The sequence below is a fragment of the Azolla caroliniana genome, unplaced genomic scaffold, assembly GCF_043228905.1.
Source record: "Azolla caroliniana isolate FFs.n. ecotype wild unplaced genomic scaffold, voAzoCaro1.0.p SCAF_11, whole genome shotgun sequence".
In the NCBI taxonomy this organism is placed as follows: domain Eukaryota; kingdom Viridiplantae; phylum Streptophyta; class Polypodiopsida; order Salviniales; family Salviniaceae; genus Azolla; species Azolla caroliniana.
In genome coordinates this window covers 2,139,747-2,211,835 of record NW_028230446.1, presented here as the reverse complement: position 1 = coordinate 2,211,835, position 72,089 = coordinate 2,139,747, and the positions used below count along the sequence as shown (strand labels likewise).

Sequence of the window (72,089 nt, the reverse complement as noted above, 5' to 3'; positions counted from 1 at the left end):
CTAATGGGTTGTCTCAATCCCGAGGATTAAAAGTAATCCTCCCCTTCTTTACACTCTCGTTTAACCCTCACACTTATCCACGTGTATAGAATTGTTGAGATATCAAGCTCAACTAGTTTAATCTAGTTAGTCAACACATGTAACTTAGTAGTTACCTAGATCGAATCTAGTTAATGTGTTGACCTTAAGCCTTTAAATAGGACCTTGTACTTAAGTGGGATATTCTAGATCCTCCACTCCTTAGTACATTTAATGTAGGACTTACACATAAGTACCTATGTTCTACCCACACATGTGCACCTTTGCACATGGGTTGTATATATACCTCATTGTGGGTATTTTCGAATGTTGATGACACTTTTCAATATAGTCAATCATCCCTCATTTATGTTTGTGTTCAAGTGTAACTTCCTCTCTCTCTAACTTCCTCTCACACACTCTCACGCGCATATCATACTAATCTTCCACTGCTTAACGTAACCATATAATTAGTCTCTAATTAACCCTAGTTAATTACCTAATTACTTAACATGGTATCAAAGCGCGTGGTTTAGGAAATCCACTAAGCCCACCGCTTATTCGTGATTGTGTGTTCAAGACGCCGACGACAAATCCCGGCTATTCGCTATCCGCTACCGTAGTGCCGCTACAAAGGACGTGTACGCGACCAAGAGAAGAAAAACAAAACGGAAGACACAACAATCAACATGAACAAACAAATGGGAAGCTCACTCCCTAGCGAAAAGCTAGACCGAAGCAACTATTCATCTTGGGAGTACAAGATGAATCAATACCTTATCGGCCAAGGGTATGGGAGCTACATTAACGGCGCACAAGAAAACAAACCCGAAATCACACACGCCAACTACCCAACGTGGGAGCAAGGCGCGAGTCGGGTAATGTATTGCTTGGCAACATGTGTAAACGACCACATGCTAAGCCACATTCGTGACGCCAAGATGCCCAAGAGGCGTGGGAAAATCTCAAGAAGATTTTCGCCGCGGACACATCCGCGCGCAAGCTTCAACTCTGGCAAGAGTTGAACAACATACAACAAAAAGAAATGTCCGTGACGGACTACACCGCCAAGATCAAGAGCATTTGCGACTCGCTTGGTTCCATCAACTTCAACATCGACGAGGACGAGATGGTGCAAGTATGCTTGGGCGGCCTCGCACAACGATTCAACCCGTTGAGAATGGAAATATTGGCAAGAGATACCCCTCCCTCGTTCTTCAACCTCCAATCAATGCTATTGGTCGAAGAAAACCACGTTCACCCAAAGACCAACACATCGGAAGGACAAATGCTCTTCTCCGATACAGATGGTGCCCAAAGACGAGGTCGAACTGGAAGAGGTCAATTCGACCTATCCCACGAAGGGAATTCACAATTTCGGTAAGGAAACGGAAGCCATCGAGGAACCTTCACAAGAAGGGGGAGCTTCCATGTCGAACAAGGTCGGCGAACGACGCCATCTACGTGCAACTATTGTGGCAAAATCGGCCATCGCGGAGAGGAGTGCCGAAAAAGACGAAGTGAGTCGGCCTCAACAAGCCGGCAACTCACAAATTACGCCGCGAATGCGGAATACGCAGACTACGACGGACTCTTCGTGATGAGGCATAGAGCGAACTCTATGATGGCCTCCGATCCCGCAAACTCTGCAAGCACGTCCAACTCTGAACACGCGTGGTTCGTAGACTCCGGCGCCTCGCACCACATGACGTCGCACCAAGAGTGGTTTCGCGACTTGCGAACGCCGGATCAACCCGGCTACATAGAGACCGGAGATGACACTCCGCATCCCATTCGGCACATCGGCGATGTCCCATTCGGGAAAGAAGGTGAGCAAACTTGCATCAAGAATGTCTTGCACGTGCCCACAATAACAAAGAATTTGGTCTCGGTCGGCCAAATCGTGGAGCAAGGCATGCAAGTTCGCTTCAACAATAAAGGTTGCTTCATTGAGAAAGACGACCGACTCATAGCCAAGGGACGGAGAGACGGTCGCTTGTTCATCCTCGACTCGAACGAGGTAAAATCGGCCATGTACGCCAAAGGTCTCAAGACCGAGACAAACATCGAGTTGTGGCACAAGCAAATCGGCCACGTAAACCTCCAACGGCTTCGCGGAATGCAAGCAAAGGGAGTCGTAATCGGACTTCCGGCCTTTGAATCAAAACAAGTCGACCGAGTGTGCGAAGCATGCCAACTCGGCAAACAACATCGACTCCCATTCCCGAAGGAGAGCTCCGCAAGCAAAGTCCTCCTTGACATAATCCACTCGGACGTATGGGGACCGGCTCAAACGCCGACGCTCGGCGGATGCCGCTACTACGTCACCTTCATCGACGATCACTCGCGCTACACGTGGATATACCCGATGAAGAAGAAGAGCGAAGTGCTCTCCCACTTTCAAAGGCTCAAAAGCCAAGTGGAGAAAGAAACCGGTCGGCACATTCGATGCCTACGATCGGACGGAGGAAGGGAGTACTTCTCCGATGAGGTCACCTCCTACCTCCAAGGTGAAGTCATTCGTAGAGAATTCTCATGCCGACACACTCCCCAACAAAACAGAGTAGCCGAGAGAAAGAATTGGCAAATACTCGAGGTAGCACGCGCCATTATGCGTGAGAAGCACATGCCGAACTTCTATTGGGTGGAAGCAGCATCCACGGCCGTCTATCTCATGAATCGATGCTCCACAAATAGCGTGCACGAGCTTACTCCATACGAGATCTTCATCGGAAGGAAGCCCATCCTCTCGCACCTCAAGGTGTTCGGAAGCATTGCGAATATACGCATCCCGAATGAAAGTCGAGAGAAGCCCGACGCGAAGTCGGAAGAATGTATCCTCATAGGATACTTGTCCGCGAAAAAGGCGTACAAGTGCTTCAACCCTTCGACCCGAGCAGTGCGGATAAGTCCCGACGTCGTTTTCGAGGAATCAGCATCTTGGTATAAGCCCGATGTGACTCCATCCGACCCGATCGAGGAAGAGTTGAACGCCAACTCAGATGACGAAACTCGGCCAAGTCCGATATCCGACAAAAGCAAAGGTAAGATGCCCGAATACGAAGTTGAGGTCCACCCCGACGACCAGGATTCGGATGATTCGGCTCGCTCACTAGACAGTGAGTTCGGTGTACCCATCATGAGGACACCCCGAGTAAAGAAGGCGCTCAAATCGACAAACGAGAAACTCCGCCGCTCATCATGAGAGAAGACCCAAGTCACTCGTTACGCCTACAACGAGTATATGGCCCATCACTATGCCCTCACGATGAAGGTAATGGCTAAACAAGAGCCCGAGGATCCAAGCCTTCGTCACAGGCTTGAGGGGGAGAATAAGCCGCGAAGACGCGAAGAAAGCCGTGCAACACCGCTCAAAAAGCCGCGGAGAACCGCGCAACGAAGCCGCGAAGACGCGAAGAAAGCCGCGCAACGCCGCACAACAAAGTCGCGGAGAGCCGCACAACGAAGCCGCGAAGACGTGAAGAAAGCCGCGCAACGCCGCGAAGAAAGCCGCAAGCCCACCGATGCTGACGAAGCCGAAGGAAGCTAAACCGGGCGTTGGATGCCTCTCACACTTGAGCGTGTTGAGATATCAAGCTCAACTAGTTTAATCTAGTTAGTCAACACATGTAACTTAGTAGTTACCTAGATCGAATCTAGTTAATGTGTTGACCTTAAGCCTTTAAATAGGACCTTGTACTTAAGTGGGATATTCTAGATCCTCCACTCCTTAGTACATTTAATGTAGGACTTACACATAAGTACCTATGTTCTACCCACACATGTGCACCTTTGCACATGGGTTGTATATATACCTCATTGTGGGTATTTTCGAATGTTGATGACACTTTTCAATATAGTCAATCATCCCCCATTTATCTTTGTGTTCAAGTGTAACTTCCTCTCTCTCTAACTTCCTCTCACACGCATATCATACTAATCTTCCACTGCTTAACGTAACCATATAATTAGTCTCTAATTAACCCTAGTTAATTACCTAATTACTTAACAAGAATACTACAATAAATTCCCACCACAAGATATTATATGGTCATGCCTGTAACATACTCCCCTTCTTTAAAACATTGCACGGTCTCTTGCAATGGGAAGTTAGTTCTAAGAGTATTTTCGTGTTCCCATGTGGCATCTTTGATAGATTTATCCACCCATTTAATTTTATATTCTCGTATTATTTTAGTACGCAGATTTTTTGTTTTAACATCGAGAATTCTTTCTGGTACATGTGCTTTAGAAGATAATTCTTCAGAACTAACCAGAGTTTCAGTTGTAATTATATTGTCGCCAGAACCTAGAAGTTCTTTTAGACGAATTACATGAAAAACTAGATGAATTTCAACGCCATCGGGAAGAGCGAGACGATAGGCTGATGAACCAATGCGTTTGAGGACTTGAAAAGGTCCACAAAATCGTGGGGCTAACTTAGCGCACTTACCCATAGACAATGTCTTAGAATTGTGAGGTACACGTAAAAATATCTTCTGTCCAGGGTTGAATACACGAGGTTGTCTATTATGATCGGCGTAAAAACGCACTCTATCTTGAGATGTTTTTATATTATCTCGTGCAATATGCAATATATCTTGCATATCCCAAAGAAATTTTTGCGTATTTCGCAACGTATCATGATGTATTATTGAGAATCAAGCTCACCTTGGTCTAGTGTGTGAACTCACCTTCAGAGTGAATAGACACTCCAACGGTCAAGAGCCACCATTATGTCTCCTCTTTGTATTCTAGCATTTAGTATGAGTCATAGGATCATATTCTTTGACACATAACTTATGAGCTTTCACATTCCCCATGCTCCATGAGTCTTGTAGTTAATGAAGAGAGAGGGTGACTATATAAAGCACCCTCCTCCCACCTTGTATTGAGTTGAGTCTTTCTCCTTTGTTAATACAATCTACCTTGCGTATTCTCTGTGTTATTCCTTGTCTCTCACTCTCTCTCTCTCTCTCTCTCACTCACTCTCTCTCTCTCTCACTCTCTCTCTCTCTCTCATACACACACATAACTCACATCTCTTCCGCTTCACAAGAATCATATCCGATTCTTTACATGTATATTAACATCAATCGGGGCTCGTGGCTGAAAACCATAGATCAACATAAAAGGACTATATCCCGTCGACGTATGCTTGGAGTTGTTATAAGCACACTCCAAAATTGGGAGATAACGTTCCCATTTTGTTGTTTTTGCACCAACGTATGGTCAAAGCATGTCCTCAATAATTTGATTTACTCATTCTGTTTGTCCATCGGATTGAGGATGATCCGTGGAGCTCATGCTCAACGTAGTTTCTAACTTCTTAAATACTTGCGTCCAGAAGTTACTAGTAAACTTTGGATCTCGATGACTCACGATATCCATCGGTAACCCATAAAAACAAAATAACTCGTCAATGAATTGGTAAGCCAATTCAGGAGTTGTTACCGTGGTTTTAGTAGCAATAAATATGACCATTTTAGTTAGTCTATCAACCACAACCCAAATGACATCATGACCTTTTTGGGTGCGAGGAAGGCTAAAAATAAAATCCATGGATATACTTTCCCACTTATTATTAGGAATGTCCAAGGGATGTAAAAGTCATGCGGCTTAAATCACTCAGCTTTGTTAACGTAACATTGGTGAGATTTAGTCACATAACTATGTATGTCAAGACGCATTTTAGGCCAATAGAATTGACTAGAGATGAGAACGAGTGTACGATGTATTCTAGGGTGCCTTGTTGAGGGTGCATCATGGCATTAAAAAAGAACTCTCTTTTTTACCTCAGGCAAATCTGGAACACAAACCTTCCCATTATGGTAGAGCAGACCGTTAGCAATGTGGAAGGATTCCTTCGAGGATGTGGTGGTGTCTGTTCCAGACTAAACTCTTGCCCAGTATTTCGCAAAATAATTATCATCAAGATACTTTCCTCGAAGGTGATAATAATGATCTGATGTTATTTCAGTGAAGTTAAGCATGTTAACTTCACAGATGTGATTTCGTGAATCAACGACAATGTTCATGGAACCTTTACGATATCGTATGGAAAAATCAAAGTCCTGGATGAGATCAGCCTATCGTGCCTTACGACCTTTCAGGTCTTGTTGGTCACAAAAATATTTCAAGGACTCGTGGTCCGTAGTTACCACAAAACGATTTCCATAAAGATAATGGCACTATGTTTTGAGAGCATGTATAATTGCAAATAATTCCTTTTCTTCAACCGTATACCGAGATTGAGTAGAATCAAGTTTCTTACTCTCGAATGTTATTGGTTTACCATCTTGATATAAGACAACACCTATAGCATAATCATTTGCATCGATTTAAACTTCGAAACATTTTGAAGGATCGGGTAAAAGAAGCAAAGGAACCTTGCACACCAGGTCCTTGAGTTCCTTAAAGGCAAGGTCTAGTGTAGCATTCCACACAATAGGTTTTGTAGACTTACGCGTTTGACCTTTTAGAAGATCAGTAAACGGCATTGTCAATTGGGAGTAATTACGAAGGGATTTTCGCAAAAACCCGACAAAACCAAGGAATGATCGAACTTCTAGAATATTCCGAAGAGTGGGCCAAAGTTTGATTTTCTCGATGCGAGAAGGATCAATTTCAACTCCTTGTTCGGTTATGAGATGTCCAAGATAAGTAATTGATTTCTTGAAGAACTTGCATTTTGAGATCTTCGCATAGAATTGCTTGTCGCGCAATGTTTGTAAAACAAAGCGGACATGTTTAGCATGTTCTTCTAATGTACAACTATAAACTAAAATATCATCCAAGTAAATAACAACAAATTTTCAAGTTGTTGTCGGAAAATGTCATTCATTTCTTGTTGAAATGTGGCCGGAGCATTGATCAAACCAAAAGGCATAACCAAAAACTCATAATGGCCATAGCGTGTATGAAATGCCATTTTAGGAACATCGTCCTCACTAATACGAATTTGATGGTAACCCGTACGTAGATCAAGTTTTGTAAAATACCGAGCTCCCTGGAGACGGTCAATTAGATCGTTAGCCCGGGGCAATGGATATGAATTATTGATCGTCACTTTATTCAAGCGTTGGTAATTAATACACATACGGCATGTGCCCTCTTTCTTTTTTACTAAGAGAACAGGTGCACCCCATGGAGATTTACTATAATGTATATAACCCATTCATAAATAGTCCTTGAGTTGCTTAGATACCTCATCCTCTTCGGATTGACTTAAGCAATACGGAGGTATACCTATTGGTGCAACGCCAGGTACAATATCTATACGATGGTCTATATTACGTTTAGGAGGTAACCCATGTGGTAGTTCACTCGGAAAAACATCACGAAAATCATTTAAGATTTCATCGAGTTGTTGTTCAAAATATGATAATTGAATCGAGACATTATCGATATTGTAAACGTGAATGTTCGGATCAAGTACACAATAAAATGAAGTAGAACAAGATAACTCGAATATTGATGGAGAGGAAACAATCTAAAGAGATTGTTTTTTAACACATTGAATAAAATGAGTACAATCGTTCAGTACAAAAGTAATTGAATCTTGAACCCAATAAATAGATAAAGAAGAGTTTTTATTAAAAAACCAGGGATAACCTAGTATTACATCTGTGGTACAAAGATTCATTACATGGAAGTCTACTTTCTCTATATAATTATCAATAGAAATTCCTAATGAATGAATCGCCCCGTTGATGTATTGTACTCTTCCATCAGCCAAGTGCAGCCTATAGGTGTGATCACTTACGATAGGTTGGATTCCCCATATTTGAACCAAATGATCATTCACAAAATTGTGTGAGCTTCCTGAATCAAATAAAAATTGTACGAGAGATCCATTGATATATCTGTTTGAATGTAGTAAAACATTGGGTCCCAATACATAGTGAGGGAAAGAACATAGAAAATTACTTAAATGATGTATATAGACCTCAAGGACATTAGAAATCTGACCTTTATGGTTTGCAATTTTTTCTTTTTTGTCGTGCTCTTTTCATTGGAGCTTTCGACATTGTTCTTTTGTATGACCCTTCTTTTTGTAGAATACGCAAAAAGGATGTTGACGCTTACAATTACGATCCATGAATTCGTTGGGTGTCTTGCGTTTCCCAACGAATTGCGACTGCTTAGTCCCAGGCACTTCGCATGGTTTGTTATGGTCATTCTTCGAAGTAAGTTGATAGTGAAGAACTATTTCAACGGCCTCTTCAAAGGATTTTGGATCCTTATCATGCACTATCCAATGATAGTCCGAATTGGGGATGCCATTGACAAAACAAGTTATTAACCAGGTGTCCCCTTCTAGACCCAATTTTTGGATTTGGGTTCTAGCATGGTGGACATAGTTTTCTAGGAAGGAAAACTTCCTGCTAGAGAGGTTCATTAAAGCTTGTGTTGCCTCGGTTCGAGAGGGAGGTTGCAGAAATTGGCCCTTAAAAATTGTGACAAAATCTGTCAAGATATCGGGCAATTTCCCCAAAGTACAGAGCCCACGCCACCAGGCAGCGACCTTACCCCCTAGTTCTCGGCCGACATATGCAATCTTCTTACTATCTAGCATCGGATAGAGCTCAAAATGAGACTCCCATCGGCCCAACCACGTGCAGATTGCTTCTTCGGTTCTTTCCTTTTCTTTCTCCCATAAATGGCTTTACGACAAATGATGGTTCACCCTGACGCTCATCGAGAGTACTTTAAGATTGTCGAAGTTCGAACATCTGATGAGCGGTTGAACTAAGGAAATGTTGTATTTGTAAAAAATATGACTCACTGGACATTGGTCCAAGAGGATTTCCTCGAGTTCCTTCCGCTTGAGCAGATGACATCGGGTTATTATTCTGAGCCATTGAATGATTATTTCTGGCAAAGAAATAGGATAAGGTTAGAAAAATAGTCATAACATTATGTCGTGATGTAAACATATCATGGGCCAACATTAATCGATATCATGATCTCAAGTCAACACCCCTCTAGATGTATGAGATGAAGTTCAAGATCAGGTTACTATGGTAACACAAAGTTGTTTTAAAAACCATGGGGGTGACAAATGAATGTCTTTCCCTTATCTCTATATCGATTTTATCATGGCGGCTCCCTGAGGCTCAACCATGTATGTTCGCGTCATGAATAGTTTATACACGAAAAAAATGTTCACAATAAACTATGTTTTTGTGCCCACATATGTCACGGTTTCGGCTCTTTAAATCTTATTACGAGGACCCCGAAGTACACTTAGACCTAAAGTCTAAATATGTATTATAGTCATATGTATCAACAATGTTGTATGGTCTTGGACACTGTTATGGTCTTGGTCATATTTGAACTCGACACCTCGAGAACAAATGCATTAAACACTTGAGCTAACCAAATAGATTGCTCGTGTTGAATGTATAATATTTTACACGTATAAGATATATGCGAGGCATTTGCCCATATATGTTTTTTTAAAAGAAACATATATGTCAAGAGTCCTTATTTCCCTCTCGTTTACCACAAACTATGTTGGTACATTACCTAACCTCAAGTCTCATAATTACGATGGCATACGCCAAAGTGCAACCTAATGGTCAAGCCAAATGAGCCCTCTTTTCGTAGTAGGGCCACGTGGCCCTTTACATGGTTACGTCATTACGAATGCCTTTCGTAAGAATGATGTCATAGTATCCATGTAATGAGGGAGGGATGCTGGATATGTGTGTCATAGGAGCGACCTCACATGAAGTGGGGCAAGCCCTACGTTCTCAACATCATGGTGGCTATAAGCATTTTGTTACATAACGAAATCGAAGTGACGAACGGGGATGTCAACGAAAATAATATTGTTGAAAAAAAGATGGTGACTATGCCATTCTCACAAAAATGTGAGGACGTCCACCAAGATCCTTTCCCTAAAAAGGAAACATTCGATATAGAAATCATGTAATAACTAATATACTCATATGTATATTTATCACATATATACGATCAAATCCGTATACACTTGACCACATATGCATAGATTTAAAAAATCGTAATATCAAATAGCCAACAATGATGTAATCGAGAAACGTAATCGAGGTGTATAGCCTCTACGCACACAAAACATCCAAGAATAAGGGTTAATCGTAATACGCAATTGAGGTATTGACCTCTTACGCATACGACACCAATCGCATATCGTTTACATAGAAATCGAGGTATTTACCGCATACGTATACATAACATATATATGTGAACGTAATACACAATTGAGGTATTAACCTCGTACACGTACGACACGAATCACATATCAAATATATGTCAAATGACACATACACATATACAACCAATTAATTACCACTACAACATCATTGAATCAATAAAGAAAAAAACATATTGACTGTACATGAATAGATTGGGAGAAGAATGAATAGAAAAAAAACAAGAACGAGTTACCAAAGTTCCTTTGTTGATCGCTATCTGGATCAAGGTCAACCGCACGCCGATCGATCACCATCCATCAAGAAGACAACAAAAACCAACAAAAGAAACATAAGCTCTGATACCAACTATTAGAGTTATGATCTAACGTAAGCATATGATAAGGATAAAACATATATGAAATAAGAAAGGAGAGAGAGAAACAAGGGTGTCGATCCACCCGACCACCCCCAAGCGAAGGGATCGAGACGGACTCGAGGCTCAATCGGCGTCCCATATCACCGACGTGGCATCCAGTCGTACCTAGTGTTGGCTCGCTTGCTACAAGAGTTGACCCACCACAACGTCAGAGTCTCGACGTAGTCAAAAGATCTTGAAATGAGGGTAGCTAGGCCTCATATTTATAGTGAGACCCAAGGCCCCCATGCAAGTTCACACTTGGCCTAATGGGTTGTCTCAATCCCGAGGATTATAAGTAATCCTCCCCTTCTTTACACTCTCGTTTAACCCTCACACTTATTCACATGTATAGAATACTACGGTAAATTCTCACCACAGGATATTATATGGTCATACCCGTAACAAGGTACCTCTCAAGTATTTGAGCATCCACTTCCCTACATCCCAAATGTTCCTTTCCGGGATTGCTAATGTATCGGTTGATAGTTTCGACAACATATGCAATGTCCGGCAGTACACACCATAACATACATCAGGCTTCCAACAACTCAGGCATATAGAATCTTCCTCAACTAAGTTTTATCCTTTTCTGTCTTTGGACATTGATTGGCATTCAGTTTGCTATTTGTCGGCAATGTTGAGCCGACCATGTTGGCATTCCCCATGTTGAATATCTAGAGTACCTTTGTCACGTTTTCACGAAAATTTTTGGCAGCGGCGAGAAAATCACATGGAACGGACGAATCAGGATTGTGCAAAGTTTGCACATGCACATCGGGAAAATATAAATAGAAATAAAAAGAATAAAGTAAGAGAAATATAAAATGTAAGGTGCTAAAGTGCACTGAAAGGGTTTGTGGATTGTAAATGTGATATGCACTTAGGTGCACATGCACACGTTGTTGCGGAAATCTGCGTGTACGTGTCGGCTTGGGCGGGACTATGGGGGTCTCGGACTAGGGAGTAAAAGGGGGCGAAGGTCTCGTGCTATACAGGCTTTGGTCCGTCGACTTCCGGTTGCATTGATTCTCGACCGGATTGGTTACGACTGGATTGGTTTTCGGTCGGACCCAATCGACGAAGATTCCGGTTCAACAAGACGATTAGCTGTGATTAAGGACTCAACTCAAATAGGTTAAAATAGAAGAGAAATATACACGTATATATATTACAAATACTTTTACAACAAATTGGCTTACATGCCACGAATCCGGTGGCTATTACAAAACAATCGACTAAGTACAACAAGTTAAGAAATAGGAACTGACGAAGGTGAGTCAAGTAGACCACCAGGAGCGTGACGTCCAACATTGGTCACGCCCCGAAGATGGTGGAGTGTTCCCGTGCCACTTTGCCCTCCCTTCTTGAACCGGCTGCCCCACGAAACACTCACCATCGAGGACAGGAAGTCGAACCACCAAGTGCCGCCACCGGAATGCCGAAGAGCTGCCATTGTAGAAACCCCAAACCAAACCAAACTCTCACACGAAGAAGAAGAAGAAGAGAGTAACCAAAAACCCTAGCATGACCCTAACTCGCATGAAAACGAAGAAACTCACAAACCGTAACTCACAAAGTGAAGAATCCAAAAACGAACAAGAATAAACCCTACTTCTTCCCACCAAGACAACAAGGTAGAAGAAACCCGAAAACCTAAATAGGGAGAAGAAGAAACCTAGAACAACCGAAACCATAACCAAGAAGAGAGAGGAGAACTAAAAGAAACCCTAAACCTCCACTCAAAGAAGAACCCCCAAAGAAACAAGAAGATGAAGATGAAGAAGAAACCTAGAACAACCGAAACCATAACCAAGAAGAGAGAGGAGAACTAAAAGAAACCCTAAACCTCCACTCAAAGAAGAACCCCCAAAGAAACAAGAAGAAGAAGATGAAGAAGAAAACTACCAAACCGTAGATCTAAGTGGTACACCCTCTTAACTCAAAATGGGCAACCCCTTTCTTGTGAGCACCCCTCCCCTTTTATAGCACAAGGGGATTGGTGCCACATAAAATTTATTTTTCTCCCTTTCTTATTTCTATACACATTTTCTCATGTGCATGTGCAAGTCGTTGCACATCCTCGTTTTATTCACCATACCCGATTTTCTCATCGTTTCCGGAAATCTTCACAACAATGTAGTGAAAAAGGGGCGTACATGAAAGTGGGGGAGTAATAAGTAGGGGGTATGGTGTGTGTGTGTGTGTGTGTGGGTGGGTGGGCGCGCGCGCGCGCGCGCGTGTGTGTGTGTGTGAAAGTGAGAGAAGAGGGATTTAAGGTGCCCCATCAATCCCCTCCTAAAATCAAAGCAAATATTCCTCACTCAAAGAGAGGAATATTTGGCCTCGCCTTTTGTAATAAGGCCCCCTTTTTTTTACTATAAAAGGGGGTGAGGAGTCACCATAAAGGGGGTTCCTCCATTTTGGGTTTTTGGGTTTTAGTTCTTCTTCTTCTTCTCCCTATTTCATTTTAGGGTTTTGGTTTTAGGTTCCCCTCTCTCATTTCTCTTTCTCTTGGTTAGGGAGGTTTAGTTCTTCTTCTTCTTCTTCTTCCTATTCGGTTAGGGTTCTTCTTCCTCATATGGATTTTGGTTCTCTATCTCTCTATAGTCCTATTGTTGTTTTCTTCTAGTTGTGCTTGAGTTCGCTCTAAACGGTTGTGGTTGTAAATCATATCGTGGCGTTAATCTCCTTCCACGACAACGTATTTCTCTTGTGATAGCCACTGACAACATATTGTTTGTCCTATCCCGGAGTATGTGCATCCCCATGATTTGCTTTGTCGGACCCATATCTTTTGTTGCAAAAGACTTACTCAAAACCTTTTTCAGACTTGCAATTTTCTTTAGGTCCTGTTCGACAATAAGCATTGCATCAACATACAACAGAAGGATTAGGAAATCTCCTCCACCATACTTCTTCACAAAAACACAATGATCAGCTTGTGTTTTGTGGAAGCCATGGTCCACCATGATGCTCTTTAAGCAATTTACATTCCACTTCTTGTTTCAAAGGTTCTTCGTAAACCACCTTGGTCCTGAGACTTTTATTACTCTGTTCAAGGATCAAATTTTCTTCTTTAGACATCCTTTGGATTTCTACCTCCTATTGTTGGAGATCTACACATTATCAATTGAGATGTCACTAAATCGCTAGTTATATGTTTGCAACTCACTTCTACAACTTAAGCTCAATCCTCTAGATCCTTCGTCTCTCATAACAATTTGATCCTCTCTCCTAGCACAATGTACTTCAAGAAGTACAAAGACACCTCCATGTTCAACGCAACATTTGAGCCTCCCCAAAAGGTAAGCCGTTTTGACTCATGACCAATTATAAGATTTCATAAGTTTCCAACAATCAAATGTTGGCATAGAAGGCCGACTCTACCCATTTGTATCTCTAGTGTGAACACATGACCTAGTTAGGGCTTAACTATATAAAGCCCAACTAAGTCATTGTAACAGAGAGTGAGAGAGTTTTTGGCGAGAGTAAGGAAGTCTGCCTTTGAGCTTCAATTGAGTGCAATTGTTCTTGATTCTTGTTTCTTGCCTATTGTGAACATATATGCTCATCTAGTTTACTGTGTTGTTTGCTTGACACCAACCACAGGTTCTCATCATTCTGATGCATAACATATCTCCATGTTCATCATTTGGTATCTAAGCGACTTGTAGTCTAGTGGCAACGACAAAATAAACTTGAAAAGAGAAGCTATATGGCTAAAAGAAAAGACAAGGCCAACATAAATTTCTTTTCCAGAAGATGGCATCACAATCTGACACAATCATGGAAATTCAGAAGTTTGACAGAAAGAACTTTGTACTCTAGACATAAATGATGCATACATCTTAATCATCTGGCGATAGGTCAAAGTCATCCGGAACAACATCAATCCAGTTTCGATGTCTGCAGAAGAATGATGATCGATGGATGAAATAACATGATTGACCATCCGGATGGACTTGGTTCATAACTTCTATTTTAGCATGGCAAAGGAAACAACGACATTCTCATTATGGGAGAAACTTCAAGTTGTTTCTAGGAAGAAATCTTCCTTATCAAAACTCATATTGATCAGGCAACTATTCAATATGACGATGAGAGAGTTGGATCCGGAAACCTCCCACAGAAACACCTTCAGCCGGGTGTTGTCCAAACTCTCCTCCCAAGTGATTAACTTCGAAGAAGAAGTTAAGGCCATTGCCCTCCTTTCGAGTTTATCGGCGAGTTGGGAAGTCTTCTATACGATGTTCGCCAACAATTGTCCGAATCTCTATTTGGACCAAATGGTTGGACAAATCCTGTTGGAAGACATCCAATGATGATCGAAGTCTATTGTACGACGTTCGCCAACAATTATCCGAATCTCAATTTGGACGAAATGGTTGGACAAATCCCGTCGAAAGACATCCGATGATGATCGATGGGTCTCACCATCGATGATTTGGTAGAAGCTCACCACTCGACCAAGTCAACCAAAAGAATCGGTCGGAGTACTAGTTGGTTGAAGAGGAGGGATGATCGGTAGTGGTCAAAGTCGAGGAATAGTCAGCCGAATGCCTTCTACACACATTGCAGAAAGGCCGACCACAATATTTCCGACTACTAGTGAATAAAAATAAAGGATAATGGACAACGATTCGATTAGATTCAAGGACAACCATTCGATTAGACTCAACCATCCGGATGGACTTGGTTCATAACTTCTATTTTAGCATGGCAAAGGAAACAACGACATTCTCATTATGGGAGAAACTTCAAGCTGTTTCTAGGAAGAAATCTTCCTTATCAAAACTCATATTGATCAAGCAACTATTCAATATGAAGATGAGAGAGTCGGATCCTGCTACCTCCCACATCAACACCTTTAGTCAGGTGCTATCTGAACTCACCTCCCAAGGGATTAACTTCAAAGAAGAAGTTAAAGCCCTTGCCCTCCTATCAAGCTTGTCGGTGAGTTGGGAGGTATTCTATACGACATTTGCCAATAGTCGTTCTATCCTAAATCTAGATGAGACGATTGGCCAAGTCCTCATCGAGGATATTCGGCGAAAATCGATGGGACTCACCATCGACGAATCAACAGAAACCCACCACTCAACCGAGTCCATTGAGAAAACAAGCCAACAGAACCGGTCGAAATCATAGTCGATAAAAAACGAGGGGGGACCGACAACGGTCGAAGTCGAGAACGAGTCGATCTGGCGAATTCTGCACCCACTATAGAAAAGTCGGTCACAATGTTTCCGACTACTAGTCGATCAAGAGGAAAGAGAGTGGTCGGAGATCTAGACGGAATCGAGGACGATTCGACTCGAATCACTCTCCAGCCGGCAACCAAGTCAATGTTGTTGACACCCAATCAGGAGAAATCCTCTCCTTAGAGGACTCAATGATCGGAGAAGTCCTCTATAGTGCGCAAGACACGCACACATGGTTGTTGGACTCTGGCGCCACATTTCACGCAGCCCCGAACATTGAATGGTTTTTGAACTATCCGGCCATCACCAACAGCACAGTTCGACTCAGAAATGGGCAGGAGTGCGTAATCATAGGGATCGGTGAGGTCCCCATCCGACAGCCAAATGGCAACATGATCACCCTGCACTAAGTTCGGCACGTACCCAATTTGAAAAGGAGTCTAGTCTCCATCGGCATGTTAGCCGAAGACGGGTATCGAACGACTCTAATTGTCACAGACATGACAAAAAGATTTGAACTCTTGACCTCTTGTATATAGTCTAGTGTTGTGTTCTAACCAACACATCCAGATATATGGTCATGTTATTTATATCTTAGTACATTATTAGTCAATTATCTATTTCAAGTTCTATGAGTTTTTAGAAAGTTCTAGAACTAGAAGGTTCTAGAGGGTTCTAGAATATTCTCCCAAATATTCTAATGCATGTACTTCGACTCACAGTATAAATAATTGTAATCTCCTTGGTCCCTTTCAAGGGATTCAACCACCAGACATTGACACATCAATCTAGTATTCTTGTTCAATTCCATCTTGTATCGTTCTTCATCTTTGTCTTCATTCGCTAATGTCATTCAGGCTAGCGTCTTTAAGTTCATCATAGCCTTGTCATCTGTGCTTCGTCCGAGTTAGCGGTTAGTGTGTCCGTGACACTAAATGAGTCGGCATGGATGATCAGCCGAGGAAATCGAAGAATCGGAAGTGGACACAAATACAAAAACTTGTATCCAATGATGGTGATCAAGCTCGACGCAAACCTATGGTATGGCCGACTCGGCCATATGTCTCAAGCCAGCGTAGATCGGTTGATGGCGGTCGACGACATTCCGAAACTTCAAGCAAAGATGGACTTCTGTGAGCATTGTCGATACAGGAAACAGACCCGCAGTCCACACTCTCTTCATTATGAAACGGTATGTCAGCCCCTAGAGTTCATGCACACATATATATGTGGGTCGATGCCCAAAAGATCTCTAGGTGGCTCCTGGTACTTCATCACGTTCGTCGATGATTCTACACGGAAGGTCTGGGCCTATTCAATTAGGTCGAAAGATGGTTAATCGAAGCGGAGAACCAGTCGAGACACAGAGTGAAGATGTCACTCCGTTTCGACAACGGAGGAAAATATACCTTCCGAGCCTTCAAGCAGTACCTGTCCGACAAAGGGATCCGGCATCAAAAGACCGTTCCTTACACACCCATGCAACATGGAGTGGTAGAACGGATCAACCGAACAATCCAAGAGAGAGTGATGAAAATGCTCCAGCAAGTCGGACTAAAGCTGGAGTTCTTGCTTGAAGCATTGTAGACAACAGTATATTTGATAAATCTATCACCGTCGAAAGCAGTCAAACTCGAAATGACATAGGCACTATGGTCAGGCAAACAACCGACCTACGAAAGGCTTCAAATTTTCGGATGCGAAGCTTATGCATTTATCCCCAGGGAGAAAAGGACCAAGTTGGCACCACATGCAACAAAATGCATATTTCTCGGTTATGGAACCGATGGGGATTTCAGCTATCACCTATGGGACCTGGAGAATCGGAAATTGATCTGAAGCTATGATGTAGTCTTGAATGAAGACTCTATCCTCTCTAAGTGGAACTAGCATAAATTAGTCGGCAAAAAGGTCTCTTTTGAAATCGACAAAGAAGTCGTAGAACGACCGACCCACCGGGCTGAATTGGAGATTTGACAAACAGTCAAACTTGACCAAGCCAACAATAGACCTGCCGACTCCGAATCCGTAGGAGGTTCACTAGTCGAACTCAAGGTCTCCTGACATAAGTGGTTCAACAAATGTCGGTCGCCCAACAGAGACAATCAAAGGATCCAAACCAATCATTACGGTAGTCAGGAGATCTGAATGAAATCGCAGGTCGACAGAGTTCTATCAACCAGGGCTCGACTACATCAACTACACGAATGCAGGTGAACCAAGCACATACTAAGAAGCTATAGCACTCGATCAAATAGAACAATACATGGGAGATGGCTGAACTACCAACCAAAAGGAAGCAGCTACCTTACAAAAGGGTATTCCGATGCAAATATGTATCTGACTCAGAGAAGCCCAAATGCAAAGCTCGGCTCATCGAGAAGGGATTCGAATAGGAACATGGGGTCGATTATGACGAGATATTTTCTCTAGTAGTCAAGATGACCACCCTTCGACTCCTACTCGGGGTCGTGGCGACAAAGGACCTCGAGCTTGAGCAACTCGACGTAAAGATGGCATTCCTACACGGAGACTTGGACGAGGACATTTACATGTCCCAATTGGCAGGCTTCTCGGCGACGGGGGAGGAAAATCACCTCACATGTCAATTGAACAAAAGCCTATATGGCCTAAAACAAGTGTTGAGGACGTGGTACCAGAATTTCAACTCCTACATCCGACAACTCGGTTATAGCCGGTCCGACTTCAACCCATGTTTATATACCCCGCAACTAGCCGATGAGTCCCACATTTATCTGATCCTATATGTCGACGACAAGTTCGCGATGAAGGAACTAGGACAACCTGACACATACTAGGCATGAGGATCGAGTAAAATCAGAAGACGAAGACTCTCCCCGACTCTCCTAGTCCAACTACATCTGAAAGGTGTTGAGGCGCTTCAACATGGAGCACGCGAAGCCAACACCAACACCGCTTCGAACATCAATCCAACTATCGGATAGAGACTCTCCTTCGATGGACAAGGAGAGAGAGCTCAATGGAAAGATACCCTACACATCTGCAATAGGAAGTATCATGTACGCGATGGTGGCGACCAGACTCGATCTTGCATATGTCGTGGGGGTTGTCAACCAGTACATATCGAATCCAGGACGGAAGCATTGGGAGACCGTCAAACACTTTTTTAGGTACCTAAAAGGAACCGAATATGCATATCTGACTTTTGAATCAGCAAACCTAACCGAAGTCAAAGGCTACACCGACTCTGACTACATCGGGAATTCGGGTAATCGGAAGTCGACATCAAGTTACATCTTCACCTACGGTAGCGACGCTATATCATGGAGGTCAAAGATCCAGGAGTGCACAGCCCTGTCCACCACAGAGGCCGAGTACATAGCAACATTAGAGGCAACGAAGGAGGCAATCTGGCTACACCAACTAACTGTTGACTTTTCAGTTACAAGCCAAATTGATCGACCAGTGCCGACCATCTATTGCGACTCATAGAGCGCAATACACCTCATCAACAACCTTATCTATCATGCGAAGAAAAAACATATTGAGGTGTTGTATCATCACATCCGGGAGCTAATAACCAAAAAGAAGCTTGAAGTCCGGAAGATCAAAACCGAGGTGAACATCGCCGATTGCCTGACGAAGCCACTCCCAGATCAACGCTTCACAACACTGAGGACAAAGATGGGACTACGACAAGCGATCAAGCAAAAGAAATCTAAACGAGGAGCAGACGGGAAGTCGAAAACCGACCCAAACAAACTCATGAGAAGAGCAAAATCTACACGTTCGGAAACACAAGGGGCTAAAGAAATAGCACTGAGCGAGGATACCGACTGGAAAGGAAACGATCGAGAGGCAAACGACCTCAGATACAGATCGAGGATCCAACGAGGAGCACAAGAGCAAAAACGAGCAAGATACGAACAATTGACAGAAGGCCGAAATCGAGAATTAGACACAAGCCAACTTTGACAGTCGAACTGATTCAAACAAAGGACAATTCAAACACGTTGATTCGACCGACTCAAACCAGCCGAACCTTGAGCTCCGCCAAATTAGGATGCCAACTCAGCTTTATGCCAACCGACTTGTAATATAAATTTAGATTAATTTTGTAATCTAGGTTTACGGGGAAGATAACCCCAATCACTAGTACATGTAGGAAAGAGTAGTCCTTTTACGGAGGAGTTTGTTGGCATAAAAGCCCAACTCCTTCCACTTTGTATCATAGTGTGAACCCGTCTAAAGAGTTAGGATATATGTAATAACCTAATGTTGTAAAAAGTATCGTCTTGTATCCTGAGTCTCTGAGAGAGAGAGAACAATGAATAACAAAAGCTTCCATTAGAGTTGAAAATGTACAGTCTACGTTTCCATCTTTTCTTCTGTCGTATTCTCTGTGTTGTTTGCGGAACACATAACCTATGGGTCCTTAATTACTTCCGCACATTCATTCCATCATTCCGAATGTCGGGACCCACTAGTTGGATTGTTCAGATAGACTTGTCGCAGATTGTTTTTTAGTGGGAAAAAACGAATTAGATGGGTAGAGGCGCCACAGTATAGACATATAGCCCATTGGTTCGTCGATAGTGTCGTTTGGTTGTGGTGAGTGGGGCTCGAGCTCGATCAATTTCCATCGGCATAGGATCATTAAATGATGTCGTTGGAGAAGATCTCGTTGTTCCATAGGTTTAATGTGGATTGTACCATAGGTTTAATGTGGAGAAAGGGCGACAACTTGGAAGTCGCTCGTTCCTCTTGACGAAGTTCAAAAAGGCGGTTGTCACAACCAACTGCTTGCTTGATGGCTTGTGATAATGAAGTCGGCTCTAGAAAGTTTAGTTCTAGATTCTTAACATCACTTCGAAGGACCCGACAAAAATGGTCGCAAAGGGCTTGATCGTCCCATTGAACATCACATGCCAATTGTCTAAATTCAGATGCATAAACGGACATTGGACGCTTACCTTGATGTAATGAATAGAGTTTGGTAAGACTTGTTCGAGGTTGATCTGTATCCCCAAATGTTGCCTCGAACTCTTCTAGGAAAACAAGAAAATTGTCGAGAAATGGCGATGATGTTTCGACCAAAGGCGTGAATCAGCTTTGTCCAGCTCTCGAGAGAAGGGTCCCAACAAGGCCAACTCAACAAAAATCATCCGCATATCTTTGGGTTTGTAGCTAGATAATAAGCTTGATCTGATTTATGAACCCCCGGAATCACGCCCTTGTGCCATCGAACTTGTCAGATAAACTGACATTGGGTTCTATAGTTGAACTGAGGTGAAGAGGAATTGGAGCAAGGATAGACGAGGGATCATGCTCTACAGATCAGAGATTCCTTGATGTAGGAGGGGACTTGGTTTCTTCATTCTCCAGTTCCATTAGAGTCCTAGCTTGAAGTTTCTGGAGATATTCCCGAATATTCTCATTTTCAAGTTGAAGTTGATGCATGGCAACCAATAGTTGATTTATGCTCTTGGTAGAATCTGACATTATGAGGCTTTGGAGATGGAAGGTGAACAAACTGTCACGGACGCATAGGCGAGGCTCAATACTAAGAGAGAGAGTGTGAGAGAAAATAGACAAGAGAACAAGAACTGAATTATGCTTCCGTAACTGATGTTGGTCACCTTGACTAAGGCCAAGATGAACCCTTGTATTTATACATGTTTGTGGGCTCTAAATGTAGTTCCATGAAGAGACTCATTTTCATGCACAAGTTTCTAGAATGTTTTAGCTTCTGGATCTTCTGGAGCTTTTTGGAAGCTTCTAAAATCTCCTACACTTAGAATAGATAATCTACTATGATCTACTAAGGTAACATGACCATGTATTGGATGTGTTGGTTAAAACATATCGATTGATTATAATACAGAAGGTCAAGAGTTCATGACGGCTCCTTGACTTGTCAAACTTGAGGGGGAGAGTCTCCAGGACAGTCGAGAGGAGACTCGACGAGACAGTCGAATCGATTGAGGAAGTTGAATCGAACAAGAGAATGCTTGAACAATTGGAAGAAAATTGATTAAGGAAAGCCCAACCGATCTTAGGGGGAGCAGAACAAACGAGCCAAAGCTAGCCGAACCTGTGAGAAGAGATCCAGAAAAACTTGGGCTGAGATAGCCAAAAGTCGTTTTGAAGACGAATCGGAGGCAGTTGATTCGGTCGAGTGAAATGATTTGGACGACTCAAATCATATGATGGCCAAGCTGATGAGAGGGAAGTCGAAGCCAATGCCGATACGAAAGAGCCGACAGGTTGAGGGGCTCGCCAAATTTGTGAGGACAAGGAGAAGGCCATCGAGGGCCTTGGGAGCAGACAAGCCGATCGGATGGGCCGAGGAGCGCGAGCCAGGAGAGAAGTTGGTAGAAGGAGTTGAGGCGAAGAACCATAGAGCAGAAAGAGGAACCTCAAGTTGAGCTTGAGGGGGAGTGTTGAGAGACAAGCTCAACATGAGCCGAACGGCTAAAGGCTAGTAGGCTAGATCGGCCGAAGAAGCCGACAACCGGGTCGGCCGGGAGAGCTATTAGGGTCGAACATAGTATTAGGAATATTATGTTCAGATAGTGCCCCTTTATGAGCATTCAAGTATGTGCCAGCTCGTTGTCAAGGCTTGCATAAAAAGTGCTCACTAAGCACATTGTATGTACAAAGCGGCATTATTTTGAATATTGTTTTTTGTTGTTTTCTGCCCCCCCCCCCCCCCCCCCCCCCACACCATATTCTCTATGTATACCTAACTGTCTGTAGGTGGCCAGTGGAGCCGACTATGTCTGTTTGTGAAAGCTTCCACATACGTAACTTTTTATAGAGATAAAGTACTTGATACAACTTCAAAATAAAGAAGAAACAAAGGAAGGAAGAATACCTCCACTCAACACAAGAGAGCTTCCATTCAATGACATGATAGATGTCCTCTCTTACGATACAAAAGCTACATGTACAACTCATTCACCTTATTTCTTCTTTGTTCTTCTTTGCCATGAGTCGTGACATTTCATTGTTTTGTGTATTTTTTACAATAATTAATCTCTAATTTGTAGTTAAGTTATCCTAATTTATCCTTAAATGACAATATTAATTATGGGAATATATCTTTCATAATGTGTTCTCTCTACTTCACTATTGGATTCATATTTTCTTTCAAACTAACTAATCACTTTTTAAGGATAAGAGGTGTTGTAATCTATCAATAGAATGACAAAACCAATTTGTAGAACTACAATAGTGTTTTCTTAGATGAAAAACAAAATTTGAATCTAACCCTCTTAAATTGTAAGTTTATTGATGTATGTAGGCATTTATTACATGAAACTATAACATCTTTGAAGAGCTTATGTGGGGTGAATGTTTTGAACCTTCGAAGGATATGAAGAATATTAAATTTTGGATCATTGACAACAATATAATGTTGATAAATGAAAATATCATGAGATATGCATAGGCGAATCATCTTTTTTATAATATATTTGTGGTTTATGTAGTTAAATATTTTTTTTGGCTACAAATTACATCATTGTTATCTTATGTTATGGGGGTTTTGCATAAATATGATGTTTGTTTTTATGATGACAAACTATACAAATCCTAGGTAGCCAAGTATGGAGTGAATAACTAATGAAAACATATGAATAGGAAGCCCACCTCAAGAAATGCTTTGGGGATCAATAAAACTCCCTATGGTGGTACCAACAAATTGTACAAGAGTTTGGTGGTTTCTTACTAGACAATAAAAGCCTACAACTCTAAAATAATCACAACATATGTACGAGTACAAACAAGGAACTAAAAAAACTTGCTTGTTCTTGCCTCACCACCAAGGTAGAATTGAATTAGTCGGACTACAAATGTTCCCGTTTCTTGGCCTGAAACTACCAACATAAGATTAGAGTGCCAAAAAACCATAGACTTGCCTAAAAAGGAGGCGATCCAACAATATCCAAAAAAAAAGGACATGGACCTATTTTATAATATTATGTGGCTTTATGAAAATATCTTACAAGCTACAGCTGTGCTTTTGGACAATTTAATACAATTTTTTGAAAGTCAAAGGACAACCAAGTTAGAAGTTTGGTCATTCCACTAGGACTTCCATGTTTTTAAACTACATGACCCATTATTTTGTAGGTTGCACATGAAATCCCAACATTGCACAGGAAATATACTTTCTCGAGATGAGATACTTCGATTTAAGAATTGATTTGGATGTAGAAACAAAAAGTCAACCATGTTTACAAAATATTGAAGCATGCCCCAATGTGTTTGCTTTGTTTTGAATCAGTGTTGTAATTCCTTTTAACCTATTTGTGCAACATATAGATGAATTAAAGAACTAACTGTACACAACCGAAAACGCATGGGTAGCTAATGAAAGATAAGTAACCTTTAAAGATTGGGTTTGTAGGAAGAAAACCAAAAACATTGTATGGAAAAGGTCTTCAATGAAATCTCTCTCTCTCTCATTTTCTTATCTAAATGAATGAGTTAAGGCTCTAGGAGAAGTTGAATTTCTCAAGCGTCATAAAGAAACATATTGGGTTTTGAAAATCTCTAGCTCTTCATGTAGGATGAACATAGTTGTTTTAGATAATCAATATTGACTGAAGATCTCAAATGACATCTCAAAGAACCCTCGATATTTTTAATGGAATATATACAACAAAACGTGAGAGTTGTTTATTGTCATGATGAAATTATTGATTTGGAGCAATCCTATAGATCTTGAAGTCGAAAAATGGTATTAGAGCCTCGCATGGGGCAATGTCTTGGAACTAAATATGCATACAATTCAAAGGTACTTCAATCAAATGTATATAATTCACAAACTCATTTCAACATGATTCAAGCATACAATTATTTAGAGAACGTGACAAATCTCTATGGTAAATCTATGATCAATAACTACAAACTTTATTGGCAACTTCACTTTCAAAGTTATTACAGGTAAACCAAATGTGCATGCATCCACATTATGGTGAAAATATAGAAAATATATATCAACATCCACACATTCTGTAAAGGGGCACATAAGACTCAAAAAATGACCCACTGTGATCAAAAGACTTACAAAAAACCCTAACACTTCAAACATCTAGTAGTCCTTAGAACACGCATCTACCCCTCACCTCTAACCAATCGTTTGAGGCTCGTCGAAGCATCCACATCGCTTTCTCCCTTGTCAAGCTAGCGGCATCACCCATTTTCGAGTTGATCAATCCAATCAAACTTTAGCCGTTTTGATAATTATCTTCTTGACTTATATCTAAGGCAACACACTCATCAATTATTTGTTCAAGCGTGGCAGGCGAATGTAGCAGTACACTTGGTTTGTCGAAGAGCGCAAAGACACAAATCCTTCTTGGGACAATACTTGGGTCTGTCGACGTGCCATCACCTAGGCTCTACCCCCAATGGTTATAAATCTCTTTCACGATGCATTCTGCCTCTTTCTTCTCGGTTCCGAGAGCGGAAGTGAAGCCACCGCAAACAACCCATCTCATCACAAAGACCGTGAGAAGGTATTTGTTGCGATCCGTCTCGCGAAGAATCAACATGTTGTCGATGTATCGGCACAACAAGAGTGTGATGGTCTGACCAGAGAGAGTTTTCTCTAGTGTCTAAAGGGACCCAAAAGAAGAAGAAGAAGAAGAAGAAGAAGAAGTAGAAGAAGAAGAAGAAGGAACTACAATTACTACAGTCTACAACAAAAAAGCAAGAAAAGCACTGGCACACACAGTGAAAAGTTAAAACCCACAATATATATATATGTATGTATGTATATGTATATATAGCCATTTGGTCAGATCGATTCGATCTATCCTTTGAATCAATCTATACCTCTGTTAGCCCTACTTTTTCCATTCCTCTCGGAGACCTCTGAGAAAAACTCTAGGCCTAAAGGAGCTCTGCAATCCAAATAGAACACCTCAGGATCCATGGAGAAGCCCCAATAGCAAGGATTCATAATTACACAGCCGTGGATGTATGCATATCCTAGAAGCAAAATACGCACACACAAAAAGAGAGAGTCAGAGATGGATAAGTAATCGTTTTGAAGGAATTTGGTTTGTTTTGTGGGCAAATTTCTCTATGAGATAGTGATTTTGGCCTTCAAAGGGAAAGGTCATCAAAGTTCTTCTAAGTAATGGATAAGTCAAATGGAAATCTTCCTATCTCACTTAAAAAAGACGATGGTATCAGAAGCACTCCAATGAGCCGGAGAGGAATAAGCGCGGCCGGAGCATACATGGGTTGTGCAGGTAAAAACTGCTTATCATTAAATGAGTACAATCCTTATGTATGCATATAGTGTTGTATTATAAGGTCAATTGATGTGGTCAAGCTATGAGATTACTTTGTAAAATTAGGCTTTAGGTCAAAGTATAAAGTCAAGCTGAAAAGCCTAGCATATTTCATGAGATTTTTGTTGGCGGTTTATACTTATTGATCATAAAAAGATAAGCTTGTTTATTGGCTCTTGGTAATCCCATGAAAGGCTATGAAGTTGGTCTTGGGTGAATGTAAAAGAGGTCTCTGAGATCCAAAAATGGCCAAAGAGGAATATGAGACCCAAAAGTGCTACGAACATGATATCATATGATAATATCTCATCAAAAACTCCATCACCTATAATTGAAACTGCAAAGAAACGTAGTAAGAGGGTGACAAATACTAACTTGGAGATGTCAAATTAATGCAGTGATATAATATAGGAGTACAATCATTGTTCTAAATCATCCCAACTAACCCTATTTTGTAATGTATCTTGTACCGGTCCCTTTAGTCTGGCGAATGCATTTTCTGATCATCAATGGATGGTACAGAGAGATCTGGAGAGAAACTGACAATGGTGTACGTCTGGCTGTGATATCAACATCTCGATAGCACATTAGAGCATGAGTGGTTTGCTTTTCTCATGTCAAGATCACTTCGTACTCTTGATATCTGATGTAAGGATATGGGAATACTGGTAGTGAAACTGAAACTGAAACTCAAAAGGCTTGAAGAGTGGAAGTCGTGCATATCATGTCATTATTCTCTTTGAGGGTAGTAAAAGCTGTTCTTATTGTTGGATCTGTCTATCCCTTTCTCAATGAAGATCAGATAGGTGTTTGCCTATGTCATAATCTCCTTGGTGTATTGGTTGTGCAAGAGAATAGTATCTCTGGATCTCATGATTTGGTAGGCTGAGCATCTACATGTGTTGTGTTCCATTGTCTTTTTCATAGATTTTTTGAAATGTTATATCTTAATCTGCCCCTGAACGTCTTTACTTACATGAACTCTTTGCTTTCTACAGTTTTACTGGTGATGTTCAACAAGGCTGCACTCTCATCATATGGTTTTCCATGCGCAAACTTTATTACCTTGCTTCAGGTGAGAACTTTAATACTCAATTGGCTCTACTTAGAGTACAAGAGCCTTTGCAATGAAATTTTATTACAATCAGAAGCATATTTTATCTTGTCCAGATGATTTGTTCCAGTATCCTGCTATTTATATTAAGATCATGGAATGTTATCAACTTTGGGAAAGATCCAAAGACAGACATTTATATCAAAGGACTTGTACCGTATAGCACACTAATAAAAACTTCCCCTCTCTCTGTGGCATACCTATTCTACATGGTTAGTGTTGTAGTTCTGTTTCTGCTTTCATATTTTTAAACTTCTTGAGTGACACAAGAACTGGAATTGCAACTAAAGTTTGCATTTAAATGGTTTCAGATTGTTGGCATGGCATCGATAAGAGGTGTCAATGTGCCAATGTATACAACTTTACGGAGGACAACAGTATTTTTCACCATGTTAATAGAATATATACTTGCAGGACAAAAATATTCCAGATATGTTATCGCGAGGTAATCTAACCTTTCTTAGGAAACTGGTGGTATAGGTGAATATGTAAATCCTGTTTGAGAGGTACTAAGCCTGAAGTATGGTTCATGTAATTGAAATTTAAACTACATTTCTATTGTTCAAGACTGTCTGCGAAGTAAGACATGGAGCTCTGTAAAATTTTAGTTGTTCCTATAAATTCAAAATCTAAAACATTATTGTAAAACCATGGGAAAGAAAAAAAATATGGATCTTCATTAAAAAGTGACTGGGATTCTTGCTAGGATCCAAGTGGTTTTGAAAGTTGATATGAGTTTTGAGCTGTACTCCTTACTGACTCACTGCTAAGATAAACTCATCCAAGCATCCCTATCTAGCTTGGGTCGCTTATATAAATTCATTACAGGGCATGTAAACTGAGACAATGAGAATAAGTAGATCGTGTTGACCTGTTGTCTCAACTACCTCTCTTATAAAATATTCAATTTGTTTCATGAGTCTCAGGTGCAACCCACAAGAACATAACTCTATCGTTGGATGATATCGGATGTCCAAAAATGCATGTGATGATATATTAAATAATATATAACAAACTGTTCGTGGCGTGAGTTGGGCTAATATTACTTGGATAAACCTACTCCTTTGGCATTGATCATTATGTGGAGCTCATAGTTTCCAGATACAATGTATTCTGAGGTAAGATTGCTTTTGATGAAATAAGTCGTGGTGTACCTTGGGGCATCGCTCACATGAGTAGGAATCTTAGTTTTCAGAAACATGGTGCTGGAATGAACATTTGTAAGACATTCTAGAAACTCCTGAAACTGTGTTTCAAGCTTTTGCTTTTTGGATGTGTGGCCAATGTTATAGCAGTGTCATTCTTTTCCCCAATACTACATATTTAGGATTCTATGGGCACACCCTTATTCCTAATGTTTTATATGCATGCAAGTGTGCTTGTTGCGTGTGAAACTATTCATGAATCTGAGTTCATGGTACTAAAAATTTGCATGTATATTCTGATACAAGTGCATAGAATCCAGATGGCGACTGATTCTTTTTTTTCTTGCTACCAGTGTTGGAATCATAGTCTTGGGTGCGTTTGTAGCTGGTTCACGAGATCTGTCTTTCAATTTGCAAGGTTACATGGTGGTTCTGCTATCAAATTTGACAACTGCTATATATCTCTCAACCATCTCTCATTTTGGTGAGCCATCCTTTTCTATCAGTATCTATTTCTTAGATTTATAAATATCTAACACCAGCCTGTACTGATATTTTGAATGACCAGGTAAAACAAGTGGGCTCAACAGTTTTGGTCTTATGTGGTGTAATGGTATGCTTCTAAACTGAAATGTAAGCTATTTTTATATATCCTCCGCAAGGGTACTTGGAAGGGTATGAGTAAGAATCAAGGAATATGATTTATAAAGGTACTTGGAAGTGTATGAATAAGAATAAGGAATATGATCTTCATGACAGGTATGATCTGTGGACCCGTATTAGCAGTATGGGCAATTATAAGTGGAGATTTAGAGAGAACCATGAATTTTCCTCGAGTGTCGGAAACAGGGTTTCAAGTATGGTTTTGGTGCTTGAATAACTTTTTGTTGTTTTGTTTCTGTTTTAGTCCATTTTGTACTTATTGGTGCCATCTTTTCTGCTGTAGCTTGTTGTGTTGGCTTCATGCATTTTGGCATTCTTCTTGAATTATACAATCTTTTTGAATACAACACTTAACTCTCCCTTGACTCAAACAATTTGTGGGAATCTGAAGGTAAATTTACTGTCACTCTTTGTTTATTATTTGTTTTTTTTTTAACAAAAGAAACTTTGTCGGAGATATTTCCTGTGTGTGTGAAAGTTTTGATGGTTCTATCTCAATCTTTCGATCTTGATCTTGACCCCAATATCCCTGTCCCAATCCCTGGGATATTGATATTCCTATTCCTATCGCTAACCTTATCCCTACCCTATTATCTATTATCTTATAGATGATTGCATTTATTTGCTAAAGCTCATCAAATGTTTATTTATATTATTGTCTTATTTTCAGGACTTGCTTACTGTGGTATTAGGGTGGGTATGGTTTGGAGGTTTACCATTTGACTGGGTAAATGTTGTTTTACTGAATAGTGAGAGTGTTTCCTTGGGTTTTTTACATAAATATAATCTTCCTGACTGCATCTTTTTTTTATGCTGAAGTTAAATGTTTTAGGTCAGCTTCTTGGTTTCTCTGGATCAGGACTATATGCATTTTGCAAGCTTAAAGGAAAGTGAATAATATATAAAGGTAAATAAAAAGTATATGATTTACTATGCTGTTTTTTGTAAAATCGCGTTTTCTTTTTCCTGGCAAATGCTTTAATGTTTTAGTGATACAATTATAAGCTTAATCACGTTTTCTTTTTCCTTTTGACAAATGCTTTAATGTTTTAGTTATGCAACTATAAGCTTTCCATTACTCTATTCACTTCACCTTTAAGTTAAAGTTATATTATTTATACAGACACTTCTATTGTTATGCAATTATAAGCGTTCTGTCACATAACTTTTGTTACCTTGAGAGGCATGTCCAGAAGCATGAATGGGTTTATTACCCTTTTCATTATGATGTATTTGAACAGGTACTAACTGGTGATAGAAGTGAGGAATGGAAATTTTGGAGCAAAAGAGATGTATTTCCAAGTTTTTTGTACTATAAGAAAAAAAAAGTCTATATCTATATAGATATAGATATGTCTCGAAAAATGAGGTCATTCCCTAAACAATGTGGCGTTCACGTTTTTCTTGTCGCTTTGTTAGGGGGGAGGTAACAAAAAGACATGTCACACCCCATACAATGAAAAATGCTGTAACTTATACCATCAAAATTTAACATCATTATTTTATTTGAAGCTCATTCACTACAGAAGATATATTGTAGTTCACTTAACAAGGAGGGTAAACCCCAATCGTTTAAGCCATCTTCATTCAAAATGGGCTCAAGTTTGCTCTTTGTTTTCTCAAGGAATCGGTGACTTGTAATTGTTAAAGTGCATCATAACATACTTCGATAATGTTAATAGCCAAATAATGTGGCTAATATACTTTTCCTTGATGCTTCCTATGTTTCTTTGATGCTTCCTATGTTTCTTGTCATTTGGTATTCTGTAAGTTACATACATTCGAGGAATCCAAACTTTCTACTTTGAACTATTAAATGCTTAGCTTTTTACAACATGGATATGCCATCAGATCTCGATATAAGAATAGTTGAATTGTGCGAGATAAAATGATTGATTCATCTAAGTGAGGTCAATGGCAATAATAGGTATTGCCATAGACAACCCACATTTCAATCCATCAATGATGAATGTATAAGTTTGAGAGGTTACTTCTCTCAAGTTCAATAGGTTTAGATGATGCACTACCATTTTTGGAATGATGATCAGGCAGAAGTTATTCCGTAGGTTAATCAAAGGTTCATATATTGCTGGCCTCTGTTGTGAAGTTAGATAAGGTTTTCAAAATGCAAACTAGATGATTCTTTGTCAGAAAACCACACCAAAAATCCACTTTGTCCTACCCAAATTGATTGGAAGGTTCTCGTTGCTATACCTTGTAGAAAGCCCCTGGACTTTCTCCATTGTTCGTTGCCCAACCATATGATGACCATTTATTTTGCCCAGGAATTTATTGAGGATTGGGTGTATCAGCCTAACACCTCTAATTTCAAATAATAATATATTGACTTTAGTTTAGCGTAAATGTCCCAAATGCAAAATTGATAATTCTATTTATAGTGATAATTTCTCTTAATTAATAGAGTGAAAGTATATGAGGATATGTTCAATAGTGCATTGTCCATGTTCCTTGGCAAAAACCTACAATTTACCTGTAACAAAACTCCAGACTTAAAGATTGAAATATAGTTTTTTGGTTCTGACAATCGTTGGACAGGAAGGACAAGAAGGATTTTGATTCATGCCAAAATTCAACCCACAAGAGGATACTTTAATGTTCATTCTTGTAGGGATAAATTCCAGACCTAAAATATAATGGATGTTTTTTATAACTATGATTGAAGCATTAAGAAACATAACCCATGAAACACCAAAATCTTTGCCAAGAAACAATCCCAGATCTCTTTTGTAGCATTCAACAAAGCACTTATGATGTTATATTGATTTATTCATGCCAAGACTGGACACTAAACTTCAGATATTTTTTATGGCAACAATGATTCATGAAACACAACTAATCTTTGCCAGCAAATAATTGCAGATATTTTTTGTTGCATTTGGCAGATCCCTTATGATGTTATATTGGTTAATTCAAGCCTTGATGTTGTAACGACACCAATGCAAGTTGGCCTGGTGTACACCCAACTCTAGAAGAAATCTCATTCAACTTCACAAACAACTCCACATTATGGTCCAGATTGTCAGAAGCAATCTTGATTGTGATGTCTAAATAACAATAAGAAGATAAAGGTTTAGCTCAATGCAAAAGGATTCCAGTATAGTTTTTCTTGAAGTGGAAAACATCCTGCCACTAACCTTTCGCATATCGCATATCGTTGCCAGTTAAGTTTTCAAAAATCTTCCGTCCAGCTGAGAAAAACCCTCGTCCTAGTGGACTAAAAGGCACAATACCAATACCCAGCTCCCTGTAATCATATGATTCTCAAAACAAGTAAAGAAAAAACAACTCTAAAACACAAATCAAAACCCTAGAAGAATCCAACAATCATTACCAAAACACAAACAAATGAAGGAAGGAACGAAAACCTGCAAGTCAGAATGATTTCTTGTTCTGAATCACGAGTCCACAATGACCATTCCAGTTGAACAGCTGTAATGGGGTGTATTGCATGAGCTCGCCGGATTGTAGAAGCCGAATCCTCAGAGAGGCCCAAGTACTTTACCTTCCCTTCTTCAATGAGCTTTTTCATCTCTCCAATCTAGGCATAGAAACAATGGCTTCTGACAAAAATGAGCCATTGCAACACAATGGGCATTTCTACTCTAGATCAAACATTTCTTTCTCTCCAGGGGAATGAGGAACGCTTCTAAAATTACCGTAACCTCGATTGGCACTCTAGAATCGAAGCGATGAACATAGTGTAAATCGATATAGTCCACATCCAATCTCCGTAGGCTTGCTTCACGGCATGATCGAACATAGTTTGGGTCTCCTCAGATAACATGTTTTCCATCCTCATAACAAATGCCAAATTTGGTGGCTAGCTGAACTTTATGCCGTATGCCTTTCAAAGCCTGCCATGTACCAATAGAACAAATTAATGACTATGGCAAATCTATGGGAAAAACAATACAAAAAAAACAGAGCAATGATTTAAAGATAGAAAGAAAACAGAGGAATGAATGGAAGAATCAGATTGGTTCAGGTTTAGCACACATAACATAAATGAAAAAGAAATACAGAATAATGATTTTAAAGAAAAACGAACAGATCAATGAATTATGATCGGAGTTTTAGCACACAGAAGAAGATCAAATGAATGAATGAAGAAGATAGATTGATAGCTCACCTTTCCAAGAAGGATTTTCATTTGTGTGAAGGCCATAGACATCAGATGTATCGGGGAAAGTGACGTTTTGCAAATTAAATTTACATATTAAAAATTAATTAATTCACTAAAAAAAGAACAATTACTCATTAATAGGAATATGAAAGGTCTTCAAAATCACACCTAGCAGAAAGAAAAGTTTTAATTAAAGAGTTTATGAACCATTATATTCTAATTTCTAACTTCTAAATTTAAGAGTCTATGCACTATCATCTTCATCATCCATATCTTCAAGCTCATCAATAATATCCTCATGAACATCATTTTCGTCAATAGCTTGGTTTTGCATTCTCAAAAGCCTCTCATCATCATCTTCTTTGTTGATCGTATCTAATGTTTCTTCAATTAAGGCATAATCCCCTTTCCCTTATTCTTCTAATGAGACAACGATTTGTATGTATATAAACCAATTTCTCAACATGAGCATGAGTCAATCTTATTTCTTCTTTTTGTATGTATCAATGAGAATGTGCTCCAATTTCTTTCACAAGAAGATGCACATGAACCTTGAGAAAGCACACGAATTGCAAGCCTTTTTTAGTTTGGAGTGCATGCTCCAAATGTTCCCCACCACTTAATTGCATTATGCATTCTAGTTGGATCGTTTGCCATAGGAACCTGAAAGGTACTTTTGTCTTGAGTTCTACAAGCGAGAATTCATCCAATAAAACACCACATAGATGTATATCACTATCAATATAACGCATAATAGTTTCCATCGAACTTGTATTGACCTTGTCATCAATATCTTGAATTTTTTCTCTCCAAATTGGATGCAAAATAAAACCGGTTGCATGAAATGGTGCGTGTAGCATTGTCCACCTTTGCATACATATTCCTCTAGTTTCATCAAGCATTATATGATCTACATCTTTAATGTGGTTTATTTCTTCTATCATACATTGAGTACATTCATAAATTAAAACCATGGTTGCACCTTCTCTATCCGCCAATCTAAGAACTTTTAGGATTGGCTTGCATATCTTCACTATCTTCTTCATATTTGCCCAAAAAAGAAGCATCAAGTATAATCGAAACTATTTCTTCTCCTTGTGTTTTCGATCCTTTCCATTGACACCATTGTTCACTAACCAGCATTCTTCTTAATCCACCTTTGACTCTATTATCCAAATAGTTTGAAAGCACGATAAAACTATAGGCAAACCTGGTGGTGGAAACCTTTAACAATTCCTTCTCCCTAAACTTACGAAACATTGCCAAAGAATATTGTTTTCGTGTTATAAATACGGTTATCTTTGTAGCTAATTTCAAAACATCATGAACCCAAGCACATTTTCCAATATCCTCAAACAACCAATCAAGGTAGTGACATGTGCATCTATTAAAAACATTCATGGGCCACTCTCTCGCTATCATCCTCCCAACTGCCACCCAATTTGTTGCATTGTCCAAACTTTCACAACATTATGTGCCAATCTCAAGAATAATATCCTTTAAAATCTTAAGGATATGTACTCTCCTTATTTACAATCTCCACTAGTGGCAACTGATTTCAGAAACACAGTGCCATATGCAAAAGTAGCCATGACATTAATTATAGGTCTATTCTTGGTATCTGACCAACCATCACTGGCAATAATAAATCCAACAATTGTCCATTTTCTCTAATTCACATAATCTCATTTTCATCCATCATGGTCACCTCTTCATTCAAGTGCCTTCTACGTAATTGAGTAGGAGATGGTGGCTTATAAGAAGGCCCAACAAGTGCTACTGCTTTTATCATGTCATGAAAATATGCATTTCCCACTTTTACGTCCGGTACATCCTCTACAAAAAATAAAACCTACTGATAGCTTCATCTGCATTTTTATCAACTTGCTTTTGCCATGACACTTTTAAGGGTTCAGTATTGTCTACTTTTATCTTTTTACTTGTTGATGCATTAACAAAAGTTGATGAAGGCATTTCATTGATAGATGTTGACTCCACATTCACATCAACATTTGCACAACTATTTTCATCACCAAGACTCCTCCTTAGCCCTCATAGTGCACAAAACCCATTGGGCATGGACAATAATTGGATGCACGCAAATTTGGGGATCACGAAATCTGCAGGAAGCATGGTCAACTCAGCATTGGTTGTTCAATCCACATTCTATAGCTAAATGGCCGGGATTCTGACATTGAGGACACCATAGGTCCTGTCAAAAACTAGTAGATGTTCTTGTGGAGCTGCCATCCATCGAAGCTGCCACCATTCCAACTCCGAAATCCCCCTGCGCCAATCTCGTGGTAGCCAGCTGTTTGTTGTGCCATGACGATGAAGTCCTTGCGAGCAATTGTGTCTGGATTCTGTGAGCTGAGCATGGTGCATTAATTCATGGGCATTGCTTGTAAAAAGATTTCTGTTGAGGACGGCATCAGTTGATCAGAATGCTGTTTTGATCTGCTGGTGTGCAAGAATAAACCGTACAATGAAATCCCTCACCCATTCGCTGGGTTTCATCCTCGACTGTGGGCATCACTGCATCCTCCTCTGGTGTAGCATACCCTGATGGCAAGCCTGACTCACAATAGTCCTCCTGTGTGGCAGTTCCCAGTTCTGTTGTTGTTGTGCCTACCCCCTGGATGATGTTGCTGCATGGGTCTCGTTGTCATCTCCTGATTCTTTTAATCTTTGTCGACACTTTGCATCATATGCTAACCAATGTTTTGTGGCGGAGTCTGATGCCAACTTCTCACGTTCTCCTTGCCCACGACAAGTTTCTGGAGATTTCCTGGACGTCTGTCTTGTTCATGCTTTGTTATGTTGCACACACGGTAAGCCTTCTGAGAAGAAGTACCATCGTGGGCCACCAAGTGTTATCCGCCTAGGAACAACAATACCCAATGCCGGATAACATGATCACTTAGTAACAGTAAATCACATACACAGACAACCTGCTTCAATCATTCACAAATATGAAAAGAAAACAAATATAGGTTCTCTATTATCATTCCCCCCTGGTTCTATTCGCCTAGAGACAGTTATAGAGACAACAGCTGGGTGAACAGTCACACCCGTTCGAAAGGTGGTTAGGAAATATACTAATAATATATGAAAATACAAAATAATACATAAGGGTGTCTTTAGGCCTTAACATTGTTCGTCATTTGGTAGAACATCTATCATAAAAAGATGTTTTATTGAATTATTCAAGCCAAGACCAGACACTCAACTTCAGAATACAAAAATGATTCTGGACAAGTTCTAGAATCTGGAGAATTCCCCTGCGTTTTTAATACACATCTTAAAAACCATGCCATTCTGACAATGGGATGGTCTCCAACTCCATTGTGCTCATGTTCATATCTGTATATCTATCACCTTTAGCACATTGGCTGTGGAATATGGCTTCTATATCTTCGATGTCTTTCTTGGAGAGTTTAACATTGAAACAACCCACATTCTCCTCCAAGTTCTTTTTCTTTGTTGTGCCTGGAATGGGAGCCACATCATCTCCTTGATGTTGTACCCATGCTAATGCAAGTTGGCCTGGGGTACACCCAATTCTAGAAGAAATCTCACTCAACCTCACAAACAACTCCACATTATGATCGAGGTTGTCAGATGCAAATCTTGGCAGCATTGTCTAAACAACCATGAGAAGATAAAGTTAGCAAAATGAAATGGTTCTGGTACAATTTTTCTTTAAGTGAAAAACAATCCTAACACTAACCTTACGAACATCATTGCCAGTTAAGTTTTCTAAAACCTTCTGTCCAGCTGAGAAAAAACCGCGTGCTAGTGGACTAAAAGGCACGATACCAATACCCAACTCCCTGCAATCATATGCTTCTCAAAACACTAAAACACCCTCTAAAACTCAAATCAAAACACTAGAAGGATCCAACACTCTTTATCAAAACACTATAACACGTTAAGGAAGGAGCAAAAACCTGCAAGTCGGAATGATGTCTCGTTCTGAATCACGAGTCCACAATGACCATTCCAGTTGAACAGCTGTAATGGGGTGTATTGCATGAGCTCGCCGGATTGTAGAAGCCGAAGCCTCAGAGAGGCCCAAGTACTTTACCTTCCCTTCTTCAACAAGCTTTTTCATCTCTCCAATCTAGGCATAGAAACAATGGCTTCCCACAAAAATGAGCCATTGCAACATAATGGGTACTTCTACTCTAGACCAAACATTTCTTTCTTTCCAGAGGAACGCTTTTAAATTTACCGTAACCTCGATCGGCACTCTATAATCAATGCGATGAACATAGTACAAATCGATATAATCCACGTCCAGTCTCTGCAAGCTTCCTTCACAGCATGTTCGAACATAGCTCGGGTCGCCACGGAAAACACGTTTTCCATTCTCATAACAGATGCCAAATTTGGTGGCTAGCTGAACTTTATGCCGAATGCCTTTCAAAGCCTGCCATGGTACAAAACGGCAATGATGAGAATCTCCTATAGATTCTCTATTCATAGAATCTCAATTGCCCTATAATCAATTTCATTGGAGAAGCTCGCATATGATTATGAAAATCAGCTACCAGACATTGCTAATCTATGTTTATGGATAATTTGTGGATTTTCTGGTCCAGAGAAATGAATTAATTACGGGTTTCGTACACATAAGACAAGAGGAAAAAAACAAAACTCAGAGTAATGACTTAAAGGGGTAAGAAAACTGAGGAATGAATGGATTAATCCGGGTTATGTTCAGGGTTTTAGCACAAAATAAGAACCAATTTCATTGGAGAAGCTCATACACTATTACGAAAATCAGTTGCAAAACATAGCTATCCTTCCATTTATGGACTTTGAGTAGATTTTCTGGTCCCCAATAGTGAATGAATTAGGGTTTTACCCCGCTAAGAAGAATGGAAAAACATAACAAAAGACAAAAAAAACAGTAATGATTTTAAAGAAGAATGAATGGATCACGAAGATAGATTACCTTTCCGAGAAGGATTTCATTGATGTGAGGACCATAGGCATCGGCAGTGTCGAGGAAAGTGAGATTTAATTCATTCACTGCATAGCGAATGAGATCTATCATCTCCTCCTCAGGCTTGGGGGGGCCAAAGCCAAAAGACATGCCCATACATCCCAGCCCTTGAGCAGAGACCTCCAAACCCTGCGATCCAAGCTTGATGCGAGGTATCACCATCCTCTGTGTGTGTGTGTGTGTGTGTGTGTATCAAATTGGAGTAGCTCTCTGTTCCTGGCTGTTATGGCTATGGCTATGGTTCTCTGGCTCTGGCTCAGTCTCTGTTTTTAGTGGGGTGAGGAACAGAGCATGTCCTACAACTTAAGGTTTAAAAGGTTTCCTCATCAGGAAAGGTTTCCTCATGAGGAAAGGATGTCTCTAGTAATCGCCCGGCTATAGAGACACACCATCGAATATCCAATCGATCGTCCGCTTTGCCTCGTAGCTCTCACCATTACATGCGTTTTACGGGGTTGGATCCTTGTTTCATGGCACGATGCATTTCCATGGGTACAACTTGAATCTCCAAGCTGGGCATGATCATCTGATCACACGCCTTCACAACTGTTGGCTCACATTTCTCATTACTGTATCAGTCAACCAAGTGGGACTACGACAACCAGTTAGGACGACCTTTCCTTTGCGTAAGATCTCTCGTGATGAATTGCAAGAGAGGGATGATATCATCTACATCGGAAAGGAGAACCAGACTTACAAAGTGGAAGTGTATGTCGAGAGGGAACATGAACAAGAAGGTAGGCTGGTTATGGATGATCACAATCAATGATCATAGATTTCGAAGCAAGGTTATTGGTATGTCAAGTGAACAAAGGCGAAGATTACCATTGGGATGAATGCTTATGGCCAATACTTTAGGATAGTCTATCCTACAAAATGAGTTCTGATTCTGTCATGACCTTGGTGCAATTGAATTTTGCTCGCTATCATAGAAAAAATGCACCCCATCGGAATACAATGTTGTGATGAGAATGGCATAATCCTTGATTGCTTCATGGTAGCCATGTCTTGTGTACAACCTAAAACTTTAGATGTTGGTACATTGTAAATACCACTGGGAAGGACAAATCTTATCAACAACCACCCACATGTCTAAAATGTATACCAACTCCTTTACCTCCTTTGTGAAGTCCATGGGCATAACATCTTAAGATTTAATTGACACATGTGCTAGTGTCACCACCCTTTTGTAAGAGCATTGTTGAGGTGCACACAATTGAACCTCAATAATGTGGCAAGTGATGAAGGTGCTAACAACACCTTAAGGGTGGCATTACAACAAGTCCAAGTTTTGGCTTCCTAAACACGCACAAATTTCTCTGGAAGTACAAAATTCCAAACCAGCTAGAGTTTAATTTACAAAAGTTCACACACAATCTAGCAAAGCAACTTACAGTGTACATCAAGGGGTACATGCATAAACACAACGGGATTAACTCTTACACCATATAGAAAGTATCTTGTTAGACCACGAAAACACAATGTAGTTCAATGGTAATCACTCAATTTTGGTTCCCATATTCATTGTGGGTTGCCACACAATGCTCTTTACACATGGCCACCCTTTACCTTTTAGTGTCAACCAATGCCCATGCTCATTTGACAATCATGCCACTTCTTTGTCCCATGATGAAAATACCATTAACTTGGCGATGGTGCCTAGAATATACCCCCTGGAACCATCAACATGTGCTCTTGAATGAAATGCCATTAACTTGGAGGGAGCTTCCCTTGAATTGTTTGTCCCACTCAAATCTCGTTGCATGTGATATCTCCAAGATCGTGGCTCTTGGGGTCTCCAATTGAGGAAAAAATAACTCACCATGCACATATTTTCTTTAGATTCACGAATACCAAAGTTTTTTATATGACCTTTAGATCGTGGTTTCCCCCTTTCTTTCCCATCTCGTAGTTTTAGAACTCTCACATGCTTGTTGTTTTCATGACACAGGGTTGTTCCTACAACCCGTGAATACATAAGCATAGGCAATGGCACTAAGGACTAAATGCAATACCAAGGGAAGGGCAATAGCACAATGTTTGCTATAGAACTTTAGGCCTAATGACTACGCCAATGTGAAAGGGGTCTCTTACTAGTGTGTTTACTTAACTATAAAACAAATTAGGGTATTAACAGACTTCGTAGTGAGATTAATGCTCTAATGAGAGGTCGGTGAGAGTTTGCAAGATTAGGATTAGTAGCTCGAGTAATTGACAACCACTTTCATTGTGACTCATCATCAATATTGTAAATGATAGTCCAAACCCCTCGACCAACAATGCCAGAGTGGAGACACAAGTTTGATGGTATAGAGACGTGCACTCGATGTGAACAACGTGAGTTGACACATCTTTTTGGTGTCGTTACTAAGGAGTACAAGGCCAACACTTGAAGCTATGAAATTATAGTATATGTGGTAATGGCCACATTCATAATTAATGAAAGGTTTAAGTTGAATGTAAGTTGTATATACACAAGTTATTGCAAAGTTTTTTGTTGTAGTTGAATAGAGTGTAATTTTCTATGTGCCTACATAATGTCATAGCTAACCAACATTTGGTATCACACTGAAGATTTTTGGGTTTAGAGAAGCATTTGGAGTTAGTGCAGAGATTTTAGGGTTTGGCGAAGTTTGCTTACTGATTTCTACTACATATTGAGCATTCAACCATTTAACATTGTTCTATTGTTGTTGTGCCATCTTTTATAGCTCCAATTGTATGATTTTCTACTCGAACCTTCTTTTTGTTGTCTGCCATTCTTTGAGAGAGAATCAAACTTAAGTTGTAGCACTTGATCTACTTTTAGTTTATTGGACCTTTAGCACTCAGTCGGCCTTTAGCAAACTTGAGCTTTGGCCCTCTATTGACCTTTAGCATACTCAAGTTTTAGCACTCACTCCTCTAGTCGACTCGAGATTTAGCCCTTGATCGAGCTTTCACGCATGGATTGACCTCGATTGACCTTTGGATGATCTCCAAGGTTTTGCCATTGAGATTTGCATAAGCTTTGAGGGTTCATCCTCGAGTTTTGGTCAAGCTTTGAAGTCTCTCCCTCAAGCTTTGGATAAACTTCACGGTTCCATCCTCAAGCTTTGGTCAATTTCGAGGTTTCACCCTCGAGCTTTACGCTGGATCGACCTTTCAGTCCTATACAAGGATAGATTAATGGAGTTGTGCATTGAATATGTGAGAGTGTTTAAGCATCCTATCCAACGGTTGACTTTTTCTTCTTGTTCTTCGAGGCATGTTTGGAATATAGAATTCTCAATTTAAACTTCATTCCTTTCCATAGGGAGGAGGTTGTTGAATCTTCACTTTCAGCCATCATACCACGGGTTTTGTTATGTTTTCAATAAAAATAAATGATCACCATATCCATCTACAAACTGTTCTCTAGCTGATTCCCAACAAAATATTTCAATCTCATAGCTTCCACATTCTTTGCATCCACTTGCATACCAGCTGCTGCAAAGATATTGTTCATAAGTGTATAGGCTGCACCACAACCATGATCAATCTCCATTGCTTGATGAAAAGCTAATCTCCCAATTTTCACATTTCCCCATTTTCTACAAGCACCCAATAGGGCAATCCACAACTCAATATGATCCGACGATGGCAACGCCTCCATCACTTCCATCGCCTTGTCGAAGTGCCCCCCATACCCAAAACTAGTCACCATAGAAGTATGGTGCTCTAAGCTTGGGGCAATACTATATCCCTTGGACATATCAGCGAAAAGCATTTGAGCCTCATTTGTTAGACCTCCGTGATTGCATGCCTTCATGACACAAGTGAAAGTAACTTCATCTGGAGAGAGACCTTCACTTTGCATTCGTGTTAGGCATTTCAATGCTTCATGGGCTTGCCTCTCTTGTGCATACCCTGCAATGAGTGCCGACCATGAGACTACATCTCGAACAAGAAGCTGTTCCAACACTTCTTGTGCCTTTGCAAGTGCACCACATCTCGCGTACATATCCACCAAGGAAGTGCCAAGCATAGCGTCCTTCTCCTCCAACAAACCCCTAATCACAATCTCATCATGCATTTGTTTTCCCTTGTCTATGGCTCCAGTATTCCCACATGCCTTCAAGATGCAGACAAACGTAGCTGCGGTCGGAGAGAGACCCTCTTTTCCCATATATTCATAACAATTCAGAGCTTCATGCAATTGCCCTTGCTCGGCATATCCTGTGATGAGAGCAACCCAAGACACTATGTCTCGCTCGGGAAGCTCATCGAGCACTTGTTGTGCTTTAGCTAGATCTCCACATTTCACATACATATCCACCAAAGCAGTGCCGAGGACGGTATCATTCTTCAACAATCCCCTCCTTACCATCTCATTATGAATTTTTTTGCCTTTGTCGATAGCTCTTGCAATACCGCAAGCCTTCAAGATGCAAACGAAGGTCACCACATCCGGAGAGATGCCTTCATTTTGCATCCATTCAAAGCATGTGAGAGCCTCTTGGCTTTGCCCTTCTTGGACATACCCTGCAATTAGTGAGGACCACGAAACAACGTTATGAATAGGAAGCTCTCGGAGAGCTTCTAGTGCTTTTGCCAACATACCACATTTAGCATACATATCAACCAGAGCATTACCCAGCACAATATCCTTCTTGAGAAAGCCCCTACTCACAATATCCTCATGAATTCGTTCGCCTATGTCTAACAATCCTATGCTTCCACAAGCTTTCAAAACACAAGTCAAAGTTGTCGCGTCTGGGGAGAGACCCTCATTTTGCATACATTGAAAACAATTTAGTGCTTTATAATTTTGATATTCTTGCACATACCCACCAATCAGTGCATTCCAAGCGACGATGTCTTTTATAGGAAGCTCCTCAAACACCTCTTGTGCTTTTTCTAGGACACCACATTTGGCATACATATCAACCAATGCAACCCCAATCACCATATTCTCCTTCGCCAACAAACCCCTACTCACAATCTCGTCATGAATTTGTATACCCTTATCAATTGATCGTGTACTACTGCAAGCCTTTAGGGCACCAACAAAGGAGATAGTGTCTAGATCAACGCCCTCACTTTGCATTCTTTCGAAACAATTCAGTGCTTCATGACTTTGTCCTTGTTGGGCATATCCAGCCATTAAGCCCGACCAAGTGACAGCATTTCGGATCGGAAGATCTTCAATCACCTCTTGTGCTTTCACAAGCATCCCACATTTGGCATACATATCAACCAAAGCATTACCAAGCATGACATCCTTCCTAAGTAAACCTCTACTCACAACCTTTTCATGAACTTCTTTCCCCTTCTCTACAGCCCCAACGCAACCGCAAGCTTTCAAGATTGAAGTGAAAGTAACCACATCTGGAAAGAGACCCTCTCTTTGCATTTCTTCATAGCAGGAGAAAGCTTCATGGCCATGGCCAAGCTTTGCATATCCAGATATCAGGGCATTCCAAGCGGTGATATGCCTACGAGGAATTTCTTCAAGGACCTGTCTTGCTTTTGATAAAGCACCACATTTGGCATACATATTGATCAAAGCGCTGGATAGGTAATGACTATGGCTCAACAACCCACCTCCTCTTTTCATCAGAAGGGCATGCAATTGAGCGCCCATGATAAGGTCTCTGTTCTTGGCACATGCCTTGAGCAAGGAAACAATGGTGAATTCTTCCTTCTCTATCATTCTTATCATCTTTGTTGAGATCCTCCATTCTCAAGAATCCCCCGAGTTTCCCTCTAATCTCCCTGTATTTCCTCTCAAAGTGCCCATGTCTTGTTTTTGAAAATTGAAATTCACAAAAAAACATGACTATGGCTCCTCTTGTTTCTCATTATCTCAAAATAATGCCCCTCCAGTTTCTATTCGAAGTTCCTCGTAGTTGCATCACTAAACCAAGATTGAGCAGGCGAGACGAGGGGTCTCTCTACCCTATGACACATACAAAATGGTTCTTCCCTGTGGCATACATACATAATGGTAGGCGTGATAGTTCGTTGTTGTAAAAGATTGCTTGCGGAAGCGTTAGAAAGAACAATACACAGAGAGAGAGAGAGAGAGAGTACGCGGGAGAGATAGAGAGAGAGACAGCAAGACACTATTTTTCAAAATTATATGAATACTCTGTGCTCTGTATCTACAACGCGCCCATCAACGCTATTTATACAAGTCCACACAGGACTGTTAGAAGTACGGTGTACTTCAATGCTCACACGATCATCTGACACTAACTACGAGACTATAACTGCCTAGTAGTCTAACCTATACTAGGTTTCCAGTTACGGATTGGATCCGGCATACCGGCTCCCCAGCTCACCGGTCCTTACTGCTTACCGGCTCGGTTGCTCACCCGCATACCGATTCATCTCGATTACCGGCTCAGGCTTATTCAGCCGATCCGGCTCCGGTTGAGCTTGCCGCTCAACACTCCCCCTCAAGCTCAACCTGAGGTAGGGTCGTAGTGTCAACGTCTGTGGCAACCGGTTCTTCCAACCAACTTCTCCTGGCGTCGCTTCGCCTTGCTCGCGCTCCTTGTCCGGTCCGGTCCCGTTTGCCGCGACCCCTTTGGTTCTGTGCGCCTCGACCTTCGGCATGTCTGCTCAATAGGCCCATCTCAACTCCTTCGCTGCTATGACTCCGGCGCTTGCCGATCCATCGGTTCCACCGCGATGGCATCGACTTCCGCTGCGTCCGTGTCTCCTTGGCCTCTCGTTGATCTGACTCATCCGGATCCGTCTGTTGATCCGAATCGGTTGTCTCTGACTCGTTCCAGCTCTTGTCTGAATCGGTATCCTCCGATTCGATTTTCGGCTTCAGGCCTTTCACCACATCGGACCACGTCCGGATCTTGGCCTTCTCCGTGCTTCCCTTGGCTTCTTCAGCTGGTTCACCGAAGTCGAATTCTTCATTCGACTCCGCATCATGGCCATTACGATCATGATGACCTCCACACAACATGCACTTCTCTTCTTGAGTGTACACTTCTTCTTCACATCCGCTTACTCCGACCTGTTCGGATGTGCCGACTTCCTTCGTCGACTCAGCTTCATTTTTCTTCTTGTCTCCACCTCTACCAATTCTTCTCTTACCTACGGGTTCAACCGTTTTTTTGCCTTTGCCCGTTTCGGTAGTGTCTTTGCCCTTGCGTCTCCCCCTCAAGTGCGGCACGTCGAGATGTTGAACACCAAGCATTTCGGTAAAGTGCTGCAACTTGTCCGACCCGAGCAGCTTGGTGAAGATGTCAGCAACTTGTCGATCTGTGTGAACATACCGTAGTTCAACTTCACCGCTCAGGACCCGCTCACGCACGAAGTGATAATGCACTTCTATGTGCTTTGTGTGAGCATGGAACACAGGGTTCTTGGCGAGCTGCATGCTGCTGAGGTTATCGCAGTAGATCAGGATCGGGGTCGGCACCTCGATCCGTAGGTCTTGCAGTAGTTGCCGAAGCCAAATGGCTTCGCAAGTGGCAACGGTCACGCCTCGGTATTCAGCCTCGGTGCTGATAGAGCCACTGTTGCTTGCTTTTTGCTGCTCCACGCAACGACCCCGCTCCCAAGAGAAAACATAAAGCCGGAAGTTGAGCGACGATCTGTTGCATCGCCAGCCCAGTCGGCATCCGTGTAGCCAACAAGCTATTCGGTTATACCTTGCTGGTATAAGAGCCCCCGGTCCTTAGTGCCGCTTACATACCTCAGTATCTGTTGCGCGCACTAAAGGTGCTCCACGGTCGGCTTCTGCATGAATTGGCTTACCACTCTGACCGGATAGCTAATGTCGGGTCGGGTGATGGTCAAGTAGATCAGGCTTCCGACTATTTGTTGGAACCGTTTCTCATCGCAGGCTGATCCGGAGTTGGGACGGATCTTTTTATTCCGGTCCAGGGGTGTGGAGACAGGTCGGCATTCTGTCATGCCGAACTTGTACAATATATTCAACACATAATGGCGTTGAGAAAGCAATATGCTGCCGGGGGTGCGGATCACCTCGATCCCCAAAAAATAATGAAGGTCCCCCAAGTCCTTCATATCGAATGCGTCTGACAACTGGGACTTGACACAGTTGATTTCCGGAAGACCTAGGCCGGTGATGACTAAATCATCAACATAGAGTAAAATACATACCAGACCGTTTGAGCCTAGACGGATGAACAGGGAAGAGTCCGACTTAGAGGCAACAAACCCCATCTTTCGCAACCGGTGCGTGATCTTAGCATTCCAAGCACGGGGGGCTTGCTTCAAGCCGTACAACGACTTCCTCAACCGGCATACCGCCGACTTGTTCACCTCCGACTGAAATCCGAGGGGCTGAGTCATAAAGACTTCTTCTTCAAGATCTCCTTGAAGGAAGGCATTCTTCACATCCATCTGATGAAGATGCCACCCCCTTGCCGCAACAACCGCCAGTACCACACGGACCGTCGTCATCTTCGCTACAGGAGCGAAGGTCTCGTCGTAGTCGATTCCGTGGGTCTGCGCATATCCCTTCGCCACTAACCGGGCCTTGTACTGGTTAATTGTACCGTCGGCATTGTACTTTACCTTGTACACCCACTTGCATCCGATCGGTTTACAATGACGGGGAGGGTCAACCAGGTCCCAAGTTTCGTTGGCATCCAGTGCCTGCATTTCTTCCTCCATAGCGGCACGCCAATTTGCGTCCTTTGCCGCTTCTACGTAGCTCTCCGGCTCACGCACTTCCACGACCTTGGTCATGTACGCATAATGATGCGCCATGTACTCGTTATACCCGTACCGCTTAACGGGATTCTTCTGGCGGGTGGGCTAGCGTAACTCACCGTTACCCGGTATGAGACCCTTCTTGGCCGGTTCGGTCTTTGTTCCCGAAGATCTGACTATGTCCTTGTCGAAGTAAGATAGGTACCGATCCGACTCATCATTGCCGGTCTCAAATTCCGGCATCTTCTGCTTCCCTTTCTCTTTGCGTGTGAACCGTCTCCTCGGTTGCTTGCGCGGGGAGAGCACGACAGAGTCTCCACTACTCGTCGTCTCATCATCCGATTGGTTGGACTGATCCAGTCTCTCATTCGGTCCGCTTAACCGGAATGATTCCGGACTCTCATCTTGAGTCCCGGCTTCATCTTTCTCTACCTAGGCCGGTGCAGGCTCACTAGCCCCATCCTCCGACATCGGGTCGGGATCGGAAGTCGGAGTTGGTAAGGAATACCACGATGTCGATTCATCAAACTCAACATCTCGGCTGACTCGGACCTGCTTCGTCCGGGGGTTATAACACTTATACCCCTTTTGCTCTTGAGCATAGCCGACTAAGATGCATTTTTCCGATTTTGCATCCAGTTTTCTCCGCTTCTCATCCGGCACATGTACATAGGCTATGTTGCCGAATATCCGGAGGTGTCTCAAATTCGGCTTGCGCCCGAAATACAGCTCGTGAGCTGACACCTTGTCCCCAATCCGGTTCTGGATGTAAACGGCCGTTTGGACCGCCTCCGCCCAGTAGAACTTGGGCATGCTCTTTTCCTCCAGCATTGCCCTAGCCGCGTCAATCAGCGACCGATTCTTCCTTTCGGCCACACCGTTCTGTTGCGGTGTGTATCTGCAGCTGAATTCTCGCCGAATTCCTTTTTGTTGTAGATAGTTGTTGAATTGGCCGGAAAAGTACTCTTTTCCGCCATCCGACCATAGGCATTTGATCTTCCTCTCTGATTCCCGTTCCACCATCTTCTAGAGGCTCCGGAAACACTCGAAGACTTCGCTCTTCCGCTCAATGAGGTAGATCCACGTATGCCGCGTGTAGTCGTCGATGAAGGAGACGAAATATCGACTCCCGCCAATGCTAACATTTTGTGCCGGTCCCCACATATCCGAATGGATAAGATCGAGCTTGTTACGGCTTCGATTTCTTTCGGTGGGGAATGGAAGCCGGTGTTGCTTCCCGAGTTGGTAGGCTTCACAAATCTGGGCTCTCCGGCTGCTAAACTTTGGCAAACCGAAAACGACTTGTTCCGTTTGCAAGTCTTGAAGCCTCTGGTAGTTGACGTGGACGATCCGCTTGTGCCACAGGTCGATATCCGACTCGACCTTCTGTCCTTTGGCGAATAGTGCGGTGCCGACATCATTGGTGTTGAGAATAAACATCCTCCCATCTTTGCGCCCTTGCGCAATAACTTCGCCCTCATCCTCAATGAAGCACCCGAGGTGCATAAACCGCACCTGCATCCCCTGGTCGACGATCTGTCCGACCGACACCAGGTTCTTCGTGATCGTCGGAACATGTAATACATTCATCGACTTCCCCCTCTGTCCGACGTGGGTCAAAGGGACTTCTCTGACGTGCACGATCGGGTGGGGAGTGTCATCTCCGGTTTCGACAACTCCCGATTGATCCGGCTTCTCCAAAAAGGAGAACCACTCCTCGTGGCTCGTCATGTGGTTCGATGCGCCAGAGTCAACGTACCACACTTCCTCCGATTTGGAAGTGGTCTTCTTCATTGAGTTTGCCTTGTGCTTCATCACCAAGGCTGGCCCCTTACCGTTCTTGGATCCTCCTGATCCGTTTGCGTAGTGCAAGCTTTGCCGACCTTCCTTACCGGTCTTGCCGGATCCGGATTTGTCCGAATCGGCACGCTTTCTCCAACACTCGCTTTCCCTATGGCCCTTTTTCCCACAGTACCAGCATTCCGTAGCGGATTTGTCTTGCCGGCCTCCGGCACCACCTTGACTCCCCCTTCTTGTAGAAGTCCCGGAACTGCTGTCGGCACGCTCACTGTGCCTTCGTTCCTGCTCTTGTCGGCCGCCTCGTCCACCACGCCCGCGGGACCGATCCGCTCCCGTGTACAACATCCGGCTGTCTGGGGATGCACTAGTAGATGCACCGGCGTGGTTCTCCTCTACAAGGAGCATCGACTGTAAGTCGAAAAATGAGGGCGTATTCTCCCTTGTACAAACCGCAGTCCGGAAAGCTCTGAACTTGGACGCTAGGCCTCCAAGACAGACCTGCACCATCTCGTCTTCCTCTATGGTGACGTTAATAGAGGCAAGCGAGTCACTGATCCCTTTGATCCGAGCTGTGTAATCTGCCACTGACATGTTCTTCTGTCGAACATTGCTCAACTCCTGTCTGAGTTGCAGCTTTCGGGCAGTGGTGCTTGCGGCGAAAACCTTTTTCAAGTTTCCCCATGCATCCTTCGGTGTCTTGGCGTCACGGATATGGCTGAGCAGCTGGTCACCGACACTGGATGCAAAGCAGTACATCACCCTGCTTGCCACCTGATCCCACACTGGGAAGACCTTGTGTGTCGTCTCCGGTGTTGAGTCGTTCACTCCATCGACATAACTCCAGTAGCCATGCCCAAGCAGGTATTGGTGCATCTTGTATGACCAAGATGCGTAGTTGGTTCTGTCGAGCTTCTCCACCGGGAGTGACATAGTCATACCTCTGTCCATTTCTCCTTTGTGTCTGCTTTCCGATCTGTTAGGGTTTCCTTCACATGCGTAGATGTCTGCAGCAGAGGTTCTCAACCCACGCGCTCTGATACCATGTAAAAGATTGCTTGCGGAGGCGTTAGAAAGAACAATTGTTAACTCTTCGGGCCGGACAATGGCCTAACACAGGGTGTCTACGGAAGACATTTCACCAAAGGGTGTTACGGCAACCGGATTAGACTCAACGCTTAATCCGACTTAATTAAGTTACGTGGCATGATCGTCTTTCATAATTACATGCGTAAAATATAACAATTAAGACAGAATGGCAATTAACACAGAGAGATAACAACGCTAAGCTTCTATTAATTAACCGCTCTTGATTACATTGTATCCGGGCCTTTAAATAGGTTTCCGGTCTGTATTACAAAATGGTGCCATCCGCACCTGTTCGGGATCGGTCCGGATCCGGAACGGCATACCGATTCCGGTCCGTCTGTCCACACTCATAGCTTAATTACAACCACATTCCTACTACTTAAATAACTCTCCGTTTCCCACTCTGGACTCCTTTGCCACCCGGTAACAACAATACAGAGAGAGAGAGAGTACGCGGGAGAGACAGAGAGAGAGACAGCAAGGCACACTATTTTTCAAAATTATATGAATACTCTGTGCTCTGTATCTACAACGCGCCCATCAACGCTATTTATACAAGTTCACACAGGACTGTTAGAAGTATGGTGTATTTCAATGCTCACACGAGCATCTGACACTAGCTACGAGACTATAACTGCCTAGTAGTCTAACCTATACTAGGCTTCCGGTTACGGATTGGATCCGGCATACCGGCTCCCCAGCTCACCGGTCCTTACTGCTTACCGGCTCGGTTGCTCACCGACATACCGATTCATCTCGCTTACTGGCTCAGGCTTATTCAGCCGATCCGGCTCCGGTTGAGCTTGCCGCTCAACAGTTGTGTTAAGTTTCCGAGAAAACTTGGGTCTTTTCGATAGCTCCATGTGAGTGTCCACCTTCGAGAGATGGTTTTTGTTCCTCTTACCATCAAATGTGAATGCATGTTGCGCCTAGAGTTAGAATTCATAAAGATACATGATACAATTATTAAATGTAATCAAACAAGTTTAGGGTGAGATCAAGAGAGTGTGAATGATCATGATCTTTTTTGTGTTTGACAACTCTTTATGTATTGGGGTCTTATGGCATGATTGAAGTACCGAGAAATGAGTTATTATTTGATGTCCTCCATGGAGTACCACACAAAGGTACATAGGGTGGGTTAACGCTTATTAATGGTTTGACTGTTTTCACAACTCTTTAAAGGCGTCTAGTCTTACAACACGCGAGAGAGGGTTACACTATAGGGTTTGCTTCACACCAAGGTCCTCGCTTTACTAGTTAGTAGGGCAAGGATGCTGTGTATCGTGAGTGTTGTAAGCCTTATATATATATATATATATTGAATACAATGATCCTCAAAGGCTTGGAATGATTGTTGCGACATGATGGGTAGGTACCCCAATTGTTTTGGATGCAATTTCTCATGCATTAAGAATCTCGAATTCGACGTAGACTAAAATTGGACAAAAATTGCTAACGAATCGAGTTAATCTCATCACAACCTTTTCTCTAAATAATGCATTCAGGGTTCTAAATAATGTATTCAGGGTTCTGAGGGCGAATAATCATGTTTTGAAGATCGATCGACAGCTTTCTGGCAAAACACGAAAAGATCGCGGAGAAGCGTTTCCCCGCATGTTCATGTTATTATGCGTTCGAGCACTGAGTTCTGGTTGTGAGTAACAATTAGCAACAATTCGGTTCGGTTTGAGAGTGTCAAAACCAAATCGTTTTAAACTTTTGAAACTTGAACCGAACCATTAAAATGTTTCAAACCGTTAAAATCGCGGTTTCAGTTTTTAACTTTAGGTCAAAATTCAAATTTTAAAATTTAAAATTTAAAATGTTTCATTATTTTAAATTTTCAAAAATTTAAAGGTTTTCCTAAAATGTGAGAATAAGGCTTGAAAATGAAAAGATTGTTTAAAAACAATTAAAAAAGAAAAAACCGTTTAAAAACCGCGATTTTCTAACTGTTGAAACTGAACTGAACCGTTTAAAAAAACCTGAACCTGAACCGATACGAACCATTTAAACCGAGGTTCGGTTCGGTGCCGAGTCCTAAGTGTTAGTTGTGAGAAATGATACAAATAGTCCTAAACCACTAAACCCCTAAACCCTTAAGCCCTAAACCTAGTGGGTGGGACAGGGGTATTTTTCATAATTTTACAAAACCTACCTTTCTCAATTTTGATAAACCACAGAAGCTCATTTCTGTTCATTTTTACCAAACAGAGAGAAACAGAGACAGACAGAGAAACAGAGAAACAGAGAAACAGACAGAGACACAGACAGAGACAGAGACAGAGAAACAGAGACAAGAGAAACAGAAACAGCAGAGACAGTGACAGACACGAGGCTATGCCTCTTCTTCTTCTGCCAATTTCTTCTGTGCGTTTCTCTTCCCCGGCCCATACAGTCTCTTCGTCCAGGTTAACCTCCTCCTTCCTTCACAATTCCTCGGCTCTTCTTCTTCTTCTTCATTTATTGCTTCTTGTTTTCTTGATCTCTGTTTTATGTTATTGTGTGGCTGAGAACACGGAAAACCTTCTATATTGCATATATATATATATATATATATATATATATTCTTAGACGAAATCTGAGCCAGAAATGCGCGTTTTCCCTTGGTTTCAGATTTCTTCAGGCTCGCTTTTTCCGTAACTCCAAAGTTTGACCTAATTCCTCTCATCAAACAAATCCAACAAGTCTGATTACCACATTTTAGTTTCTGCTTCCTCTGCATAGAAGTGTGGCCATGACATTTCATGTAATAAAATCACGAATTATGTCAATGGCGGCATAAGAATGCTAGAGAAAACTCTCCTAATCAATTTTGTATCCCAGACGCTAGGCGTATAGGCTGGGGTAGAGAACTAGATGTATCCCATACTACTCGTAGCTACACCAAATGCACATCCTGAGTTAGGCATATGCTCAAAGAAATCAGGTTGACTCTAACATCTACTAAAGGAAATGGAGAGATATGGAGGGAAATGAAATGGAGAGATATGGAGGGAAATGAAATGGAAGGTGAGCATAGGTAGCTACCTGACCCCTTCAATATCCAGACAGCCTGAGGTCTAGTATCCAGATTGTCATAGCCAATGCATCCATCTCTCCACATGCGAATAGGTGACTCTGTATTGTAGGTGATGCATATGCACATAACAAATCAAGATTAGGGCTAAGCAAACACATAGCAAATTTTTGATTTCAATGTTTTCCCGGATTTAGCATCTACCTTATACGACTCCAAGTGTACTTAGCTAGGAAGGGTTAGATTTCACTGTCATCTTGTTAATGAGGAAATTTTCAAACCCTTTGTGGATCTGTCTTACATGATTGTACTTGTTTGCAGGAGTTGTGTTACTGAAACATTCAGGTTATTCAAGATTCTTGCATTATTGATGAGCTCTTTATTGTAAAGAAAGCACTGCTTTGCTGGGAAGTACTGCTTTACTAAAACATTCAGATTATTCAAGTGTCTCGTACATTGAAAAGTCCTTTATTGTGACCATTTGTGATTGAATTGCTGGGAAGTATTGTGCACCGGCAAATGCTGCCCAAAATCATTTGACATTTTTGTGGGCCAAATATACTAAGGAAGAGACCAGTTTATAGAACTGGCAGAGAAAGCATAGTGAGGGATGTCTATGGCAAAGCTGGTCGTGGGGCAACCAAATTCATTCTTTTCAACACTTGGGAATTGCAAAATCTCCAAATGTTTGTCCAGGAAAGGTGCTAAATCCATGGGTTTAAGGTATTAAGCTGTTTTGATTCCTTCTGTAATTTGTATGGTTACACCTTATTTGCTAAGGTGCTAGAAATTGTTTATTTGCTTCGTAGGCAATCAGCGTGGACGTTATTTGGGATTTGCAGTGTGGCAACAGGCACATGGACATTTGGTGGCTCTCCAGTGTTAGCAGAAGTACCCATGAAAAAATCTGATTCTGGTAGAGTTGATGCAAATCGTATGTCCGCAGTTGCAGAAACTGTATCTCATGGGAAGAAAGTCATTAAGGGGTATTCAGTCATTGGTAAATGTTTTGGGTCTCTTTCTTTATAAGAGTTTTGACAAAAGTATTGGATAAAATATTGTGATAAATGAAGACTGCCCCTTTGTTTATCCCCTTTCTCTTAAGGTATACCTGGAGATGGACGCTGTTTGTTCCGAGCAGTGGCTCATGGTGCCCAAGTGAGGAAGGGGGTGGGTGCACCAAATGAAACTTTACAACGAGAGTATGCGGACGCTTTAAGAGAAAAGGTAAGGCAAATTAAATTAGTGCGATGATCTTTTAAAAAAATTGTTAAAGTCCAAGCTTTGTGTAGGTCGTGGATGAGCTTGTAAAGCGCCGTGGAGATACAGAATGGTAAATATTCTCATTGAAATGCAAAGTTTTCGTGTTCGTATTGGTAACGTTGGGAGTCTTTACGCATATGATTCTTTAACTTTCTTTTTCCAGGTTCATTGAAGGAGATTTCGACACTTACACAAGGCAAATGAGACAACCTCATGTTTGGGGTGGAGAGCCAGAACTGCTAATGGCATCACATGTACTCAGGTATACAATTTGTTTTTAATGCACAAAAGCTTCCACATTATGATGATAAAGAATGCAGGACACATGCCAGTGCTAATATAATAATTGGATAGCTTGGTTAAGGATGTTGTATAACAATAAGCAAATACATCGTATCACTTCCAGGATGCCTATCTCAGTTTACATGTTTGAGCAACGGTCAGGAGGAATAATATCTATTGCTGAATATGGTGAAGAGTACAGAAAAGAGAGTGTTGCGCCTATAACAGTTTTATACCATGGGTTTGGTCATTATGATGCATTGCAGCTTCCTGGAAAGGAAAATTAAGGAAAAGGCAAGATCTTGTATTTTTGTATGATCAAGCAAATTCTGAGGCAATAATAACGTAGCATGCAACTTCAATAATGTAAGAGCATGTCTAGGTGCGGAAGTTTTTGATGGATGTATAAGATCACTATTTCCCTGTAAAAGTCTCTTGTAATTTGTAAACAATTGTACAATCAAAGATTAGTAGAAAACTTTACCAAACTTTATGTTGTAGAATGTATGTGTTCAATCTGAAAGAAGCATGAAGACTGAATCGGACATTAGCAAACACGATTGTCTCCGATGTTTTATATCTATGATAATATGGTACAAATAGGACTAGACATATTAGTAAACAAAATAAGCCTTTCAGTTTACTGATTTGACGTCTAATAAACTCAATACACTTTCGGTTGCCAAATGTTAATTCATTGATTAAAGATTTTGTCCACTGTTCATTATTAGAAGCAGATATTGGCTATCTTATTGATATTATTGTGCAATTGGGTCATGACATAAGTTTGATTAGATTTGTCTATAGTTAAATCATATTTCATTCATCCTCTACAATCTGTTGATGCATATTTTCAAAAATGGGGTATTCCCTTTCTGATTGTACTAAATTTGTGCTTCAATACTATTCTTGAAAACGAAGAGAAGGCATTCAATTGGAAACTGGAATGTTTCACTTCAAATGTTCTTATGATTGAAAGTTGCATGTGATATTGTTACATCTGAAATGTTGTCATCTTGTGTTATCTGTCAGTCCCTGTCCTGGTTGTTATAATTCATCATAAAGACCAAATTATAGTATAAAATTGCCTAGGCATTGGATTTTCTTCAATGTACTCCACCATACCCCATACTAGATATTAAGATATTAGTTCACTTGGTCAAACATGTAAATGGGGATAAACATCTTTTAAATTATACCACGATACAACTTTGATATGAAATGTCAATATAATATCCCAAGATAATCTGTCCAATAATAACATAATGGTGTCATTGTTCTTGGAACTTATTTCTGCCTGAAACTCTAGAAATCTAGTAATGCTAGAAATGTGGATGCCATAGAAGCATAATATATTCCTATTCCATTCTCATTTGTTTGGTTCTATCTTAGTCTAATATGAACCCCTTGAAATTGAGCAAAAATTGGTTGTAGAATTGCTGAAATAATGCATATGATAGTGGACAAGTGGATTATCTAACTTTAGAATCTCTCTTTTGAGTTTTGACCAAAGAGGGTTTAGGGAAATAATGAAAACTTGGGGGCATTTAAGAAAAGATACCGATTCAGATTGTGTATTACTCGCAATGTCTTGTTTATTCACATATAACAATAGTGGAGATTTATGGGACCATGATTTTGATAGCCAACATCAAATTCAATCGACCATTTAATGGATATATGCTAGTGGGCTTCCATGTCCAAGTCTATATGCAATCAACTAACTTGTAAGAAACATCTCCCTGACAAGTAGTAATAGGTGGCTTGATCCATAGATTGCCACAAAGGTGAGATAGTACTCTACCATGTCTATCTCAATGTGGTGGTTAATGGTCATTCTTTCTAGCTTTGAATGCTATTATTTTACATTCATAATTTTATGTTTGCAATAACTATATTGGGGCTACTCCATTTCTACCAAAAGTTATAGTTGATGGTACTTGCATTGTGTCATATTGTCTTCTCACTTACCACAATGCCCTATCTCACGTTGAAGAGAATGTCAGAAACAAAATAATGCTCTATCTTTCAAAGAACCTTCTTCTATTAACATAATATTATTGGTGTTAGTATGGTGTTTTTGAAAACAAGTTTATCCATAAGCCCTCTTACCATTTCTTTGTACTTAACCTCGTTTCCATTATACATCCAAATAACTTCACCAATAGAGAACAAATTGTGATTGTGTGATAATTGTTTACATTTTGTATGTCTTCCTCTTTTAGGTAAAGATTTGATGAAGTGTGTATCCTAATCTTGAGGTATGCCATGGTGCAATTTACAGTTAAACATATTATTTAAACAAACATGTGCTTCCTTTGTCCATTTGAGCATTATGGCCTTCCTAACTTGTGAAATTCACAATTAAACATATTCAACATTTACTTTGAAGACTTCCAACATTGTGAAATTCAGAATTAAACATATTACTTATCCAAACATGTGCTTCATTTCTCGTCCATTTGAGAATTTTGGTCTTTATACTTTGAAGACCTCCTACCTTGCAAATTTCATAATAAAACATATTAGTTATCTAAACATGCGCATCCTTTCTTGGCCATTTGAGCATTTTTGTCTTCATACTTTGACGATCTCCTACCTTAGTAGTGGCCACAATTTTAAGCCTTATGTCCACTTCTTCAATGGTAAAGAAGGAAGCCATGTGTGAAAGAAAACCATACCACATATTTTTCCCAACATTTAATCACCTATATAAGTTCTTACAATGGATATACAAATCCATTAGAGTTGAGCTATAATAATTCTCAACACTTTTCCTTTTGAGATTTCTCCAAAAATTTCCACACTTATTTACTTTTTCTAAGGTATGGAGAAACTCTATTTTAACATGCCATGTTTTTCTCTTCATTTGAATAAGTATTTTGAGAGAGAGAGAGAGAGAGAGAGAGATTATATTATCGTCTTCGGAGGTCAAATATGACCTATGAGACCAAACATATTACATTTCACGTGATATGTGTGAAAGTGAGTAGTGACTCGATGTTCAAGAACTTTACCAATGAATGTTGCAATCGAGAGTGCACATTGTGGTTGTGAGAGGAATTCATGCAAAGATTGGGCTCAGTCGAAGAGATGTGGAAAGCATGGTCGAATATGATCAAAGGTAGAGCATTGTATCAAAGTGTGATACTCAGACTCGCGAACTTGTTTAGGGCAAAGTGTGCATAGCCGACCACTCTCATCACTTGTGCCCCAACGCCTTGTTTCACATCGCAATCCATGTGAGCTAAGTCACATGGAAGCAATGGTTCGAATGGCAGATAACGGAATGGGCTCTAACATGTATTGATGTGTACGATTTCCCCGTTCCGCAAAGAATATGGTTTTGTAGTTAGGTGCAACATGTGTAGTATAATGTGTGAAGCGCGAGCCTCCACATTTGTCCCATGTCATGATACATTGGCGTTGATAAAAGGCCTCATTTACAGAGGAATCTAATGATGCATCATGAAGCAAGTGTCTCGCATCCCATCTACCGAACCATTTTTCTATATCTTGCATCCAACCGAAACACAAAATTTTGCTTTTATGCGTCTTTTGGATCTTTTTGCTTGCTTCCCACGCAGTTCTAGGAAGTCGATGTGAAGGAACTTTTTGAACCTTAAGCATGTATTCAACAACCCTTCCATGGCCGTGATCTCAATGAGAAGCGATCCCATCTCAAGGAGGAGGGTGTAGGGCGTTTGATTCTTAACTTGTAGAAACTTTGTAAGAAAATGTTTTTGGACATTTTCAAACTCTTTCCACATAGATTTAGGGATGCTACCGCCCCATACTTCCACCCCATAGAGAAGATCCGGTGTCACCAAAGTGTCGAAAAGATATTTCTTGAGGACCCAACACTTTATATCTCTAAGATTGCATGTGTTCTCAAATGCATAGTATGCTCGCTTACCCGCCTCTAAGCGGCGTGCAGCACATTCATTCCATCTATGATTTGAGAGAGAGAGAGAGAGATAATTTGTTGTGACATTTTTCCGATACTAGTAACTATGAGGATTTATTCTATTCCCACATAGCTAGAAGAGTAGCAGGACACTTGTAATTCATACTATATGTTTAATTAGTGACAGAAGCTATGATATCATGAGATATAGGAAGAAAATACATATAATTAAGCGAGCATATGGATCAAATAAGACTGTTAGAAGAGGATTATTGCTTATACACAGAGAATAAACATGGATAGCGTAGATGACTTAGGAGAGAACAGAAATGATATAACATAAATCTTTTTTTAATCCACTCCTTGTACATCCATGCATTGCCCTTTACAGAAAATATTGTGTCTTAAATTACTTGCATGTCTAATTTGGGTGATTCATATTTTTCACATATATATATTTTACCATTGCTTTGCTCCTCTTTTCCCCCATTCATGCACACTTTATTTCTCCACCATACAATTACTCTTTTAATTTTTTCTTGCCCACTACTTTTTCTTTAAATTCTTAAAAAAAAAAAGAACTACTTTCCCATTAGTTAGGAGAGATTTTTACAGAAAGACTATAGAAGAAAATAGGGAATGACCTCACGACCGAGTTCAAGAATATGAGCCTACGTACATATCCACTCTTACTTTCTACTTAATGCAAGTAGGTATCGAGAGCTACAAACTAGTGGCAATCATCGTCGGCCAGTGCGAACCTGATCCTCTAGCCTACAATGGAGGTGTTGGGTTTAGGACTGTAGATAGACAAGAAAGATAGACTAAAATATACAAAACAGAAAACAGAACAAAAATACACAATACACAACTTTTTCGTGGAAACCCTATGATGAGAAAAGCTCGGAATATTGCTCGGCCACAACCGAGTCTTGAATCACTTCAATGAGAATCAAACACAGAAACGGGAAATGGAGAGTACACAAGGAAATACACAGGATGTTTACGTGGAAAACCCTAAGTGGGAAAAACCACGGGAGCTCACGGAGTTCGAACTATCACTATTATGAGAAAGGTACAAACAGAGCCTCGGAGGCAATGACCTCGAGCTCTGTATCTTCGCCAACTGGCGGTTACAACAGAGTATCACTCTGTATCTCACACACACTCTGTACAACAGTTATGCACATACAACAATATGGCTATAACATTACCACAATGATTGCCCTAAGTCATATTTATACTTATATGAACTTAGGGCTATTTACAAATATAGCCTCAATAGGCTTACTCAAAACATATTTACAAATATGTCTTCTCTTTCGGTTCTCACCGGGTCCACCGATCCAATTTCCAGATCTCTTCCGGTTCTCACCAGGTCCTCTTCATCCATAACCGGATCCCATCCAAAGGGGCCGATTTCCCAACAATCTCCCCCTTCACTCCGGCATGGGATGTCTCGCCAGTCCGATCCACTTTCGACATGCATCCAGCTTGTCGGTTGTCAACACTTTGGTCAACATATCCGACCCATTCTCCTCTGTGTGAATCTTCGTTAGTACGAACTCTTGATCTTCTACTCTCTCCCGAATCCAGTGGTACCTTTGCTGGATATGTTTCGTCTGGGAATGGTAGGCCGCATTCTTTGCAAGGTGGATGGCACTTTGACTGTCGCAGTAGAGTTGATATTCCTCCTGTTGGATCCCTAGCTCTCCGATGAAGTCCTTCATCCAGATTATCTCCTTGCCGGCTTCTACAACTACCATGTACTCCCCCTCCGTTGTTAACAACGCAACCGTCTTCTGCAGCCTCGACTGCCATGACACTGCTCCCCCTGCATAAGTCACGACATATCCGGATGTAGATCGGTTGGTATCTGCATTAGCCGACATGTCCAAATCCGTGAATCCGTCAAGTTGGGGATTATCGGAGCCGAACCGGAGGCACATACTCGAGGTGCCTTTCAAATATCGGAGTATCCACTTGACCGTGTTCCAATGCTCTCTTCTGGGATTGCTCATGAACCGGCTCACCACTCCGACTGCATATTCGATATCCGGCCGGGTACATACCATCGCGTACATCAAGCTCCCGACGGTACAGGCATATGGTATCTTCATCATATCCGTCTTCTCCGCCTTTGTTCTCGGGCTTTGTTTCCCGGATAGCTTGTAGTTTGCCGGAAGTGTCGATCCGACCGGTTTCGCCACCAACATGTTGAACCGTTGAAGCACCTTTGTCACGTACTTCTCCTGTGACAACCACAACAACTTCTTCGACCAGTCCCGGATGATGTGCATTCCCAATATCTGTCTTGCCGGACCCAAGTCTTTCATTGCGAAAGTCCGGTTCAGAGCCTTCTTCAGCATCTGAATCTTGCCCTGGTCTTATCCGACGATCAACATATCATCCACATATATGAGTATAAGGAAATCTCCTTCGTCAAATTTCTTCACAAACACGCAGTGATCCGCTTGCATTTTGTGGTACCCTTGGTTGGTCATGAAGGAGTCGAACTTTCGGTACCATTGCTGGGGAGCTTGCTTCAGTCTGTATAGGCTCTTCTTCAGCCGACACACCAGATGCTCCTTCCCTTTCTTCTCAAATCCTTCTAGTTGATGCATGTAGATTTCTTCTTCGAGGTCGCCATGTAGGAATGTTGTCTTGACGTCTAGTTGCTCTACCTCGAGGTCCATGCTTGCCGCTATGCCCAATACCGTCCGGATGGATGTCATCTTTACTATCGGGGCAAAGATCTCATCGAAATCCACTCCTTTCTTCTGCAGGAAACCCTTCACTACAATTCATGCTTTGTATCTCGGCGGGTTTCCGGCATCTCCCGGTTTCAGCTTGTACACCCACTTGTTCTGGAGTGCTCTCTTCCCTTTCGGCAACTCCGTCAGTTCATACGTGTGGTTCTCATGCAAGGAATCCATCTCGTCTTGCATGGCACTCAACCACTTGCGGCTGTGGATGTCTCTCTGTTCTTCTTCAAAACTTTCCGGCTCCCCCTCATCGGTTAGCAACACATGCTCTACATCCGGAAATCTCCCGGGGGCTCTTCTCTCTCAGAGAGGATATCTCCATCCCTGGTTTCTGACCACCGGTTCCTCCGTTTGTTTCTCATCCGAATCCGATTCGGGATCTTGTCTGGTTCCGGTGTCTTCTTCTTCTTCGGTCGGTTCAGTTTCTTGTCCGTATCCGACCAGTTTGTCGAGTGTCATCCGGTTACCGGTTAACATCCGGTTTTCAATTGGGTAAGTCCTTGTGTCCTCAAACCGGTTTTCATTGGATGATCCGGAGTTCATCTTCTTCTTCTCTGACTCCCAGTCGGCAATGGTCCTGTCTTCCATGAAGACCATGTCCCAATTCCGGAACACCTTCTTGTCAACCAGATCCCACACCCGGTAACCGAACTCATCATCGCCGTATCCAAGGAATATGCATGGCTGGGACTTTGGATCCAGCTTTGCTCTCTTGTCCTTCGCAACATGCATGTAAGCGAGACACCCGAACACCTTCAGATGCCGGTAAGATACATCCTTACCGGTCCATACTTTCTACGGTGAGTCTCCTTCCAAGGGTGTTGAGGGTGATATGTTTATCACATAGGTCACCATCATCAGTGCCTCAGCCCAAAACGTCTTGGGTAACTTTGCATGTGTCAGCATGCTCCAGACTCTCTCCATCACGGTCCGGTTCATCCGTTCAGCCAACCCGTTTAGTTCCGATGTCTTCGGCACGGTAAATTTGAGCCGGATTCCCTTCGACCAACAGTACTCCTTGAACTGCCCCCGGTATTCTCCTTCGTTGTCTGCTCGAATCGCCTTCAGCTTCCGGCCGATTTCTCTTTCCACTCTCGTGTGGAGCTCCTTGAAGACAGATAGCACCTGATCCTTCGTCTTTAATGGTGAGACCCACAACTTCTGGTTGTGGTCATCTATGAATGTCATGAAGTACTGCGCTCCGACATGTGACTTTGTGTCCACTTGACACACATCGGTATGCACCAACTCCAATAGTGCATTCCGTCTCATCGGTGGCCTTGACTGGAAGGAGGTTCGGTTTTGCTTGCCGGCCAAGCAATCAATGCACTTCTCAAGATGCACGTCTTTCACCTCCGGAATGAGGTTGTCTTTGGCAAGTCTTCTCATCCCCTTCTGGCTCATGTGACACAGTTTCGTGTGGCACATCTCACCGACAGTGTCTGATGCTACGTTCATGTCTTCTTGGCATATCCAGGCATTCATTAGGTACAGGGTGTTGACCTTTTGGGCTTGACCCACTATTAGGCTCCCTTTGCAGAACTTCATGACTCCATTCCGAATGCTACCCGTGTAGCCTTCATCATCTAGCCGACCGGCTGATATCAGGTTTAGTCGAACCTCCGGAACGTGTCAGACATCCTTCAACAACAACTTGCATTTGGTTGATGTCGTCAACAACACATCTCCTATGCCGATAATTCGGCATGTACCTTCATTCCCCATCTGGACACAACCATGTTCACCGGCTATGTAGGATGAGAAACATTTCCGACCTGGTGTTAGGGGGAACGACGCTCCGGAATCGACAACCCACGTTGTCTCGTCGCCGACAAGATTTAACTCATTCTCCTTGGTAATGAGCATCAGTTCCTCTGCACTTGGATGGTTTCCAATCCGGGCCTCTCCGGTCCGAACCGTTTCGGTTCGAACCCTTCTTCGAATCGGTAGTGCCGGTTGACAGGAACACACGCTTCCGATGAACAACACTCGGCCACAACCGAGCCTAGGATAAAAACACAGAAAACGGGTAATGAACGCACGACATAGTGAAGAGAAGAGTACATAGGATGTTAACGTGGAAAACCCAAACTAGGGAAAAACCACGACAGCCCACAGACTACAAACTATCACTATATCAGAATGTAGAATAGTAAAGAACCGAAGCAACGACCTCAAGCTTGCTATCTTCGCCATAGGCGGCGGTTACAACAGAGGCAACGACCTCTTCCTCTCTCTTCCTCTCTTTGTACGACGCGCTCTAATCTTGCACCAACAAGAATGACAACAACAGTACTAAGTTTGCCCTAAGTCATATTTATACTAATATGACTTTTCGGCTATTTACAAATATAGCCCCGATGGACTCTCAGAAACATATTTACGAATATGTCCCTTCATCCGGTGAGCACTTATCACCGGGCCTGCGTCATCCGGCGCTTGCCGGCCACACGTCATCCGGTTCTCACCGGGTCTTCCGTTGCCGGGTACTCCACATCCGGTTCTCACCGGGTCTTCACCATCCGGCTCTTGCCGGGTACTCGTCATCCGGTTCTCACCGGGTCTTCCGTAGCCGGGTACTCCACATCCGGTTTCGGCCTCGGCCGAGTTTGCTCATCATCATTGTCCTTTTTAGTTCCCATCCGGAGGGACTTGTTTCCTAACACCGGTTTCTTTCTCTTTTCGGAAATGTCGACAATTCTTCTGGAAATGCCCCAGCTTCCCACAGTAGAAGCAAGTAGGCCTGCCCCTTGACTTCAACCTCGTCCCCGACTTGTCCTAGTTTTGGGGACTCCGATACCGGCCTCTTCCCTAGTTATGGTCATCTTCTGTGACCAAGGCCTTCGGATCGGTTCTGGAATCCCGGTCCTTCCGGTGAGCTTCTTCATCTAGCAAGCTTGACTTTACCCTTGCTAGGGACAACTATTTTCCTTCCGGCTCGGCGTTGCCCAACGTGACAACTAACGTCTCCCAGCTATCCGGGAGAGAACCAAGCAGGAGTAATGCGAGTACCTCATCGGAGAGAGGTACTTCCAATGAGGTTGCTTGGTGTATTAGCCCGTGTAAGGCATTCATGTGCTCCACCATACCGGAGCCTCACTAGCTTCCGGAATACCGAAACCCAATTAACGACATTCTTGTTCTGGAACATGATGCCGATCTTCTCCCAGAGTTCATGAGCCTTGCTCTCTTCATTGAAGTTGTTGTATAGGCTCATGTCGTTGAAGCAACGGATGTATGTCGTCGTCTTCATGTGCATCACCTCCCACACTATGGCGTAGATCTTATCCGGTCTCTTGTCCCTGAATTGAACCGGCAACCAAAGATCTTTAACCACCAGCATATCCCTCATCTTCGACTTCCACACTGAGTAGTTGGAGCCAGTGAACTTGAACATGCCGCCGAATGATTCTTCCATTTCTTGTGTTGTTCGCTCTGATACCAGTTTGATGAGAAAAGCACGGAATATTGCTTGGCCACAACCGAGTTTTGAATCACTTCAATGAGAATCAAACACAGAAACGGGAAATGGAGAGTACACAAGGAAAATACACATGATGTTTACGTGGAAAACCCTAAGTGGGAAAAACCACGGGAGTCCACAGACTCCGAACTATCATTATTATGAGAAAGGTACAAACAAAGCCTCGGAGGCCACGACCTCGAGCTCTTTATCTTCGCCAACCGGCGGTTACAACAGAGTATCACTCTATATCTCACACACACACTCTCTCTCTTTGTCGCTCTCTTTACAACAGTTATGCACATACAACAATATGGCTACAACCATAGATTGACCCATGCGTGAAATTCGTTGTATTTGACATCTGTAATATTCGTAGAATTCGAGAATACAAAATGACCCCAAGAATATTACAAAACCATTTGTTTATTTATTTATTATTTATTATTTTAAAAACAAATATTTTTACATCTACTATATAAAAATATTACTAGTCTAAGGTCCCCTTTTTAATGTCAAGACAGTAAAAAATGGGGAAGTAATGAACATTTTATTTATTTATTATTAAAAATAAAACAAATACTTTTAAGTTTTTCATCTATTATAGGAATATTATTGGTGTGAAGTCCCTTTTTTAACGTGAGATAAAAATATGAAATTTTATGAGAATATTTTATTTATTCTATTTATTTTACATATATATATATTGTTTTATTAAAAAATAAAACATATACATTTAAGTTTTATATATATTATAAAAATATTATTATTGTGAGTTCCCATTTTTAATGTGAGATAAAAATATGAAATTTATGGGAGTGTTTTATTTATTTACATATATTTATTTATCTTTTATTTTATTAAAAAATAAAATAAATACATTTAAGTTTTTTATATATTATAAAAATATTATTAGTATGAGGTCCCGTTTTAATAATAAAAATATCAATTTTTGTGGGAGAGTAAAAAGTGGGGAATTAATGAACCTTTTATTTATTATTATTATTATTTTATATTTATTAAAAATAAAATAAAATATTTTAACTTTTAACTTTTCCATCTATTATATAAAAATGTTATTTAATGCAAGTCCCCTTTTTAATGTGAAAGTCTCTTTGTTATATAATATATATATTAGAAACTTTTAAAGTATGAACTCTTTTTTTTTCTTTTTCTTTTTAACGAATATTTTTCATGCATTCTTATGCGTATTCGTATGCATTTGTTTGATAACCCCCACGAATGCGAATATGTCAATCTATGGCTACAACATAATTACCACAGTGTTTGCCCTAAGTCATATTTATACTTATATGAACTTAAGGCTATTTACAAATATAGCCTCAATAGGCTTACTCAAAACATATTTACAAATATGTCTTCTCTTTCGGTTCTCACGAGGTCCATTTGATCCGGTTTCCGGATCTCTTCCGGTTCTCACGAGGTCCATCCGATCCGGTTTCCGGATCTCTTCCGGTTCTCACGAGGTCCATCCGATCCGGTTTCCGGATCTCTTCCGGTTCTCACGGGGTCCTCTTCATCCATAACCGGATCCCATCAGGAGGGACCGATTTTCCAATACCCTAAAGATAGGGAAAACCATAGGGCAACATATTTTCACTATGATTCAAGAGTACAAACAGTAGGTTATGAAGCTCTCAAGCTTTCTATATATAAAACTCAAACCACAAAGAATCCCTTTGTAGGGGCAAGTTCACAAAACTATGCCATCCTGTCACGACACAATGACATCAAATATGTAAATAGTGAGGATTGAACCTACAACCTCACATCTACAAGACGTCATGCTCAACCATCTCGATATAAGTATATATTTATATATGATAAAGTATTGTATATTCTAGTATATATACATTCCAAAATATTCTAGAGCCTTTAGTGTATTCTAGAAATATTCTATGGTGTATTATAAACAGGTATATTCTAGATATATTTGTTAGGTATATTCAAGAGATACTCAATCTCAGAACTTGTATAAATACTTGTAACCTCCTTGGTCCCTTTCAAGGGATTCAACGCCAGTCATTGACACATCAATCTAGGATTCTCATTTCGCCCCATCTTCTCTCCTTTATTTACATCTTTGTGTTATGCTCTTGTGTTGTTCCCCAACTTCTTAAGTTCCTCGTCTCGTCGCTCCCAACTTCCTGAGTTTCTAGCCTCATCACGTCGAGTTCCACGTTCGTAACCTTATCGGTCGTAACCTCGTCATCTGTGCTTTGTCATAGTCTAGCGTTGGTGTGTCTTTGATACATCCAATACAATTGACCCCCAAGTTGACTTACTAGTTGATCCGGCCGATTGATCAAGATTCGATTGCCGATTTCTCCCATTCGGCTGTCGACTTCTCCCATTAGGAGAGGGACAAGATCCTAACAAACTCCCCGTTTATTATGTACACATAACGTTGGTGAGGGTAGGTCACTAATATTTACATTAGTAATAGACTCTTAACACCGTTCACTCCTGTAGGGAGAGTCAGCTAATCCTATCTTCTGTCAACAAGCTCTGAGTTTGTCCATAGGTAGGTTTTTCATGAGCATGTCAGATCCATTATCATCAATATAGATATGCACAAGGATGAACTCTTCTTCATCCACTTTCTCTCGTAACCAGTGATACCCTCTCTGTATATGCTTGGTACGGGAGTGGTAGGCAACGTTCTTGGCTAAGTGTATGACACTCTGATTATCACAGTGGAGTAGGAATCTTTCTTGCTTCATTCCCAGTTCACTAAGAAAGCTCTTCATCCATATCAACTGCTTTCTAGCCTCCACTACAACCATATATTCTGCCTCTATGGTCGACAAAGCCACAACCTTTTGCAATCGCGAATGCCATGACACTGCTCTCCTTGCATAGGTCATCACATAACTTGATGTGGATCAACTAGAGTCTACATCCCCTGACATGTCAGAATCTGTAAAACCTTCGAGGATAGGTTTTCTAGAGCCATACCTGAGGCATACCCTTGAGTATCCATTTTACAGCTGCCCAATGTTTTCTTCCTGGATTACTCATGTATCGACTTACTGTTCCAACCGCAAATGTTATGTTCAGCCTTGTACAAACCATGTCATACATTAGGCTTCCAACAACCGAGGCATATGGCACTTTCTTCATATTAGGCTTGTCCTTTTCGCTTTTCGAACATTGCCTAGCATTCAACTTGCAATTTTCCGACAATGCAGACCCTATTGGTTATGCTCCTGACATGTTAAATCTTTCCAAGACCTTTGTCACATACTTCTCTTGTGACAACCATAACACATTCTTCGTTTTGTCTTGAACTATGTGCATCCCCAAGATTTGCTTTGCCGGTCGAAGATCTTTCATGGAAAACGACTTGCCTAGTGCTTTCTTCAAGCTCTAAATCTTCTTGGTGTCTTGTCCGACCACTAACATGTCATCTACATATAGCAAGAGAATCAAGAAGTCGTCTTCATTATACTTTTTGACAAACACACAGTGATAAGCTTGTGCTTTATAGAATCCATGTTCCAACATGAAGGATTCAAACTTCTTATACCATTAACGTGGAGCTTACTTCAAACCATACAAGCTCTTCCTTAGTCGACACACCAAATTCTCTTTTCCTTTATCTACAAAACCTTTGGGTTGCTGCATACAGATCTCTTCGTCTAATTCTCCATGCAAGAATGCTATTTTGACATCCAATTTCTCTATTTCCATATTCATACTGGCAACAATACTTAACATTGTTCGAATGGATGTCATCTTTACAACTGGTGTAAATATCTCATCAAAGTCGACCCCCTTCTTCTGTTGAAATCCCTTTACTACAATTCGGGCCTTGTATCTGGGTGAGCTGCCATCTTCCCCATTTTTTAGATTGAAGACCCATTTGTTTCTCAGGGCTCTCTTACCTTTTGGTAACTCTACCAAGTCGTAAGTGTAATTTTAATGCAAGGAGTTCATCTCATCTTGCATTGAACTATGCCACTTCTCCTTGTGCTCGTTTGCCATAACTTCCTCGTAGCATTCCGGGTCATCCTCATCAATCAATAGAACATATTGGCTAGAGTATCATGAAGGTTCTTTCCTCTGTCTGAGTGGATATCTTCCACCTACCATGGTCGGCTCAGGTTCGGATGTATCTGCCGAATATTCACTCGACTCTGGTTCATACATGTCGACCGGTTTCTGAAGATTGACTGACTCCGACTCGTATGCCTCAATCGATCTCTGTAGGTCAGCCGATTCCAACTCATATGTATTAGTAGATTGCTCCGAGTCGACTAATTCATATTCGGTTGAGTCGACTAACTGTCTTCTAACAGTCGACTGTGTAGAATCAACTAGTCTTGAGTCCATAGTAGTGGGAGTCGACTAGGAAGAAGACCCCAACTTCTGTTGTTTCTAGTCTTGAATCGTCTTGTCTTCCAAGAACATAATGTCCTGACTCCTCACCACTTTCTTGTCAAGTAAATCCCATATCTTGTAGCCGAACTCATCTTCAGAGTACCCCAGAAATATGCATGGCTTTGACTTGCTATCCAGCTTCGACCTATGGTCCTTTGCAACATGCATATATGCCAAGCATCCAAACACCTTCAAGTGTTGATAGGACACACTTTTACCTATCCAAACCCGCTGTTGGACATCACCTCTCAAGGGCACTGAGGGAGACCTATTAATCAGATAGACTCTTGTCAACATAGCTTCAACCCAAAACGACTTTGGAAGCTTTGCATGTTACAACGTGCTCCTCAATCTTTCCATTATGGTTCGATTCATCCTCTCTCCAAGAACATTCAGTTCAGGGTTCTTAGACACCATATACTCGAGTTTTATGCCTTGGGTCTTGCAATATTCCTCAAACTGTCCTCTGTATTTGCCACCATTGTAGGTTTGGACAATCTTCAATTTTCTTCCAGACTCTCTTTTAGCTCTGGCCTAAAATTCCTAAAAAACCGTCAACAGTTGGTCTTTCGACTTTAGCATGAAATCCCACAACTTTCTGCTATAGTCGTCAATGAATTTCACAAAGTATTGTCCACCTCATTGTGATTGAGCATCCACATAATACACATATGTGTGGACTAATTCTAGTGCACATTCTCTTCTCTTTGGTGGTCTTGAGTGAAATGCAACTCTGTTTTGCTTTTCGACCAAGCAGTCAACACATTTCTCCAAGTGTGTATGTTTCACTTCCAGAAGAAGTTTCTTGTTGTCCAGAATATGCATGCCTCTCTTGCTCATATGACCAAGCCTCTTATACCATAGCTCCCCTTTTGAGTCAACTGCCACATTTGCTTCATCCTTGCACAACTTGGCATGCATCACATACAATGTGCCCTACTTCTATGCTCGGGCCACTATGAGACTTCCTTTATAGAACTTCCACATGTCGTTTTGAAAACTACCATTGTAGTCTTCATCGTCCAATATTCTAGTTGATATCAGATTTAGCCTAATATCAGGCACATGTCGAACATCCCTTAGGATCAGTCTACAACCAATCGATGTTGTCAGACATACACTTCCGATGCCGGCTATCTTGCATGCTCCATTATCTCTCATCTTTACATAACCATAGTCACCGATTGTGTAAGATGGGAATTAAATGGAACGACAATCACCCAAGTGCACTCTTCATTTGCGAGGTTTACACTCACTTGCTCGCAAATGAACAAGACCTCTTCTTTAGTAGTGCCCTTCTCCTCAAAAATCATTCTGGGTTTGACATTGTTCAAAGCGCCTTTTTCTTTCTTAAGGTGTCGACAATCCTTTTGGAAGTACTCATGTTTTCCACAATAAAAACATGTGAGCTTTCCTCTGGACTTGGACCTGGCATGAGCCTCGTCTCTCTTTTCTGGACTTCTGTGTTTACTTCTTCCTCTTCCAGGATGTCGTGCCATATTTTCCTCCAATTGGGACAAGACACTGTTGTCCTTCATTCTTGTTTCCTCTTTTAGAATACTTCTCTTCTTGGTAGAAGGCACTGAGACGATGCTCTTTAGGCTCGTAGAGCCTGAAGAGCATCGTCTAGGGGCAACTTGGCTGCCGCAAGTTGACTTTACTAACCCCATGACGGTGTTGATGTGTACTACTATGCTTTCTCTATCTCTGTACTTTAGTCTTACGATCTTTCTCATCAGAGAGGCCTTGCTGAGGGCATTTTTCCTTTCATACAACCCTGACAGTTTGTGCCACATTTCGTAGGCATTTGTGTCGTTAGCCACATGTTGTAGGAAACTCACGTCTACACATTGTCTAAGGGTGGCCACAACCTTCCTGTTTAGGATCTTCCATTAAGACTCTAACACACCTCTGGGTATTTCACTTCTGTCTATGGGCTCCTACAGGTCTCTGACTATTAGAAGATCTTCCAGTCAAAGTAGTTGTGTGAGTTTAGGACTATCATTCCTAGGAAACCACTCACACCTCCTTCCATCTTGCACCTCAAGCTCTGATGCCAGTTTGTTGGGTTTAGGACCGTAGATAGACGAGAAAGATAGATGGAAATATACAAAACAGAAAACAGAACAAAAATACACAGTACACACCTTTTTCGTGGAATCCCTAAAGACAGGGAAAACCATGGGACAATAGATTTTCACTATGATTCAAGAGTACAAACAGTAGGTTACAAAGCTCTCAAGCTTTCTATATATAAAACTCAGACAACAGAGAATCCCTTTAGAGGGTTTGGGCAGGTTCCACAAAACTATGCCTTCACTCACACTCTCTCTGTTTCTCTTCTATTCTATGTATCTCTTTCTGCACAACATCTATGTCTCTCTCTCTCTCTCTCTCTCTTGCTAATGTTTTCCCTAGCTCCTCATATTTATAGAACTTAGGAATAAGTTATTGTTATTATATAATAATAATTACAGTTAATCGGCCAACTAGTTGACTCGACTGTCCGACCGACAAGTTGACTGTCTAGTCAATTCGACTAGCCCACTCCTATGTTGACTATCTAGTCGGTCTGACTTGCAGATCTTGTCATCGATCATCCGGTCAGGCCGATTAGTCCACCTATTGTCCTTGACTTGGATCGACCATCCAATACAGTTGACCCACAAGTCGACTTATTGGTCTATTTGATTGATTGACTAGGATTCGACTGCTAATTTCTCCCATTAGAAGGGACAAGATCCTAACAGGAGGGAGGGTGGGAGGTGAGTAGGAAACAACCAATGTGGGGGCTGGTAGTTCCACCTCATCTTGCCCACTACTTTTAAAGTAAATAGATATATGTCTAAATGTAAAATCTTTATAACATATTTAAATTATTAGTATTATCTACTATATATTATAATATTTTAATAATATACTAATAAGTTAGTAACAATACTACTTAATATTTACTTATTTATTAAATAAAACTTATACCCTAGTTATAATAACTCAATATATTTAAATTCTAATATACTAATGAGCTTATTTATTTCAACAGGAACATCAAGCCTATCGTCATAGGAAGAGAGCCAAACTTGTTCCCAAATCCAATAAAGGAAGAGGGAATGACATTTCTGCCAATTTAGTTACTTTTTTCAGTTGATTTGGAATTGTAGGACCCCATATGTCTAATAAGTGCTTTGAACCAATGCCCTTGAAGCAGTTTTGTTAAGAAATCGACAATGTTAAACTTGGTGTTGA

General features: G+C 41.4%; 4 protein-coding genes and 1 pseudogene across 5 annotated transcripts; 2 read left to right on the top strand and 3 right to left on the bottom strand.

The window, feature by feature from the left end:
* The first annotated feature begins 25,600 nt into the window (after positions 1–25,600).
* On the top strand, positions 25,601–30,540 carry LOC147857556 (Nucleotide/sugar transporter family protein). Its single transcript, XM_087327650.1, has 11 exons — positions 25,601–26,065; positions 27,106–27,182; positions 27,278–27,433; positions 27,533–27,666; positions 28,720–28,850; positions 28,935–28,979; positions 29,126–29,223; positions 29,313–29,420; positions 29,700–29,756; positions 29,849–29,936; positions 30,271–30,540. Exons 1-10 carry the CDS (start codon positions 25,951–25,953, stop codon positions 29,921–29,923), a joined length of 996 nt encoding a protein of 331 aa, XP_087183776.1. The 5' UTR covers positions 25,601–25,950; the 3' UTR covers positions 29,924–29,936; positions 30,271–30,540.
* Positions 30,541–31,799: 1,259 nt separating this feature from the next.
* On the bottom strand, positions 31,800–33,215 carry LOC147857555 (putative aldo-keto reductase 3; annotated as a pseudogene). The gene is made up of 5 exons (XR_015530451.1): positions 33,180–33,215; positions 32,707–32,904; positions 32,416–32,588; positions 32,185–32,294; positions 31,800–32,094 (listed from the first exon to the last, which is right to left on the bottom strand). The product of XR_015530451.1 is annotated as a putative aldo-keto reductase 3 (transcript).
* A 2,934-nt stretch (positions 33,216–36,149) lies between these two features.
* Positions 36,150–38,380, bottom strand: LOC147857554 (auxin-induced protein PCNT115-like). Its single transcript, XM_087326950.1, has 5 exons — positions 38,134–38,380; positions 37,408–37,605; positions 37,124–37,296; positions 36,904–37,006; positions 36,150–36,816 (listed from the first exon to the last, which is right to left on the bottom strand). Exons 1-5 carry the CDS (start codon positions 38,344–38,346, stop codon positions 36,475–36,477), a joined length of 1,029 nt encoding a protein of 342 aa, XP_087183076.1. The 5' UTR covers positions 38,347–38,380; the 3' UTR covers positions 36,150–36,474.
* A 2,198-nt stretch (positions 38,381–40,578) lies between these two features.
* Positions 40,579–44,087, bottom strand: LOC147857553 (pentatricopeptide repeat-containing protein At3g09040, mitochondrial-like). Its single transcript, XM_087327893.1, has one exon. It carries the CDS (start codon positions 43,865–43,867, stop codon positions 41,567–41,569), a length of 2,301 nt encoding a protein of 766 aa, XP_087184019.1. The 5' UTR covers positions 43,868–44,087; the 3' UTR covers positions 40,579–41,566.
* A 9,009-nt stretch (positions 44,088–53,096) lies between these two features.
* On the top strand, positions 53,097–54,795 carry LOC147857552 (OVARIAN TUMOR DOMAIN-containing deubiquitinating enzyme 4-like). Its single transcript, XM_087328020.1, is given in 6 exon segments — positions 53,097–53,482; positions 53,569–53,759; positions 53,865–53,986; positions 54,052–54,092; positions 54,186–54,284; positions 54,429–54,795. Coding segments are annotated over 6 exon segments (783 nt in total). The 5' UTR covers positions 53,097–53,369; the 3' UTR covers positions 54,646–54,795.
* The last annotated feature ends 17,294 nt before the right edge of the window (positions 54,796–72,089 follow it).

Coding starts and splice junctions, on each gene's coding strand:
- LOC147857553 (XM_087327893.1), bottom strand. CDS start 43,867: ATGATAAGAATGATAGAGAAGGAAGAATTCACCATTGTTTCCTTGCTC.
- LOC147857556 (XM_087327650.1), top strand. CDS start 25,951: ATGGATAAGTCAAATGGAAATCTTCCTATCTCACTTAAAAAAGACGAT. Junction 26,066..27,105: donor AGCATACATGGGTTGTGCAG/GTAAAAACTGCT, acceptor TGCTTTCTACAG/TTTTACTGGTGATGTTCAAC. Junction 28,980..29,125: donor TGGTCTTATGTGGTGTAATG/GTATGCTTCTAA, acceptor TCTTCATGACAG/GTATGATCTGTGGACCCGTA.
- LOC147857554 (XM_087326950.1), bottom strand. CDS start 38,346: ATGGTGATACCTCGCATCAAGCTTGGATCGCAGGGTTTGGAGGTCTCT. Junction 37,007..37,123: donor GACATCATTCCGACTTGCAG/GTTTTTGCTCCT, acceptor ATATGATTGCAG/GGAGTTGGGTATTGGTATCG. Junction 36,817..36,903: donor CTGGCAATGATGTTCGTAAG/GTTAGTGTTAGG, acceptor ATGGTTGTTTAG/ACAATGCTGCCAAGATTTGC.